Genomic DNA, 72,089 nt, shown 5'->3' with positions numbered 1-72,089 from the left:
CACGTTCGACACACCGGGACAGCAGGCAGGTACCTCTTTTCCACTTACGCTAGGATATCACTAGGCAAGGCGCCCTTCCTCAGCATCTCCGGCCTCTCTGTAGGTGTTCATTCAGAGGAATCTCTTCTTTCTACCCCTGAGACACATCACAAGTATGAGGGGCCTGAGAGAGAGCCTAGAGATGGAACGGGGGAGGGTTCCGGCTGTACTGCTTCCCCGTGGGTAGAAAATAGCAGGTAGTCTCTCTGGAAGGTCTTAGCTTCTGTTGACTGACATGCGCAATACAGTAGGGGCGGACCCTGGCCAGGTGGAGCTTGTGGGCAGATGCAACCTCTCCGGCGACGAATAATTGCGCTGCTGCTTTGTATGGTGAAAACCTCCCCCCGCCAAGGGGGATGGGTAGAGAACATTGACCCACACCCGCCAGGGGCCTTTCCTGGGACTAAAGATCCCAACGTGGTCTCAACGTCGTCACCCACTCAACACACACCTTTCCTGCACACGTAATCCTGCCTTTCTCCGTCAGGGCCCTATCCTACCAGGAAAAAAAGCAAGCCGCTCAAAAAGGCCGATGCCAGGGAAATCGAGGAAACACTGCCAGTTCCCAAATTTTGGCTGTCTACATGTCCCCGCCTGCGGTGCAAGGCTGCCTATGCGGCCGGGCTCCGAAGGCAAGGCCGAAATCCTGGCAGCCTGGGCCCCAGCAGTGCAATGGTTGATGGACGTGGGGACACGGATGACCTGTTCGCCACATCCTTAGGCCCTTCACTGGCTCGCCATTCAGCTCCACGACGTCCACTACTGGCCCTGGCCTTTGCTTTGGCTGGTGCCCCATTAAACGTGTGCTCCGGCGCGATGTTTCTCCACCCATCACTAGCATCCTGCCACCAGGGGATATGTGAGTGTGGGAGTCACCATTTGTCACTGGCAGCAGTGTCACAAGTCACTAGACTTCCAGCTACCCGCTGACCTAGGCTGCCTTCTGCCCCAGGCAGGGTCCCGAATCCTTTATCCCAGATGCTGACACCTGGGCACTGGCGGACATTGATTTTTATCAACACAGAGGTCTGAGTGAGGGTCAGAGGGCCAGGTAGGTGAAGTCAAGGCCAGGTGGGCGGGGCTAAGGCTTCTTTGCCATCACCATAGAGACAGTCCCCCCACCGCAAGAGTGGGCGGAGCTTGGGATGGGCCTGCTGACAAGACTGAGCCAATGGCAGAGATCCGGCCCGCCAGGCAGATGACACAGGGCCCTCCATTGTGACCTATGACCCCTAGTGGCCACAGGATTTGAGCACACCCCGGGAAAGGCTACGCAGGCACAAGGGAGCCCCTGGTGCGGACTGCTTCAGGGCATTGGCAGAGCACGCCAGGTACCTCTTTCCCACTTTCCTGAGGATATCAGTAGGCAAGGCATCCCCACTCAGCATCTCTTGCCTCTCTCTGTCTCTCTCTGCTTGTCTTCGTTCTCTGAAATCTCTTCCTTCTCCCCCTTGTCACTTCACACCTTGGAGTGCCTGACAGAGGGCCTTGAGACGAAAGAACAAAGGGGGAAGGCCTCTGGCTCTACTGCTTGCCCATGGGGAGAGAAGTTCTGGTAGTCCATCTGGAAGGTCCAGAGAGTAGTGATTGATTGGGGAGCTACATCACGGGCGGACCTGGCCAGGTGAAGCTCCCTGACAAGTGGCAGCCTCTCCGGAGACTACTAATTCCGCTCCTAACATTCTATGCAAATAACCGGCTGAGTGCCATGGGCAGAAAACATTGACACATACCTGCCAGAGGCCTATTCTGAGTCTGAAGAGTCCACCCTGGTCTCCAGCAACTCATCATCTCAGCACACACTTTGCCTGCACGCATGGAAACCGCCTCTCTCCACGAATGTCTTCACCTGCTAGGAAACACACGATGTCACTCAGCCAAAGGAGAGCACAGGCAAAGTCAACTGAAGCCCCCATTTTCAAGATTTTGCCCTCTGCTGCTCCACAGCCTCCGGTGGCACACTGCATGTGCGTCACTTCTCGGTAGACAAGGCCGAAATCCGGGCATCCAGGGCCCCAGCCGTCCACAGTCTACGGATGGCGGCATATGGATCACCTCTTTGCCTCGTACAGCAGGGAGGCCTGGGCCCTAGACTGGCTCCGCTAGAGCTCCACGACCTCAGCTATTTTCCCTGACCTTTGACCCGTGCCCTCGTGAGTGTGTCGTCTCTACTTCCACTTCTCTTCCCACCACACTGAATCCGCCACGTGCGGATACCTGAGCGTGGACATCAACATCTATCACTGGCTGCAGTGTCACAGGTCACTAGGTGTCTAGGCTCAGGCTGACCTTGGCTGTCTTCTGCCCAGGCAAGGAGCCTAATCCTTCCAAGGAAATCAGGACACGTGCTCACTGGCCGACATCCTTTCTTTCATCCACACAGCGGTCTAGATGAGGGGAAAGGGGCCAGGTAGGCCAGGTGAAGGCTGAGTGTGGGGCCTAAGGCTTCTTTCCCAATCACCATGGTGACAGCCACCGGAAGGCTGGGCGGAACTTCTGACGGGGACGAGTCACAAACACTCAGCCAATGGGAGAGGTCCAGCCTAACCGGCCAGTTCCGCAGAGCCCTCCATTTTACCCATGGACAGACAACGGCCCCTTGCGTCTTTGGCCACAAAATTGAGGGCACCCAGGGAATAACTTCACAGTAGGCAACCCCTGATGTGAACACGTTCGACACACCGGGACAGCAGGCAGGTACCTCTTTTCCACTTACGCTAGGATATCACTAGGCAAGGCGCCCTTCCTCAGCATCTCCGGCCTCTCTGTAGGTGTTCATTCAGAGGAATCTCTTCTTTCTACCCCTGAGACACATCACAAGTATGAGGGGCCTGAGAGAGAGCCTAGAGATGGAACGGGGGAGGGTTCCGGCTGTACTGCTTCCCCGTGGGTAGAAAATAGCAGGTAGTCTCTCTGGAAGGTCTTAGCTTCTGTTGACTGACATGCGCAATACAGTAGGGGCGGACCCTGGCCAGGTGGAGCTTGTGGGCAGATGCAACCTCTCCGGCGACGAATAATTGCGCTGCTGCTTTGTATGGTGAAAACCTCCCCCCGCCAAGGGGGATGGGTAGAGAACATTGACCCACACCCGCCAGGGGCCTTTCCTGGGACTAAAGATCCCAACGTGGTCTCAACGTCGTCACCCACTCAACACACACCTTTCCTGCACACGTAATCCTGCCTTTCTCCGTCAGGGCCCTATCCTACCAGGAAAAAAAGCAAGCCGCTCAAAAAGGCCGATGCCAGGGAAATCGAGGAAACACTGCCAGTTCCCAAATTTTGGCTGTCTACATGTCCCCGCCTGCGGTGCAAGGCTGCCTATGCGGCCGGGCTCCGAAGGCAAGGCCGAAATCCTGGCAGCCTGGGCCCCAGCAGTGCAATGGTTGATGGACGTGGGGACACGGATGACCTGTTCGCCACATCCTTAGGCCCTTCACTGGCTCGCCATTCAGCTCCACGACGTCCACTACTGGCCCTGGCCTTTGCTTTGGCTGGTGCCCCATTAAACGTGTGCTCCGGCGCGATGTTTCTCCACCCATCACTAGCATCCTGCCACCAGGGGATATGTGAGTGTGGGAGTCACCATTTGTCACTGGCAGCAGTGTCACAAGTCACTAGACTTCCAGCTACCCGCTGACCTAGGCTGCCTTCTGCCCCAGGCAGGGTCCCGAATCCTTTATCCCAGATGCTGACACCTGGGCACTGGCGGACATTGATTTTTATCAACACAGAGGTCTGAGTGAGGGTCAGAGGGCCAGGTAGGTGAAGTCAAGGCCAGGTGGGCGGGGCTAAGGCTTCTTTGCCATCACCATAGAGACAGTCCCCCCACCGCAAGAGTGGGCGGAGCTTGGGATGGGCCTGCTGACAAGACTGAGCCAATGGCAGAGATCCGGCCCGCCAGGCAGATGACACAGGGCCCTCCATTGTGACCTATGACCCCTAGTGGCCACAGGATTTGAGCACACCCCGGGAAAGGCTACGCAGGCACAAGGGAGCCCCTGGTGCGGACTGCTTCAGGGCATTGGCAGAGCACGCCAGGTACCTCTTTCCCACTTTCCTGAGGATATCAGTAGGCAAGGCATCCCCACTCAGCATCTCTTGCCTCTCTCTGTCTCTCTCTGCTTGTCTTCGTTCTCTGAAATCTCTTCCTTCTCCCCCTTGTCACTTCACACCTTGGAGTGCCTGACAGAGGGCCTTGAGACGAAAGAACAAAGGGGGAAGGCCTCTGGCTCTACTGCTTGCCCATGGGGAGAGAAGTTCTGGTAGTCCATCTGGAAGGTCCAGAGAGTAGTGATTGATTGGGGAGCTACATCACGGGCGGACCTGGCCAGGTGAAGCTCCCTGACAAGTGGCAGCCTCTCCGGAGACTACTAATTCCGCTCCTAACATTCTATGCAAATAACCGGCTGAGTGCCATGGGCAGAAAACATTGACACATACCTGCCAGAGGCCTATTCTGAGTCTGAAGAGTCCACCCTGGTCTCCAGCAACTCATCATCTCAGCACACACTTTGCCTGCACGCATGGAAACCGCCTCTCTCCACGAATGTCTTCACCTGCTAGGAAACACACGATGTCACTCAGCCAAAGGAGAGCACAGGCAAAGTCAACTGAAGCCCCCATTTTCAAGATTTTGCCCTCTGCTGCTCCACAGCCTCCGGTGGCACACTGCATGTGCGTCACTTCTCGGTAGACAAGGCCGAAATCCGGGCATCCAGGGCCCCAGCCGTCCACAGTCTACGGATGGCGGCATATGGATCACCTCTTTGCCTCGTACAGCAGGGAGGCCTGGGCCCTAGACTGGCTCCGCTAGAGCTCCACGACCTCAGCTATTTTCCCTGACCTTTGACCCGTGCCCTCGTGAGTGTGTCGTCTCTACTTCCACTTCTCTTCCCACCACACTGAATCCGCCACGTGCGGATACCTGAGCATGGACATCAACATCTATCACTGGCTGCAGTGTCACAGGTCACTAGGTGTCTAGGCTCAGGCTGACCTTGGCTGTCTTCTGCCCAGGCAAGGAGCCTAATCCTTCCAAGGAAATCAGGACACGTGCTCACTGGCCGACATCCTTTCTTTCATCCACACAGCGGTCTAGATGAGGGGAAAGAGGCCAGGTAGGCCAGGTGAAGGCTGAGTGTGGGGCCTAAGGCTTCTTTCCCAATCACCATGGTGACAGCCACCGGAAGGCTGGGCAGAACTTCTGTCGGGGACGAGTCACAAACACTCAGCCAATGGGAGAGGTCCAGCCTAACCGGCCAGTTCCGCAGAGCCCTCCATTTTACCCATGGACAGACAACGGCCCCTTGCGTCTTTGGCCACAAAATCGAGGGCACCCAGGGAATAACTTCACAGTAGGCAACCCCTGATGTGAACACGTTCGACACACCGGGACAGCAGGCAGGTACCTCTTTTCCACTTACGCTAGGATATCACTAGGCAAGGCGCCCTTCCTCAGCATCTCCGGCCTCTCTGTAGGTGTTCACTCAGAGGAATCTCTTCTTTCTACCCCTGAGACACATCACAAGTATGAGGGGCCTGAGAGAGAGCCTAGAGATGGAACGGGGGAGGGTTCCGGCTGTACTGCTTCCCCGTGGGTAGAAAATAGCAGGTAGTCTCTCTGGAAGGTCTTAGCTTCTGTTGACTGACACGCGCAATACAGTAGGGGCGGACCCTGGCCAGGTGGAGCTTGTGGGCAGATGCAACCTCTCCGGCGACGAATAATTGCGCTGCTGCTTTGTATGGTGAAAACCTCCCCCCGCCAAGGGGGATGGGTAGAGAACATTGACCCACACCCGCCAGGGGCCTTTCCTGGGACTAAAGATCCCAACGTGGTCTCAACGTCGTCACCCACTCAACACACACCTTTCCTGCACACGTAATCCTGCCTTTCTCCGTCAGGGCCCTATCCTACCAGGAAAAAAAGCAAGCCGCTCAAAAAGGCCGATGCCAGGGAAATCGAGGAAACACTGCCAGTTCCCAAATTTTGGCTGTCTACATGTCCCCGCCTGCGGTGCAAGGCTGCCTATGCGGCCGGGCTCCGAAGGCAAGGCCGAAATCCTGGCAGCCTGGGCCCCAGCAGTGCAATGGTTGATGGACGTGGGGACACGGATGACCTGTTCGCCACATCCTTAGGCCCTTCACTGGCTCGCCATTCAGCTCCACGACGTCCACTACTGGCCCTGGCCTTTGCTTTGGCTGGTGCCCCATTAAACGTGTGCTCCGGAGCGATGTTTCTCCACCCATCACTAGCATCCTGCCACCAGGGGATATGTGAGTGTGGGAGTCACCATTTGTCACTGGCAGCAGTGTCACAAGTCACTAGACTTCCAGCTACCCGCTGACCTAGGCTGCCTTCTGCCCCAGGCAAGGTCCCGAATCCTTTATCCCAGATGCTGACACCTGGGCACTGGCGGACATTGATTTTTATCAACACAGAGGTCTGAGTGAGGGTCAGAGGGCCAGGTAGGTGAAGTCAAGGCCAGGTGGGCGGGGCTAAGGCTTCTTTGCCATCACCATAGAGACAGTCCCCCCACCGCAAGAGTGGGCGGAGCTTGGGATGGGCCTGCTGACAAGACTGAGCCAATGGCAGAGATCCGGCCCGCCAGGCAGATGACACAGGGCCCTCCATTGTGACCTATGACCCCTAGTGGCCACAGGATTTGAGCACACCCCGGGAAAGGCTACGCAGGCACAAGGGAGCCCCTGGTGCGGACTGCTTCAGGGCATTGGCAGAGCACGCCAGGTACCTCTTTCCCACTTTCCTGAGGATATCAGTAGGCAAGGCATCCCCACTCAGCATCTCTTGCCTCTCTCTGTCTCTCTCTGCTTGTCTTCGTTCTCTGAAATCTCTTCCTTCTCCCCCTTGTCACTTCACACCTTGGAGTGCCTGACAGAGGGCCTTGAGACGAAAGAACAAAGGGGGAAGGCCTCTGGCTCTACTGCTTGCCCATGGGGAGAGAAGTTCTGGTAGTCCATCTGGAAGGTCCAGAGAGTAGTGATTGAATGGGGAGCTACATCACGGGCGGACCTGGCCAGGTGAAGCTCCCTGACAAGTGGCAGCCTCTCCGGAGACTACTAATTCCGCTCCTAACATTCTATGCAAATAACCGGCTGAGTGCCATGGGCAGAAAACATTGACACATACCTGCCAGAGGCCTATTCTGAGTCTGAAGAGTCCACCCTGGTCTCCAGCAACTCATCATCTCAGCACACACTTTGCCTGCACGCATGGAAACCGCCTCTCTCCACGAATGTCTTCACCTGCTAGGAAACACACGATGTCACTCAGACAAAGGAGAGCACAGGCAAAGTCAACTGAAGCCCCCATTTTCAAGATTTTGCCCTCTGCTGCTCCACAGCCTCCGGTGGCACACTGCATGTGCGTCACTTCTCGGTAGACAAGGCCGAAATCCGGGCATCCAGGGCCCCAGCCGTCCACAGTCTACGGATGGCGGCATATGGATCACCTCTTTGCCTCGTACAGCAGGGAGGCCTGGGCCCTAGACTGGCTCCGCTAGAGCTCCACGACCTCAGCTATTTTCCCTGACCTTTGACCCGTGCCCTCGTGAGTGTGTCGTCTCTACTTCCACTTCTCTTCCCACCACACTGAATCCGCCACCTGCGGATACCTGAGCGTGGACATCAACATCTATCACTGGCTGCAGTGTCACAGGTCACTAGGTGTCTAGGCTCAGGCTGACCTTGGCTGTCTTCTGCCCAGGCAAGGAGCCTAATCCTTCCAAGGAAATCAGGACACGTGCTCACTGGCCGACATCCTTTCTTTCATCCACACAGCGGTCTAGATGAGGGGAAAGAGGCCAGGTAGGCCAGGTGAAGGCTGAGTGTGGGGCCTAAGGCTTCTTTCCCAATCACCATGGTGACAGCCACCGGAAGGCTGGGCGGAACTTCTGACGGGGACGAGTCACAAACACTCAGCCAATGGGAGAGGTCCAGCCTAACCGGCCAGTTCCGCAGAGCCCTCCATTTTACCCATGGACAGACAACGGCCCCTTGCGTCTTTGGCCACAAAATCGAGGGCACCCAGGGAATAACTTCACAGTAGGCAACCCCTGATGTGAACACGTTCGACACACCGGGACAGCAGGCAGGTACCTCTTTTCCACTTACGCTAGGATATCACTAGGCAAGGCGCCCTTCCTCAGCATCTCCGGCCTCTCTGTAGGTGTTCACTCAGAGGAATCTCTTCTTTCTACCCCTGAGACACATCACAAGTATGAGGGGCCTGAGAGAGAGCCTAGAGATGGAACGGGGGAGGGTTCCGGCTGTACTGCTTCCCCGTGGGTAGAAAATAGCAGGTAGTCTCTCTGGAAGGTCTTAGCTTCTGTTGACTGACATGCGCAATACAGTAGGGGCGGACCCTGGCCAGGTGGAGCTTGTGGGCAGATGCAACCTCTCCGGCGACGAATAATTGCGCTGCTGCTTTGTATGGTGAAAACCTCCCCCCGCCAAGGGGGATGGGTAGAGAACATTGACCCACACCCGCCAGGGGCCTTTCCTGGGACTAAAGATCCCAACGTGGTCTCAACGTCGTCACCCACTCAACACACACCTTTCCTGCACACGTAATCCTGCCTTTCTCCGTCAGGGCCCTATCCTACCAGGAAAAAAAGCAAGCCGCTCAAAAAGGCCGATGCCAGGGAAATCGAGGAAACACTGCCAGTTCCCAAATTTTGGCTGTCTACATGTCCCCGCCTGCGGTGCAAGGCTGCCTATGCGGCCGGGCTCCGAAGGCAAGGCCGAAATCCTGGCAACCTGGGCCCCAGCAGTGCAATGGTTGATGGACGTGGGGACACGGATGACCTGTTCGCCACATCCTTAGGCCCTTCACTGGCTCGCCATTCAGCTCCACGACGTCCACTACTGGCCCTGGCCTTTGCTTTGGCTGGTGCCCCATTAAACGTGTGCTCCGGCGCGATGTTTCTCCACCCATCACTAGCATCCTGCCACCAGGGGATATGTGAGTGTGGGAGTCACCATTTGTCACTGGCAGCAGTGTCACAAGTCACTAGACTTCCAGCTACCCGCTGACCTAGGCTGCCTTCTGCCCCAGGCAGGGTCCCGAATCCTTTATCCCAGATGCTGACACCTGGGCACTGGCGGACATTGATTTTTATCAACACAGAGGTCTGAGTGAGGGTCAGAGGGCCAGGTAGGTGAAGTCAAGGCCAGGTGGGCGGGGCTAAGGCTTCTTTGCCATCACCATAGAGACAGTCCCCCCACCGCAAGAGTGGGCGGAGCTTGGGATGGGCCTGCTGACAAGACTGAGCCAATGGCAGAGATCCGGCCCGCCAGGCAGATGACACAGGGCCCTCCATTGTGACCTATGACCCCTAGTGGCCACAGGATTTGAGCACACCCCGGGAAAGGCTACGCAGGCACAAGGGAGCCCCTGGTGCGGACTGCTTCAGGGCATTGGCAGAGCACGCCAGGTACCTCTTTCCCACTTTCCTGAGGATATCAGTAGGCAAGGCATCCCCACTCAGCATCTCTTGCCTCTCTCTGTCTCTCTCTGCTTGTCTTCGTTCTCTGAAATCTCTTCCTTCTCCCCCTTGTCACTTCACACCTTGGAGTGCCTGACAGAGGGCCTTGAGACGAAAGAACAAAGGGGGAAGGCCTCTGGCTCTACTGCTTGCCCATGGGGAGAGAACTTCTGGTAGTCCATCTGGAAGGTCCAGAGAGTAGTGATTGATTGGGGAGCTACATCACGGGCGGACCTGGCCAGGTGAAGCTCCCTGACAAGTGGCAGCCTCTCCGGAGACTACTAATTCCGCTCCTAACATTCTATGCAAATAACCGGCTGAGTGCCATGGGCAGAAAACATTGACACATACCTGCCAGAGGCCTATTCTGAGTCTGAAGAGTCCACCCTGGTCTCCAGCAACTCATCATCTCAGCACACACTTTGCCTGCACGCATGGAAACCGCCTCTCTCCACGAATGTCTTCACCTGCTAGGAAACACACGATGTCACTCAGACAAAGGAGAGCACAGGCAAAGTCAACTGAAGCCCCCATTTTCAAGATTTTGCCCTCTGCTGCTCCACAGCCTCCGGTGGCACACTGCATGTGCGTAACTTCTCGGTAGACAAGGCCGAAATCCGGGCATCCAGGGCCCCAGCCGTCCACAGTCTACGGATGGCGGCATATGGATCACCTCTTTGCCTCGTACAGCAGGGAGGCCTGGGCCCTAGACTGGCTCCGCTAGAGCTCCACGACCTCAGCTATTTTCCCTGACCTTTGACCCGTGCCCTCGTGAGTGTGTCGTCTCTACTTCCACTTCTCTTCCCACCACACTGAATCCGCCACCTGCGGATACCTGAGCATGGACATCAACATCTATCACTGGCTGCAGTGTCACAGGTCACTAGGTGTCTAGGCTCAGGCTGACCTTGGCTGTCTTCTGCCCAGGCAAGGAGCCTAATCCTTCCAAGGAAATCAGGACACGTGCTCACTGGCCGACATCCTTTCTTTCATCCACACAGCGGTCTAGATGAGGGGAAAGAGGCCAGGTAGGCCAGGTGAAGGCTGAGTGTGGGGCCTAAGGCTTCTTTCCCAATCACCATGGTGACAGCCACCGGAAGGCTGGGCGGAACTTCTGACGGGGACGAGTCACAAACACTCAGCCAATGGGAGAGGTCCAGCCTAACCGGCCAGTTCCGCAGAGCCCTCCATTTTACCCATGGACAGACAACGGCCCCTTGCGTCTTTGGCCACAAAATTGAGGGCACCCAGGGAATAACTTCACAGTAGGCAACCCCTGATGTGAACACGTTCGACACACCGGGACAGCAGGCAGGTACCTCTTTTCCACTTACGCTAGGATATCACTAGGCAAGGCGCCCTTCCTCAGCATCTCCGGCCTCTCTGTAGGTGTTCATTCAGAGGAATCTCTTCTTTCTACCCCTGAGACACATCACAAGTATGAGGGGCCTGAGAGAGAGCCTAGAGATGGAACGGGGGAGGGTTCAGGCTGTACTGCTTCCCCGTGGGTAGAAAATAGCAGATAGTCTCTCTGGAAGGTCTTAGCTTCTGTTGACTGACACGCGCAATACAGTAGGGGCGGACCCTGGCCAGGTGGAGCTTGTGGGCAGATGCAACCTCTCCGGCGACGAATAATTGCGCTGCTGCTTTGTATGGTGAAAACCTCCCCCCGCCAAGGGGGATGGGTAGAGAACATTGACCCACACCCGCCAGGGGCCTTTCCTGGGACTAAAGATCCCAACGTGGTCTCAACGTCGTCACCCACTCAACACACACCTTTCCTGCACACGTAATCCTGCCTTTCTCCGTCAGGGCCCTATCCTACCAGGAAAAAAAGCAAGCCGCTCAAAAAGGCCGATGCCAGGGAAATCGAGGAAACACTGCCAGTTCCCAAATTTTGGCTGTCTACATGTCCCCGCCTGCGGTGCAAGGCTGCCTATGCGGCCGGGCTCCGAAGGCAAGGCCGAAATCCTGGCAGCCTGGGCCCCAGCAGTGCAATGGTTGATGGACGTGGGGACACGGATGACCTGTTCGCCACATCCTTAGGCCCTTCACTGGCTCGCCATTCAGCTCCACGACGTTCACTACTGGCCCTGGCCTTTGCTTTGGCTGGTGCCCCATTAAACGTGTGCTCCGGAGCGATGTTTCTCCACCCATCACTAGCATCCTGCCACCAGGGGATATGTGAGGGTGGGAGTCACCATTTGTCACTGGCAGCAGTGTCACAAGTCACTAGACTTCCAGCTACCCGCTGACCTAGGCTGCCTTCTGCCCCAGGCAAGGTCCCGAATCCTTTATCCCAGATGCTGACACCTGGGCACTGGCGGACATTGATTTTTATCAACACAGAGGTCTGAGTGAGGGTCAGAGGGCCAGGTAGGTGAAGTCAAGGCCAGGTGGGCGGGGCTAAGGCTTCTTTGCCATCACCATAGAGACAGTCCCCCCACCGCAAGAGTGGGCGGAGCTTGGGATGGGCCTGCTGACAAGACTGAGCCAATGGCAGAGATCCGGCCCGCCAGGCAGATGACACAGGGCCCTCCATTGTGACCTATGACCCCTAGTGGCCACAGGATTTGAGCACACCCCGGGAAAGGCTACGCAGGCACAAGGGAGCCCCTGGTGCGGACTGCTTCAGGGCATTGGCAGAGCACGCCAGGTACCTCTTTCCCACTTTCCTGAGGATATCAGTAGGCAAGGCATCCCCACTCAGCATCTCTTGCCTCTCTCTGTCTCTCTCTGCTTGTCTTCGTTCTCTGAAATCTCTTCCTTCTCCCCCTTGTCACTTCACACCTTGGAGTGCCTGACAGAGGGCCTTGAGACGAAAGAACAAAGGGGGAAGGCCTCTGGCTCTACTGCTTGCCCATGGGGAGAGAAGTTCTGGTAGTCCATCTGGAAGGTCCAGAGAGTAGTGATTGATTGGGGAGCTACATCACGAGCGGACCTGGCCAGGTGAAGCTCCCTGACAAGTGGCAGCCTCTCCGGAGACTACTAATTCCGCTGATAACATTCTATGCAAATAACCGGCTGAGTGCCATGGGCAGAAAACATTGACACATACCTGCCAGAGGCCTATTCTGAGTCTGAAGAGTCCACCCTGGTCTCCAGCAACTCATCATCTCAGCACACACTTTGCCTGCACGCATGGAAACCGCCTCTCTCCACGAATGTCTTCACCTGCTAGGAAACACACGATGTCACTCAGCCAAAGGAGAGCACAGGCAAAGTCAACTGAAGCCCCCATTTTCAAGATTTTGCCCTCTGCTGCTCCACAGCCTCCGGTGGCACACTGCATGTGCGTCACTTCTCGGTAGACAAGGCCGAAATCCGGGCATCCAGGGCCCCAGCCGTCCACAGTCTACGGATGGCGGCATATGGATCACCTCTTTGCCTCGTACAGCAGGGAGGCCTGGGCCCTAGACTGGCTCCGCTAGAGCTCCACGACCTCAGCTATTTTCCCTGACCTTTGACCCGTGCCCTCGTGAGTGTGTCGTCTCTACTTCCACTTCTCTTCCCACCACACTGAATCCGCCACCTGCGGATACCTGAGCGTGGACATCAACATCTATCACTGGCTGCAGTGTCACAGGTCACTAGGTGTCTAGGCTCAGGCTGACCTTGGCTGTCTTCTGCCCAGGCAAGGAGCCTAATCCTTCCAAGGAAATCAGGACACGTGCTCACTGGCCGACATCCTTTCTTTCATCCACACAGCGGTCTAGATGAGGGGAAAGAGGCCAGGTAGGCCAGGTGAAGGCTGAGTGTGGGGCCTAAGGCTTCTTTCCCAATCACCATGGTGACAGCCACCGGAAGGCTGGGCGGAACTTCGGACGGGGACGAGTCACAAACACTCAGCCAATGGGAGAGGTCCAGCCTAACGGGCCAGTTCCGCAGAGCCCTCCATTTTACCCATGGACAGACAACGGCCCCTTGGGTCTTTGGCCACAAAATCGAGGGCACCCAGGGAATAACTTCACAGTAGGCAACCCCTGATGTGAACACGTTCGACACTCCGGGACAGCAGGCAGGTACCTCTTTTCCACTTACGCTAGGATATCACTAGGCAAGGCGCCCTTCCTCAGCATCTCCGGCCTCTCTGTAGGTGTTCATTCAGAGGAATCTCTTCTTTCTACCCCTGAGACACATCACAAGTATGAGGGGCCTGAGAGAGAGCCTAGAGATGGAACGGGGGAGGGTTCCGGCTGTACTGCTTCCCCGTGGGTAGAAAATAGCAGGTAGTCTCTCTGGAAGGTCTTAGCTTCTGTTGACTGACACGCGCAATACAGTAGGGGCGGACCCTGGCCAGGGGGAGCTTGTGGGCAGATGCAACCTCTCCGGCGACGAATAATTGCGCTGCTGCTTTGTATGGTGAAAACCTCCCCCCGCCAAGGGGGATGGGTAGAGAACATTGACCCACACCCGCCAGGGGCCTTTCCTGGGACTAAAGATCCCAACGTGGTCTCAACGTCGTCACCCACTCAACACACACCTTTCCTGCACACGTAATCCTGCCTTTCTCCGTCAGGGCCCTATCCTACCAGGAAAAAAAGCAAGCCGCTCAAAAAGGCCGATGCCAGGGAAATCGAGGAAACACTGCCAGTTCCCAAATTTTGGCTGTCTACATGTCCCCGCCTGCGGTGCAAGGCTGCCTATGCGGCCGGGCTCCGAAGGCAAGGCCGAAATCCTGGCAGCCTGGGCCCCAGCAGTGCAATGGTTGATGGACGTGGGGACACGGATGACCTGTTCGCCACATCCTTAGGCCCTTCACTGGCTCGCCATTCAGCTCCACGACGTCCACTACTGGCCCTGGCCTTTGCTTTGGCTGGTGCCCCATTAAACGTGTGCTCCGGAGCGATGTTTCTCCACCCATCACTAGCATCCTGCCACCAGGGGATATGTGAGTGTGGGAGTCACCATTTGTCACTGGCAGCAGTGTCACAAGTCACTAGACTTCCAGCTACCCGCTGACCTAGGCTGCCTTCTGCCCCAGGCAAGGTCCCGAATCCTTTATCCCAGATGCTGACACCTGGGCACTGGCGGACATTGATTTTTATCAACACAGAGGTCTGAGTGAGGGTCAGAGGGCCAGGTAGGTGAAGTCAAGGCCAGGTGGGCGGGGCTAAGGCTTCTTTGCCATCACCATAGAGACAGTCCCCCCACCGCAAGAGTGGGCGGAGCTTGGGATGGGCCTGCTGACAAGACTGAGCCAATGGCAGAGATCCGGCCCGCCAGGCAGATGACACAGGGCCCTCCATTGTGACCTATGACCCCTAGTGGCCACAGGATTTGAGCACACCCCGGGAAAGGCTACGCAGGCACAAGGGAGCCCCTGGTGCGGACTGCTTCAGGGCATTGGCAGAGCACGCCAGGTACCTCTTTCCCACTTTCCTGAGGATATCAGTAGGCAAGGCATCCCCACTCAGCATCTCTTGCCTCTCTCTGTCTCTCTCTGCTTGTCTTCGTTCTCTGAAATCTCTTCCTTCTCCCCCTTGTCACTTCACACCTTGGAGTGCCTGACAGAGGGCCTTGAGACGAAAGAACAAAGGGGGAAGGCCTCTGGCTCTACTGCTTGCCCATGGGGAGAGAAGTTCTGGTAGTCCATCTGGAAGGTCCAGAGAGTAGTGATTGATTGGGGAGCTACATCACGGGCGGACCTGGCCAGGTGAAGCTCCCTGACAAGTGGCAGCCTCTCCGGAGACTACTAATTCCGCTCCTAACATTCTATGCAAATAACCGGCTGAGTGCCATGGGCAGAAAACATTGACACATACCTGCCAGAGGCCTATTCTGAGTCTGAAGAGTCCACCCTGGTCTCCAGCAACTCATCATCTCAGCACACACTTTGCCTGCACGCATGGAAACCGCCTCTCTCCACGAATGTCTTCACCTGCTAGGAAACACACGATGTCACTCAGCCAAAGGAGAGCACAGGCAAAGTCAACTGAAGCCCCCATTTTCAAGATTTTGCCCTCTGCTGCTCCACAGCCTCCGGTGGCACACTGCATGTGCGTCACTTCTCGGTAGACAAGGCCGAAATCCGGGCATCCAGGGCCCCAGCCGTCCACAGTCTACGGATGGCGGCATATGGATCACCTCTTTGCCTCGTACAGCAGGGAGGCCTGGGCCCTAGACTGGCTCCGCTAGAGCTCCACGACCTCAGCTATTTTCCCTGACCTTTGACCCGTGCCCTCGTGAGTGTGTCGTCTCTACTTCCACTTCTCTTCCCACCACACTGAATCCGCCACCTGCGGATACCTGAGCGTGGACATCAACATCTATCACTGGCTGCAGTGTCACAGGTCACTAGGTGTCTAGGCTCAGGCTGACCTTGGCTGTCTTCTGCCCAGGCAAGGAGCCTAATCCTTCCAAGGAAATCAGGACACGTGCTCACTGGCCGACATCCTTTCTTTCATCCACACAGCGGTCTAGATGAGGGGAAAGAGGCCAGGTAGGCCAGGTGAAGGCTGAGTGTGGGGCCTAAGGCTTCTTTCCCAATCACCATGGTGACAGCCACCGGAAGGCTGGGCGGAACTTCGGACGGGGACGAGTCACAAACACTCAGCCAATGGGAGAGGTCCAGCCTAACGGGCCAGTTCCGCAGAGCCCTCCATTTTACCCATGGACAGACAACGGCCCCTTGCGTCTTTGGCCACAAAATCGAGGGCACCCAGGGAATAACTTCACAGTAGGCAACCCCTGATGTGAACACGTTCGACACACCGGGACAGCAGGCAGGTACCTCTTTTCCACTTACGCTAGGATATCACTAGGCAAGGCGCCCTTCCTCAGCATCTCCGGCCTCTCTGTAGGTGTTCATTCAGAGGAATCTCTTCTTTCTACCCCTGAGACACATCACAAGTATGAGGGGCCTGAGAGAGAGCCTAGAGATGGAACGGGGGAGGGTTCCGGCTGTACTGCTTCCCCGTGGGTAGAAAATAGCAGGTAGTCTCTCTGGAAGGTCTTAGCTTCTGTTGACTGACACGTGCAATACAGTAGGGGCGGACCCTGGCCAGGTGGAGCTTGTGGGCAGATGCAACCTCTCCGGCGACGAATAATTGCGCTGCTGCTTTGTATGGTGAAAACCTCCCCCCGCCAAGGGGGATGGGTAGAGAACATTGACCCACACCCGCCAGGGGCCTTTCCTGGGACTAAAGATCCCAACGTGGTCTCAACGTCGTCACCCACTCAACACACACCTTTCCTGCACACGTAATCCTGCCTTTCTCCGTCAGGGCCCTATCCTACCAGGAAAAAAAGCAAGCCGCTCAAAAAGGCCGATGCCAGGGAAATCGAGGAAACACTGCCAGTTCCCAAATTTTGGCTGTCTACATGTCCCCGCCTGCGGTGCAAGGCTGCCTATGCGGCCGGGCTCCGAAGGCAAGGCCGAAATCCTGGCAGCCTGGGCCCCAGCAGTGCAATGGTTGATGGACGTGGGGACACGGATGACCTGTTCGCCACATCCTTAGGCCCTTCACTGGCTCGCCATTCAGCTCCACGACGTCCACTACTGGCCCTGGCCTTTGCTTTGGCTGGTGCCCCATTAAACGTGTGCTCCGGAGCGATGTTTCTCCACCCATCACTAGCATCCTGCCACCAGGGGATATGTGAGTGTGGGAGTCACCATTTGTCACTGGCAGCAGTGTCACAAGTCACTAGACTTCCAGCTACCCGCTGACCTAGGCTGCCTTCTGCCCCAGGCAAGGTCCCGAATCCTTTATCCCAGATGCTGACACCTGGGCACTGGCGGACATTGATTTTTATCAACACAGAGGTCTGAGTGAGGGTCAGAGGGCCAGGTAGGTGAAGTCAAGGCCAGGTGGGCGGGGCTAAGGCTTCTTTGCCATCACCATAGAGACAGTCCCCCCACCGCAAGAGTGGGCGGAGCTTGGGATGGGCCTGCTGACAAGACTGAGCCAATGGCAGAGATCCGGCCCGCCAGGCAGATGACACAGGGCCCTCCATTGTGACCTATGACCCCTAGTGGCCACAGGATTTGAGCACACCCCGGGAAAGGCTACGCAGGCACAAGGGAGCCCCTGGTGCGGACTGCTTCAGGGCATTGGCAGAGCACGCCAGGTACCTCTTTCCCACTTTCCTGAGGATATCAGTAGGCAAGGCATCCCCACTCAGCATCTCTTGCCTCTCTCTGTCTCTCTCTGCTTGTCTTCGTTCTCTGAAATCTCTTCCTTCTCCCCCTTGTCACTTCACACCTTGGAGTGCCTGACAGAGGGCCTTGAGACGAAAGAACAAAGGGGGAAGGCCTCTGGCTCTACTGCTTGCCCATGGGGAGAGAAGTTCTGGTAGTCCATCTGGAAGGTCCAGAGAGTAGTGATTGATTGGGGAGCTACATCACGGGCGGACCTGGCCAGGTGAAGCTCCCTGACAAGTGGCAGCCTCTCCGGAGACTACTAATTCCGCTCCTAACATTCTATGCAAATAACCGGCTGAGTGCCATGGGCAGAAAACATTGACACATACCTGCCAGAGGCCTATTCTGAGTCTGAAGAGTCCACCCTGGTCTCCAGCAACTCATCATCTCAGCACACACTTTGCCTGCACGCATGGAAACCGCCTCTCTCCACGAATGTCTTCACCTGCTAGGAAACACACGATGTCACTCAGCCAAAGGAGAGCACAGGCAAAGTCAACTGAAGCCCCCATTTTCAAGATTTTGCCCTCTGCTGCTCCACAGCCTCCGGTGGCACACTGCATGTGCGTCGCTTCTCGGTAGACAAGGCCGAAATCCGGGCATCCAGGGCCCCAGCCGTCCACAGTCTACGGATGGCGGCATATGGATCACCTCTTTGCCTCGTACAGCAGGGAGGCCTGGGCCCTAGACTGGCTCCGCTAGAGCTCCACGACCTCAGCTATTTTCCCTGACCTTTGACCCGTGCCCTCGTGAGTGTGTCGTCTCTACTTCCACTTCTCTTCCCACCACACTGAATCCGCCACCTGCGGATACTTGAGCATGGACATCAACATCTATCACTGGCTGCAGTGTCACAGGTCACTAGGTGTCTAGGCTCAGGCTGACCTTGGCTGTCTTCTGCCCAGGCAAGGAGCCTAATTCTTCCAAGGAAATCAGGACACGTGCTCACTGGCCGACATCCTTTCTTTCATCCACACAGCGGTCTAGATGAGGGGAAAGAGGCCAGGTAGGCCAGGTGAAGGCTGAGTGTGGGGCCAATACTATCTCTCTAATGCACCATGGTGACAGCCACCGGAAGGCTGGGCGGAACTTCTGACGGGGACGAGTCACAAACACTCAGCCAATGGGAGAGGTCCAGCCTAACCGGCCAGTTCCGCAGAGCCCTCCATTTTACCCATGGACAGACAACGGCCCCTTGCGTCTTTGGCCACAAAATCCAGGGCACCCAGGGAATAACTTCACAGTAGGCAACCCCTGATGTGAACACGTTCGACACACCGGGACAGCAGGCAGGTACCTCTTTTCCACTTACGCTAGGATATCACTAGGCAAGGCGCCCTTCCTCAGCATCTCTGGCCTCTCTGTAGGTGTTCATTCAGAGGAATCTCTTCATTCTACCCCTGAGACACATCACAAGTATGAGGGGCCTGAGAGAGAGCCTAGAGATGGAACGGGGGAGGGTTCAGGCTGTACTGCTTCCCCGTGGGTAGAAAATAGCAGGTAGTCTCTCTGGAAGGTCTTAGCTTCTGTTGACTGACACGCGCAATACAGTAGGGGCGGACCCTGGCCAGGTGGAGCTTGTGGGCAGATGCAACCTCTCCGGCGACGAATAATTGCGCTGCTGCTTTGTATGGTGAAAACCTCCCCCCGCCAAGGGGGATGGGTAGAGAACATTGACCCACACCCGCCAGGGGCCTTTCCTGGGACTAAAGATCCCAACGTGGTCTCAACGTCGTCACCCACTCAACACACACCTTTCCTGCACACGTAATCCTGCCTTTCTCCGTCAGGGCCCTATCCTACCAGGAAAAAAAGCAAGCCGCTCAAAAAGGCCGATGCCAGGGAAATCGAGGAAACACTGCCAGTTCCCAAATTTTGGCTGTCTACATGTCCCCGCCTGCGGTGCAAGGCTGCCTATGCGGCCGGGCTCCGAAGGCAAGGCCGAAATCCTGGCAGCCTGGGCCCCAGCAGTGCAATGGTTGATGGACGTGGGGACACGGATGACCTGTTCGCCACATCCTTAGGCCCTTCACTGGCTCGCCATTCAGCTCCACCACGTCCACTACTGGCCCTGGCCTTTGCTTTGGCTGGTGCCCCATTAAACGTGTGCTCCGGAGCCATGTTTCTCCACCCATCACTAGCATCCTGCCACCAGGGGATATGTGAGTGTGGGAGTCACCATTTGTCACTGGCAGCAGTGTCACAAGTCACTAGACTTCCAGCTACCCGCTGACCTAGGCTGCCTTCTGCCCCAGGCAAGGTCCCGAATCCTTTATCCCAGATGCTGACACCTGGGCACTGGCGGACATTGATTTTTATCAACACAGAGGTCTGAGTGAGGGTCAGAGGGCCAGGTAGGTGAAGTCAAGGCCAGGTGGGCGGGGCTAAGGCTTCTTTGCCATCACCATAGAGACAGTCCCCCCACCGCAAGAGTGGGCGGAGCTTGGGATGGGCCTGCTGACAAGACTGAGCCAATGGCAGAGATCCGGCCCGCCAGGCAGATGACACAGGGCCCTCCATTGTGACCTATGACCCCTAGTGGCCACAGGATTTGAGCACACCCCGGGAAAGGCTACGCAGGCACAAGGGAGCCCCTGGTGCGGACTGCTTCAGGGCATTGGCAGAGCACGCCAGGTACCTCTTTCCCACTTTCCTGAGGATATCAGTAGGCAAGGCATCCCCACTCAGCATCTCTTGCCTCTCTCTGTCTCTCTCTGCTTGTCTTCGTTCTCTGAAATCTCTTCCTTCTCCCCCTTGTCACTTCACACCTTGGAGTGCCTGACAGAGGGCCTTGAGACGAAAGAACAAAGGGGGAAGGCCTCTGGCTCTACTGCTTGCCCATGGGGAGAGAAGTTCTGGTAGTCCATCTGGAAGGTCCAGAGAGTAGTGATTGAATGGGGAGCTACATCACGGGCGGACCTGGCCAGGTGAAGCTCCCTGACAAGTGGCAGCCTCTCCGGAGACTACTAATTCCGCTCCTAACATTCTATGCAAATAACCGGCTGAGTGCCATGGGCAGAAAACATTGACACATACCTGCCAGAGGCCTATTCTGAGTCTGAAGAGTCCACCCTGGTCTCCAGCAACTCAACATCTCAGCACACACTTTGCCTGCACGCATGGAAACCGCCTCTCTCCATGAATGTCTTCACCTGCTAGGAAACACACGATGTCACTCAGCCAAAGGAGAGCACAGGCAAAGTCAACTGAAGCCCCCATTTTCAAGATTTTGCCCTCTGCTGCTCCACAGCCTCCGGTGGCACACTGCATGTGCGTCACTTCTCGGTAGACAAGGCCGAAATCCGGGCATCCAGGGCCCCAGCCGTCCACAGTCTACGGATGGCGGCATATGGATCACCTCTTTGCCTCGTACAGCAGGGAGGCCTGGGCCCTAGACTGGCTCCGGTAGAGCTCCACGACCTCAGCTATTTTCCCTGACCTTTGACCCGTGCCCTCGTGAGTGTGTCGTCTCTACTTCCACTTCTCTTCCCACCACACTGAATCCACCACCTGCGGATACCTGAGCGTGGACATCAACATCTATCACTGGCTGCAGTGTCACAGGTCACTAGGTGTCTAGGCTCAGGCTGACCTTGGCTGTCTTCTGCCCAGGCAAGGAGCCTAATCCTTCCAAGGAAATCAGGACACGTGCTCACTGGCCGACATCCTTTCTTTCATCCACACAGCGGTCTAGATGAGGGGAAAGAGGCCAGGTAGGCCAGGTGAAGGCTGAGTGTGGGGCCTAAGGCTTCTTTCCCAATCACCATGCTGACAGCCACCGGAAGGCTGGGCGGAACATCGGACGGGGACGAGTCACAAACACTCAGCCAATGGGAGAGGTCCAGCCTAACCGGCCAGTTCCGCAGAGCCCTCCATTTTACCCATGGACAGACAACGGCCCCTTGCGTCTTTGGCCACAAAATCGAGGGCACCCAGGGAATAACTTCACAGTAGGCAACCCCTGATGTGAACACGTTCGACACACCGGGACAGCAGGCAGGTACCTCTTTTCCACTTACGCTAGGATATCACTAGGCAAGGCGCCCTTCCTCAGCATCTCCGGCCTCTCTGTAGGTGTTCACTCAGAGGAATCTCTTCTTTCTACCCCTGAGACACATCACAAGTATGAGGGGCCTGAGAGAGAGCCTAGAGACGGAACGGGGGAGGGTTCCGGCTGTACTGCTTCCCCGTGGGTAGAAAATAGCAGGTAGTCTCTCTGGAAGGTCTTAGCTTCTGTTGACTGACACGCGCAATACAGTAGGGGCGGACCCTGGCCAGGTGGAGCTTGTGGGCAGATGCAACCTCTCCGGCGACGCATAATTGCGCTGCTGCTTTGTATGGTGAAAACCTCCCCCCGCCAAGGGGGATGGGTAGAGAACATTGACCCACACCCGCCAGGGGCCTTTCCTGGGACTAAAGATCCCAACGTGGTCTCAACGTCGTCACCCACTCAACACACACCTTTCCTGCACACGTAATCCTGCCTTTCTCCGTCAGGGCCCTATCCTACCAGGAAAAAAAGCAAGCCGCTCAAAAAGGCCGATGCCAGGGAAATCGAGGAAACACTGCCAGTTCCCAAATTTTGGCTGTCTACATGTCCCCGCCTGCGGTGCAAGGCTGCCTATGCGGCCGGGCTCCGAAGGCAAGGCCGAAATCCTGGCAGCCTGGGCCCCAGCAGTGCAATGGTTGATGGACGTGGGGACACGGATGACCTGTTCGCCACATCCTTAGGCCCTTCACTGGCTCGCCATTCAGCTCCACGACGTCCACTACTGGCCCTGGCCTTTGCTTTGGCTGGTGCCCCATTAAACGTGTGCTCCGGAGCGATGTTTCTCCACCCATCACTAGCATCCTGCCACCAGGGGATATGTGAGTGTGGGAGTCACCATTTGTCACTGGCAGCAGTGTCACAAGTCACTAGACTTCCAGCTACCCGCTGACCTAGGCTGCCTTCTGCCCCAGGCAAGGTCCCGAATCCTTTATCCCAGATGCTGACACCTGGGCACTGGCGGACATTGATTTTTATCAACACAGAGGTCTGAGTGAGGGTCAGAGGGCCAGGTAGGTGAAGTCAAGGCCAGGTGGGCGGGGCTAAGGCTTCTTTGCCATCACCATAGGGACAGTCCCCCCACCGCAAGAGTGGGCGGAGCTTGGGATGGGCCTGCTGACAAGACTGAGCCAATGGCAGAGATCCGGCCCGCCAGGCAGATGACACAGGGCCCTCCATTGTGACCTATGACCCCTAGTGGCCACAGGATTTGAGCACACCCCGGGAAAGGCTACGCAGGCACAAGGGAGCCCCTGGTGCGGACTGCTTCAGGGCATTGGCAGAGCACGCCAGGTACCTCTTTCCCACTTTCCTGAGGATATCAGTAGGCAAGGCATCCCCACTCAGCATCTCTTGCCTCTCTCTGTCTCTCTCTGCTTGTCTTCGTTCTCTGAAATCTCTTCCTTCTCCCCCTTGTCACTTCACACCTTGGAGTGCCTGACAGAGGGCCTTGAGACGAAAGAACAAAGGGGGAAGGCCTCTGGCTCTACTGCTTGCCCATGGGGAGAGAAGTTCTGGTAGTCCATCTGGAAGGTCCAGAGAGTAGTGATTGATTGGGGAGCTACATCACGGTTGGACCTGGCCAGGTGAAGCTCCCTGACAAGTGGCAGCCTCTCCGGAGACTACTAATTCCGCTCCTAACATTCTATGCAAATAACCGGCTGAGTGCCATGGGCAGAAAACATTGACACATACCTGCCAGAGGCCTATTCTGAGTCTGAAGAGTCCACCCTGGTCTCCAGCAACTCATCATCTCAGCACACACTTTGCCTGCACGCATGGAAACCGCCTCTCTCCATGAATGTCTTCACCTGCTAGGAAACACACGATGTCACTCAGCCAAAGGAGAGCACAGGCAAAGTCAACTGAAGCCCCCATTTTCAAGATTTTGCCCTCTGCTGCTCCACAGCCTCCGGTGGCACACTGCATGTGCGTCACTTCTCGGTAGACAAGGCCGAAATCCGGGCATCCAGGGCCCCAGCCGTCCACAGTCTACGGATGGCGGCATATGGATCACCTCTTTGCCTCGTACAGCAGGGAGGCCTGGGCCCTAGACTGGCTCCGCTAGAGCTCCACGACCTCAGCTATTTTCCCTGACCTTTGACCCGTGCCCTCGTGAGTGTGTCGTCTCTACTTCCACTTCTCTTCCCACCACACTGAATCCACCACCTGCGGATACCTGAGCGTGGACATCAACATCTATCACTGGCTGCAGTGTCACAGGTCACTAGGTGTCTAGGCTCAGGCTGACCTTGGCTGTCTTCTGCCCAGGCAAGGAGCCTAATCCTTCCAAGGAAATCAGGACACGTGCTCACTGGCCGACATCCTTTCTTTCATCCACACAGCGGTCTAGATGAGGGGAAAGAGGCCAGGTAGGCCAGGTGAGGGCTGAGTGTGGGTCCTAAGGCTTCTTTCCCAATCACCATGCTGACAGCCACCGGAAGGCTGGGCGGAACTTCGGACGGGGACGAGTCACAAACACTCAGCCAATGGGAGAGGTCCAGCCTAACCGGCCAGTTCCGCAGAGCCCTCCATTTTACCCATGGACAGACAACGGCCCCTTGCGTCTTTGGCCACAAAATCCAGGGCACCCAGGGAATAACTTCACAGTAGGCAACCCCTGATGTGAACACGTTCGACACACTGGGACAGCAGGCAGGTACCTCTTTTCCACTTACGCTACGATATCACTAGGCAAGGCGCCCTTCCTCAGCATCTGTGGCCTCTCACGTATGTGTTCACTCAGAGGAATCTCTTCATTCTACCCCTGAGACACATCACAAGTATGAGGGGCCTGAGAGAGAGCCTAGAGATGGAACGGGGGAGGCTTCTGGCTGTACTGCTTCCCCGTGGGGACAGAATAGCAGGTAGTCTCTCTGGAAGGTCTTAGCTTCTGTTGACTGACACGCGCAATACAGTAGGGGCGGACCCTGGCCAGGGGGAGCTTGTGGGCAGATGCAACCTCTCCGGCGACGAATAATTGCGCTGCTGCTTTGTATGGTGAAAACCTCCCCCCGCCAAGGGGGATGGGTAGAGAACATTGACCCACACCCGCCAGGGGCCTTTCCTGGGACTAAAGATCCCAACGTGGTCTCAACGTCGTCACCCTCTCAACACACACCTTTCCTGCACACGTAATCCTGCCTTTCTCCGTCAGGGCCCTATCCTACCGGGAAAAAAAGCAAGCCGCTCAAAGAGGCCGATGCCAGGGAAATCGAGGAAACACTGCCAGTTTCCAAATTTTTGCTGTCTACACGTCCCCGCCTCCGGTGCAAGGCTGCCTATGTGGCCGGGCTCCGAAGGCAAGGCCGAAATCCTGGCAGCCTGGGCCCCAGCAGTCCAATGGTTGATGGACGTGGGGACACGGATGACCTGTTCACCACATACAGGAGGGATCCTTGGGCCCTTCACTGGCTCGCCATTCAGCTCCACGACGTCCACTACTGGCCCTGGCCTTTGCTTTGGCTGTTGCCACATTAAACGTGTGCTCCGGAGCCATGTTTCTCCACCCATCACTAGCATTCTGCCACCAGGGGATATGTGAGTGTGGGAGTCACCATTTGTCACTGGCAGCAGTGTCACAAGTCACTAGACTTCCAGCTACCCGCTGACCTAGGCTGCCTTCTGCCCCAGGCAAGGTCCCGAATCCTTTATCCCAGATGCTGACACCTGGGCACTGGCGGACATTGATTTTTATCAACACAGAGGTCTGAGTGAGGGTCAGAGGGCCAGGTAGGTGAAGTCAAGGCCAGGTGGGCGGGGCTGAGGCTTCTTTGCCATCACCATAGAGACAGTCCCCCCACCGCAAGAGTGGGCGGAGCTTGGGATGGGCCTGGTGACAAGACTGAGCCAATGGCAGAGATCCGGCCCGCCAGGCAGATGACACAGGGCCCTCCATTGTGACCTATGACCCCTAGTGGCCACAGGATTTGAGCACGCCCCGGGAAAGGCTACGCAGGCACAAGGGAGCCCCTGGTGCGGACTGCTTCAGGGCATTGGCAGAGCACGCCAGGTACCTCTTTCCCACTTTCCTGAGGATATCAGTAGGCAAGGCATCCCCACTCAGCATCTCTTGCCTCTCTCTGTCTCTCTCTGCTTGTCTTCGTTCTCTGAAATCTCTTCCTTCTCCCCCTTGTCACTTCACACCTTGGAGTGCCTGACAGAGGGCCTAGAGACCAAAGAGCAAAGGGGGAAGGCCTCTGGCTCTACTGCTTGCCCATGGGGAGAGAAGTTCTGGGAGTCTATCTGGAAGGTCTAGAGAGTAGTGATTGATTGGGGAGCTACATCACGGGCGGACCTGGCCAGGTGAAGCTTGACATCACCGTGGGACCTGGCCAGGTGAAGCTCGCTGACAAGTGGCAGCCTCTCCGGAGACTACTAATTCCGCTCCTAACATTCTATGCAAATAACCGGCTGAGTGCCATGGGCAGAAAACATTGACACATACCTGCCAGAGGCCTATTCTGGGTCTGGAGAGTCCACCCTGGTCTCCCCTGCAACTCATCATCTCAGCACACACTTTGCCTGCACGCATGGAAACCGCCTCTCTCCACGAATGTCTTCACCTGCTAGGAAACACACGATGTCACTCAGCCAAAGGAGAGCACAGGCCAAGTCAACTGAAGCCCCCATTTTCAAGATTTTGCCCTCTGCTGCTCCACAGCCTCCGGTGGCACACTGCATGTGCGTCACTTCTCGGTAGACGAGGCCGAAATCCGGGCATCCAGGGCCCCAGCCGTCCAGAATCTACGGATGGCGGCATATGGATCACCTCTTTGCCTCGTACAGCAGGGAGGCCTGGGCCCTAGACTGGCTCCGCTAGAGCTCCACGACCTCAGCTATTTTCCCTGACCTTTGGCCTGTGCCCTCGTGAGTGTGTCATCTCTACTTCCACTTCTCTTCCCACCACACTGAATCCGCCACCTGCGGATACCTGAGCGTGGACATCAACATCTATCACTGGCTGCAGTGTCACAGGTCACTAGGTGTCTAGGCTCAGGCTGACCTTGGCTGTCTTCTGCCCAGGCAAGGAACCTAATCCTTCCAAGGAAATGAGGACACGTGCTCACTGGCCGACATCCTTTCTTTCATCCACACAGCGGTCTAGATGAGGGGAAAGAGGCCAGGTAGGCCAGGTGAGGGCTGAGTGTGGGGCCTAAGGCTTCTTTCCCAATCACCATGCTGACAGCCACCGGAAGGCTGGGCGGAACTTCGGACGGGGACGAGTCACAAACACTCAGCCAATAGGAGAGGTCCAGCCTAACCGGCCAGTTCCGCAGAGCCCTCCATTTTACCCATGGACAGACAACGCCCTCTTGCGTCTTTGGCCACAAAATCCAGGGCACCCAGGGAATAACTTCACAGTAGGCAACCCCTGATGTGAACACGTTCGACACACTGGGACAGCAGGCAGGTACCTCTTTTCCACTTACGCTAGGATATCACTAGGCAAGGCGCCCTTCCTCAGCATCTGTGGCCTCTCACGTATGTGTTCACTCAGAGGAATCTCTTCATTCTACCCCTGAGACACATCACAAGTATGAGGGGCCTGAGAGAGAGCCTAGAGATGGAACGGGGGAGGCTTCTGGCTGTACTGCTTCCCCGTGGGGACAGAATAGCAGGTAGTCTCTCTGGAAGGTCTTAGCTTCTGTTGACTGACACGCGCAATACAGTAGGGGCGGACCCAGGCCAGGGGGAGCTTGTGGGCAGATGCAACCTCTCCGGCGACGAATAATTGCGCTGCTGCTTTGTATGGTGAAAACCTCCCCCCGCCAAGGGGGATGGGTAGAGAACATTGACCCACACCCGCCAGGGGCCTTTCCTGGGACTAAAGATCCCAACGTGGTCTCAACGTCGTCACCCTCTCAACACACACCTTTCCTGCACACGTAATCCTGCCTTTCTCCGTCAGGGCCCTATCCTACCAGGAAAAAAAGCAAGCCGCTCAAAGAGGCCGATGCCAGGGAAATCGAGGAAACACTGCCAGTTTCCAAATTTTTGCTGTCTACACGTCCCCGCCTCCGGTGCAAGGCTGCCTATGTGGCCGGGCTCCGAAGGCAAGGCCGAAATCCTGGCAGCCTGGGCCCCAGCAGTCCAATGGTTGATGGACGTGGGGACACGGATGACCTGTTCACCACATACAGGAGGGATCCTTGGGCCCTTCACTGGCTCGCCATTCAGCTCCACGACGTCCACTACTGGCCCTGGCCTTTGCTTTGGCTGGTGCCCCATTAAACGTGTGCTCCGGAGCCATGTTTCTCCACCCATCACTAGCATTCTGCCACCAGGGGATATGTGAGTGTGGGAGTCACCATTTGTCACTGGCAGCAGTGTCACAAGTCACTAGACTTCCAGCTACCCGCTGACCTAGGCTGCCTTCTGCCCCAGGCAAGGTCCCGAATCCTTTATCCCAGATGCTGACACCTGGGCACTGGCGGACATTGATTTTTATCAACACAGAGGTCTGAGTGAGGGTCAGAGGGCCAGGTAGGTGAAGTCAAGGCCAGGTGGGCGGGGCTGAGGCTTCTTTGCCATCACCATAGAGACAGTCCCCCCACCGCAAGAGTGGGCGGAGCTTGGGATGGGCCTGGTGACAAGACTGAGCCAATGGCAGAGATCCGGCCCGCCAGGCAGATGACACAGGGCCCTCCATTGTGACCTATGACCCCTAGTGGCCACAGGATTTGAGCACGCCCCGGGAAAGGCTACGCAGGCACAAGGGAGCCCCTGGTGCGGACTGCTTCAGGGCATTGGCAGAGCACGCCAGGTACCTCTTTCCCACTTTCCTGAGGATATCAGTAGGCAAGGCATCCCCACTCAGCATCTCTTGCCTCTCTCTGTCTCTCTCTGCTTGTCTTCGTTCTCTGAAATCTCTTCCTTCTCCCCCTTGTCACTTCACACCTTGGAGTGCCTGACAGAGTGCCTAGAGACCAAAGAGCAAAGGGGGAAGGCCTCTGGCTCTACTGCTTGCCCATGGGGAGAGAAGTTCTGGGAGTCTATCTGGAAGGTCTAGAGAGCAGTGATTGATTGGGGAGCTACATCACGGGCGGACCTGGCCAGGTGAAGCTCCCTGACAAGTGGCAGCCTCTCTGGAGACTACTAATTCCGCTCCTAACATTCTATGCAAATAACCGGCTGAGTGCCATGGGCAGAAAACATTGACACATACCTGCCAGAGGCCTATTCTGGGTCTGAAGAGTCCACCCTGGTCTCCAGCAACTCATCATCTCAGCACACACTTTGCCTGCACGCATGGAAACCGCCTCTCTCCACGAATGTCTTCACCTGCTAGGAAACACACGATGTCACTCAGCCAAAGGAGAGCACAGGCAAAGTCAACTGAAGCCCCCATTTTCAAGATTTTGCCCTCTGCTGCTCCACAGCCTCCGGTGGCACACTGCATGTGCGTCACTTCTCGGTAGACAAGGCCGAAATCCGGGCATCCAGGGCCCCAGCCGTCCACAGTCTACGGATGGCGGCATATGGATCACCTCTTTGCCTCGTACAGCAGGGAGGCCTGGGCCCTAGACTGGCTCCGCTAGAGCTCCGCGACCTCAGCTATTTTCCCTGACCTTTGACCCGTGCCCTCGTGAGTGTGTCGTCTCTACTTCCACTTCTCTTCCCACCACACTGAATCCGCCACCTGCGGATACCTGAGCGTGGACATCAACATCTATCACTGGCTGCAGTGTCACAGGTCACTAGGTGTCTAGGCTCAGGCTGACCTTGGCTGTCTTCTGCCCAGGCAAGGAGCCTAATCCTTCCAAGGAAATCAGGACACGTGCTCACTGGCCGACATCCTTTCTTTCATCCACACAGCGGTCTAGATGAGGGGAAAGAGGCCAGGTAGGCCAGGTGAAGGCTGAGTGTGGGGCCTAAGGCTTCTTTCCCAATCACCATGGTGACAGCCACCGGAAGGCTGGGCGGAACTTCTGACGGGGACGAGTCACAAACACTCAGCACAATGGGAGAGGTCCAGCCTAACGGGCCAGTTCCGCAGAGCCCTCCATTTTACCCATGGACAGACAACGGCCCCTTGCGTCTTTGGCCACAAAATCGAGGGCACCCAGGGAATAACTTCACAGTAGGCAACCCCTGATGTGAACACGTTCGACACACCGGGACAGCAGGCAGGTACCTCTTTTCCACTTACGCTAGGATATCACTAGGCAAGGCGCCCTTCCTCAGCATCTCTGGCCTCTCTGTATGTGTTCACTCAGAGGAATCTCTTCGTTCTACCCCTGAGACACATCACAAGTATGAGGGGCCTGAGAGAGAGCCTAGAGATGGAACGGGGAAGGGTTCCGGCTGTACTGCTTCCCCGTGGGTAGAAAATAGCAGGTAGTCTCTCTGGAAGGTCTTAGCTTCTGTTGACTGACACGCGCAATACAGTAGGGGCGGACCCTGGCCAGGTGGAGCTTGTGGGCAGATGCAACCTCTCCGGCGACGAATAATTGCGCTGCTGCTTTGTATGGTGAAAACCTCCCCCCGCCAAGGGGGATGGGTAGAGAACATTGACCCACACCCGCCAGGGGCCTTTCCTGGGACTAAAGATCCCAACGTGGTCTCAACGTCGTCACCCACTCAACACACACCTTTCCTGCACACGTAATCCTGCCTTTCTCCGTCAGGGCCCTATCCTACCAGGAAAAAAAGCAAGCCGCTCAAAAAGGCCGATGCCAGGGAAATCGAGGAAACACTGCCAGTTCCCAAATTTTGGCTGTCTACATGTCCCCGCCTGCGGTGCAAGGCTGCCTATGTGGCCGGGCTCCGAAGGCAAGGCCGAAATCCTGGCAGCCTGGGCCCCAGCAGTCCAATGCTTGATGGACGTGGGGACACGGATGACCTGTTCGCCACATCCTTAGGCCCTTCACTGGCTCGCCATTCAGCTCCACGACGTCCACTACTGGCCCTGGCCTTTGCTTTGGCTGGTGCCCCATTAAACGTGTGCTCCGGAGCCATGTTTCTCCACCCATCACTAGCATTCTGCCACCAGGGGATATGTGAGTGTGGGAGTCACCATTTGTCACTGGCAGCAGTGTCACAAGTCACTAGACTTCCAGCTACCCGCTGACCTAGGCTGCCTTCTGCCCCAGGCAAGGTCCCGAATCCTTTATCCCAGATGCTGACACCTGGGCACTGGCGGACATTGATTTTTATCAACACAGAGGTCTGAGTGAGGGTCAGAGGGCCAGGTAGGTGAAGTCAAGGCCAGGTGGGCGGGGCTGAGGCTTCTTTGCCATCACCATAGAGACAGTCCCCCCACCGCAAGAGTGGGCGGAGCTTGGGATGGGCCTGCTGACAAGACTGAGCCAATGGCAGAGATCCTGCCCGCCAGGCAGATGACACAGAGCCCTCCATTGTGACCTATGACTCCTAGTGGCCACAGGATTTGAGCACGCCCCGGGAAAGGCTACGCAGGCACAAGGGAGCCCCTGGTGCGGACTGCTTCAGGGCATTGGCAGAGCACGCCAGGTACCTCTTTCCCACTTTCCTGAGGATATCAGTAGGCAAGGCATCCCCACTCAGCATCTCTTGCCTCTCTCTGTCTCTCTCTGCTTGTCTTCGTTCTCTGAAATCTCTTCCTTCTCCCCCTTGTCACTTCACACCTTGGAGTGCCTGACAGAGGGCCTAGAGACCAAAGAGCAAAGGGGGAAGGCCTCTGGCTCTACTGCTTGCCCATGGGGAGAGAAGTTCTGGGAATCTACCTGGAAGGTCTAGAGAGTAGTGATTGATTGGGGAGCTACATCACGGGCGGACCTGGCCAGGTGAAGCTTGACATCACCGTGGGACCTGGCCAGGTGAAGCTCGCTGACAAGTGGCAGCCTCTCCGGATACTGCTAATTCCGCTCCTAACGTTCTATGCAAATAACCGGCTGAGTGCCATGGGCAGAAAACATTGACACATACCTGCCAGAGGCCTATTCTGGGTCTGGAGAGTCCACCCTGGTCTCCCCTGCAGCTCATCATCTCAGCACACACTTTGCCTGCACGCATGGAAACCGCCTCTCTCCACGAATGTCTTCACCTGCTAGGAAACACACGATGCCACTCAGCTAAAGGAGAGCACAGGCAAAGTCAACTGAAGCCCCCATTTTCAAGATTTTGCCCTCTGCTGCTCCACAGCCTCCGGTGGCACACTGCATGTGCGTCACTTCTCGGTAGACGAGGCCGAAATCCGGGCATCCAGGGCCCCAGCCGTCCAGAATCTACGGATGGCGGCATATGGATCACCTCTTTGCCTCGTACAGCAGGGAGGCCTGGGCCCTAGACTGGCTCCGCTAGAGCTCCACGACCTCAGCTATTTTCCCTGACCTTTGGCCTGTGCCCTCGTGAGTGTGTCGTCTCTACTTCCACTTCTCTTCCCACCACACTGAATCCGCCACCTGCGGATACCTGAGCGTGGACATCAACATCTATCACTGGCTGCAGTGTCACAGGTCACTAGGTGTCTAGGCTCAGGCTGACCTTGGCTGTCTTCTGCCCAGGCAAGGAACCTAATCCTTCCAAGGAAATGAGGACACGTGCTCACTGGCCGACATCCTTTCTTTCATCCACACAGCGGTCTAGATGAGGGGAAAGAGGCCAGGTAGGCCAGGTGAGGGCTGAGTGTGGGGCGTAAGGCTTCTTTCCCAATCACCATGCTGACAGCCACCGGAAGGCTGGGCGGAACTTCGGACGGGGACGAGTCACAAACACTCAGCCAATAGGAGAGGTCCAGCCTAACCGGCCAGTTCCGCAGAGCCCTCCATTTTACCCATGGACAGACAACGGCCCCTTGCGTCTTTGGCCACAAAATCCAGGGCACCCAGGGAATAACTTCACAGTAGGCAACCCCTGATGTGAACACGTTCGACACACTGGGACAGCAGGCAGGTACCTCTTTTCCACTTACGCTAGGATATCACTAGGCAAGGCGCCCTTCCTCAGCATCTGTGGCCTCTCACGTATGTGTTCACTCAGAGGAATCTCTTCATTCTACCCCTGAGACACATCACAAGTATGAGGGGCCTGAGAGAGAGCCTAGAGATGGAACGGGGGAGGCTTCTGGCTGTACTGCTTCCCCGTGGGGACAGAATAGCAGGTAGTCTCTCTGGAAGGTCTTAGCTTCTGTTGACTGACACGCGCAATACAGTAGGGGCGGACCCTGGCCAGGGGGAGCTTCTGGGCAGATGCAACCTCTCCGGCGACGAATAATTGCGCTGCTGCTTTGTATGGTGAAAACCTCCCCCCGCCAAGGGGGATGGGTAGAGAACATTGACCCACACCCGCCAGGGGCCTTTCCTGGGACTAAAGATCCCAACGTGGTCTCAACGTCGTCACCCTCTCAACACACACCTTTCCTGCACACGTAATCCTGCCTTTCTCCGTCAGGGCCCTATCCTACCGGGAAAAAAAGGAAGCCGCTCAAAGAGGCCGATGCCAGGGAAATCGAGGAAACACTGCCAGTTTCCAAATTTTTGCTGTCTACACGTCCCCGCCTCCGGTGCAAGGCTGCCTATGTGGTCGGGCTCCGAAGGCAAGGCCGAAATCCTGGCAGCCTGGGCCCCAGCAGTCCAATGGTTGATGGACGTGGGGACACGGATGACCTGTTCACCACATACAGGAGGGATCCTTGGGCCCTTCACTGGCTCGCCATTCAGCTCCACGACGTCCACTACTGGCCCTGGCCTTTGCTTTGGCTGGTGCCCCATTAAACGTGTGCTCCGGAGCGATCTTTCTCCCCCCATCACTAGCATTCTGCCACCAGGGGATATGTGAGTGTGGGAGTCACCATTTGTCACTGGCAGCAGTGTCACAAGTCACTAGACTTCCAGCTACCCGCTGACCTAGGCTGCCTTCTGCCCCAGGCAAGGTCCCGAATCCTTTATCCCAGATGCTGACACCTGGGCACTGGCGGACATTGATTTTTATCAACACAGAGGTCTGAGTGAGGGTCAGAGGGCCAGGTAGGTGAAGTCAAGGCCAGGTGGGCGGGGCTGAGGCTTCTTTGCCATCACCATAGAGACAAGCCCCCCACCGCAAGAGTGGGCGGAGCTTGGGATGGGCCTGGTGACAAGACTGAGCCAATGGCAGAGATCCGGCCCGCCAGGCAGATGACACAGGGCCCTCCATTGTGACCTATGACCCCTAGTGGCCACAGGATTTGAGCACGCCCCGGGAAAGGCTACGCAGGCACAAGGGAGCCCCTGGTGCGGACTGCTTCAGGGCATTGGCAGAGCACGCCAGGTACCTCTTTCCCACTTTCCTGAGGATATCAGTAGGCAAGGCATCCCCACTCAGCATCTCTTGCCTCTCTCTGTCTCTCTCTGCTTGTCTTCGTTCTCTGAAATCTCTTCCTTCTCCCCCTTGTCACTTCACACCTTGGAGTGCCTGACAGAGGGCCTAGAGACCAAAGAGCAAAGGGGGAAGGCCTCTGGCTCTACTGCTTGCCCATGGGGAGAGAAGTTCTGGGAATCTACCTGGAAGGTCCAGAGAGTAGTGATTGATTGGGGAGCTACATCACGGGCGGACCTGGCCAGGTGAAGCTCCCTGACAAGTGGCAGCCTCTCCGGAGACTACTAATTCCGCTCCTAACATTCTATGCAAATAACCGGCTGAGTGCCATGGGCAGAAAACATTGACACATACCTGCCAGAGGCCTATTCTGAGTCTGAAGAGTCCACCCTGGTCTCCAGCAACTCATCATCTCAGCACACACTTTGCCTGCACGCATGGAAACCGCCTCTCTCCACGAATGTCTTCACCTGCTAGGAAACACACGATGTCACTCAGCCAAAGGAGAGCACAGGCAAAGTCAACTGAAGCCCCCATTTTCAAGATTTTGCCCTCTGCTGCTCCACAGCCTCCGGTGGCACACTGCATGTGCGTCGCTTCTCGGTAGACAAGGCCGAAATCCGGGCATCCAGGGCCCCAGCCGTCCACAGTCTACGGATGGCGGCATATGGATCACCTCTTTGCCTCGTACAGCAGGGAGGCCTGGGCCCTAGACTGGCTCCGCTAGAGCTCCACGACCTCAGCTATTTTCCCTGACCTTTGACCCGTGCCCTCGTGAGTGTGTCGTCTCTACTTCCACTTCTCTTCCCACCACACTGAATCCGCCACCTGCGGATACTTGAGCATGGACATCAACATCTATCACTGGCTGCAGTGTCACAGGTCACTAGGTGTCTAGGCTCAGGCTGACCTTGGCTGTCTTCTGCCCAGGCAAGGAGCCTAATTCTTCCAAGGAAATCAGGACACGTGCTCACTGGCCGACATCCTTTCTTTCATCCACACAGCGGTCTAGATGAGGGGAAAGAGGCCAGGTAGGCCAGGTGAAGGCTGAGTGTGGGGCCTAAGGCTTCTTTCCCAATCACCATGGTGACAGCCACCGGAAGGCTGGGCGGAACTTCTGACGGGGACGAGTCACAAACACTCAGCCAATGGGAGAGGTCCAGCCTAACCGGCCAGTTCCGCAGAGCCCTCCATTTTACCCATGGACAGACAACGGCCCCTTGCGTCTTTGGCCACAAAATCGAGGGCACCCAGGGAATAACTTCACAGTAGGCAACCCCTGATGTGAACACGTTCGACACACCGGGACAGCAGGCAGGTACCTCTTTTCCACTTACGCTAGGATATCACTAGGCAAGGCGCCCTTCCTCAGCATCTCTGGCCTCTCTGTATGTGTTCACTCAGAGGAATCTCTTCTTTCTACCCCTGAGACACATCACAAGTATGAGGGGCCTGAGAGAGAGCCTAGAGATGGAACGGGGGAGGGTTCCGGCTGTACTGCTTCCCCGTGGGTAGAAAATAGCAGGTAGTCTCTCTGGAAGGTCTTAGCTTCTGTTGACTGACACGCGCAATACAGTAGGGGCGGACCCTGGCCAGGTGGAGCTTGTGGGCAGATGCAACCTCTCCGGCGACGAATAATTGCGCTGCTGCTTTGTATGGTGAAAACCTCCCCCCGCCAAGGGGGATGGGTAGAGAACATTGACCCACACCCGCCAGGGGCCTTTCCTGGGACTAAAGATCCCAACGTGGTCTCAACGTCGTCACCCACTCAACACGCACCTTTCCTGCACACGTAATCCTGCCTTTCTCCGTCAGGGCCCTATCCTACCAGGAAAAAAAGCAAGCCGCTCAAAAAGGCCGATGCCAGGGAAATCGAGGAAACACTGCCAGTTCCCAAATTTTGGCTGTCTACATGTCCCCGCCTGCGGTGCAAGGCTGCCTATGCGGCCGGGCTCCGAAGGCAAGGCCGAAATCCTGGCAGCCTGGGCCCCAGCAGTGCAATGGTTGATGGACGTGGGGACACGGATGACCTGTTCGCCACATCCTTAGGCCCTTCACTGGCTCGCCATTCAGCTCCACGACGTCCACTACTGGCCCTGGCCTTTGCTTTGGCTGGTGCCCCATTAAACGTGTGCTCCGGAGCGATGTTTCTCCACCCATCACTAGCATCCTGCCACCAGGGGATATGTGAGTGTGGGAGTCACCATTTGTCACTGGCAGCAGTGTCACAAGTCACTAGACTTCCAGCTACCCGCTGACCTAGGCTGTCTTCTGCCCCAGGCAAGGTCCCGAATCCTTTATCCCAGATGCTGACACCTGGGCACTGGCGGACATTGATTTTTATCAACACAGAGGTCTGAGTGAGGGTCAGAGGGCCAGGTAGGTGAAGTCAAGGCCAGGTGGGCGGGGCTAAGGCTTCTTTGCCATCACCATAGAGACAGTCCCCCCACCGCAAGAGTGGGCGGAGCTTGGGATGGGCCTGCTGACAAGACTGAGCCAATGGCAGAGATACGGCCCGCCAGGCAGATGACACAGGGCCCTCCATTGTGACCTATGACCCCTAGTGGCCACAGGATTTGAGCACACCCCGGGAAAGGCTACGCAGGCACAAGGGAGCCCCTGGTGCGGACTGCTTCAGGGCATTGGCAGAGCACGCCAGGTACCTCTTTCCCACTTTCCTGAGGATATCAGTAGGCAAGGCATCCCCACTCAGCATCTCTTGCCTCTCTCTGTCTCTCTCTGCTTGTCTTCGTTCTCTGAAATCTCTTCCTTCTCCCCCTTGTCACTTCACACCTTGGAGTGCCTGACAGAGGGCCTTGAGACGAAAGAACAAAGGGGGAATGCCTCTGGCTCTACTGCTTGCCCATGGGGAGAGAAGTTCTGGTAGTCCATCTGGAAGGTCCAGAGAGTAGTGATTGATTGGGGAGCTACATCACGGGCGGACCTGGCCAGGTGAAGCTCCCTGACAAGTGGCAGCCTCTCCGGAGACTACTAATTCCGCTCCTAACATTCTATGCAAATAACCGGCTGAGTGCCATGGGCAGAAAACATTGACACATACCTGCCAGAGGCCTATTCTGAGTCTGAAGAGTCCACCCTGGTCTCCAGCAACTCATCATCTCAGCACACACTTTGCCTGCACGCATGGAAACCGCCTCTCTCCACGAATGTCTTCACCTGCTAGGAAATACACGATGTCACTCAGCCAAAGGAGAGCACAGGCAAAGTCAACTGAAGCCCCCATTTTCAAGATTTTGCCCTCTGCTGCTCCACAGCCTCCGGTGGCACACTACATGTGCGTCACTTCTCGGTAGACAAGGCCGAAATCCGGGCATCCAGGGCCCCAGCCGTCCACAGTCTACGGATGGCGGCATATGGATCACCTCTTTGCCTCGTACAGCAGGGAGGCCTGGGCCCTAGACTGGCTCCGCTAGAGCTCCACGACCTCAGCTATTTTCCCTGACCTTTGACCCGTGCCCTCGTGAGTGTGTCGTCTCTACTTCCACTTCTCTTCCCACCACACTGAATCCGCCACCTGCGGATACCTGAGCATGGACATCAACATCTATCACTGGCTGCAGTGTCACAGGTCACTAGGTGTCTAGGCTCAGGCTGACCTTGGCTGTCTTCTGCCCAGGCAAGGAGCCTAATCCTTCCAAGGAAATCAGGACACGTGCTCACTGGCCGACATCCTTTCTTTCATCCACACAGCGGTCTAGATGAGGGGAAAGAGGCCAGGTAGGCCAGGTGAAGGCTGAGTGTGGGGCCTAAGGCTTCTTTCCCAATCACCATGGTGACAGCCACCGGAAGGCTGGGCGGAACTTCGGACGGGGACGAGTCACAAACACTCAGCCAATGGGAGAGGTCCAGCCTAACCGGCCAGTTCCGCAGAGCCCTCCATTTTACCCATGGACAGACAACGGCCCCTTGCGTCTTTGGCCACAAAATCGAGGGCACCCAGGGAATAACTTCACAGTAGGCAACCCCTGATGTGAACACGTTCGACACACCGGGACAGCAGGCAGGTACCTCTTTTCCACTTACGCTAGGATATCACTAGGCAAGGCGCCCTTCCTCAGCATCTCCGGCCTCTCTGTAGGTGTTCACTCAGAGGAATCTCTTCTTTCTACCCCTGAGACACATCACAAGTATGAGGGGCCTGAGAGAGAGCCTAGAGATGGAACGGGGGAGGGTTCCGGCTGTACTGCTTCCCCGTGGGTAGAAAATAGCAGGTAGTCTCTCTGGAAGGTCTTAGCTTCTGTTGACTGACACGCGCAATACAGTAGGGGCGGACCCTGGCCAGGTGGAGCTTGTGGGCAGATGCAACCTCTCCGGCGACGAATAATTGCGCTGCTGCTTTGTATGGTGAAAACCTCCCCCCGCCAAGGGGGATGGGTAGAGAACATTGACCCACACCCGCCAGGGGCCTTTCCTGGGACTAAAGATCCCAACGTGGTCTCAACGTCGTCACCCACTCAACACACACCTTTCCTGCACACGTAATCCTGCCTTTCTCCGTCAGGGCCCTATCCTACCAGGAAAAAAAGCAAGCCGCTCAAAAAGGCCGATGCCAGGGAAATCGAGGAAACACTGCCAGTTCCCAAATTTTGGCTGTCTACATGTCCCCGCCTGCGGTGCAAGGCTGCCTATGCGGCCGGGCTCCGAAGGCAAGGCCGAAATCCTGGCAGCCTGGGCCCCAGCAGTGCAATGGTTGATGGACGTGGGGACACGGATGACCTGTTCGCCACATCCTTAGGCCCTTCACTGGCTCGCCATTCAGCTCCACGACGTCCACTACTGGCCCTGGCCTTTGCTTTGGCTGGTGCCCCATTAAACGTGTGCTCCGGAGCCATGTTTCTCCACCCATCACTAGCATCCTGCCACCAGGGGATATGTGAGTGTGGGAGTCACCATTTGTCACTGGCAGCAGTGTCACAAGTCACTAGACTTCCAGCTACCCGCTGACCTAGGCTGCCTTCTGCCCCAGGCAAGGTCCCGAATCCTTTATCCCAGATGCTGACACCTGGGCACTGGCGGACATTGATTTTTATCAACACAGAGGTCTGAGTGAGGGTCAGAGGGCCAGGTAGGTGAAGTCAAGGCCAGGTGGGCGGGGCTAAGGCTTCTTTGCCATCACCATAGAGACAGTCCCCCCACCGCAAGAGTGGGCGGAGCTTGGGATGGGCCTGCTGACAAGACTGAGCCAATGGCAGAGATCCGGCCCGCCAGGCAGATGACACAGGGCCCTCCATTGTGACCTATGACCCCTAGTGGCCACAGGATTTGAGCACACCCCGGGAAAGGCTACGCAGGCACAAGGGAGCCCCTGGTGCGGACTGCTTCAGGGCATTGGCAGAGCACGCCAGGTACCTCTTTCCCACTTTCCTGAGGATATCAGTAGGCAAGGCATCCCCACTCAGCATCTCTTGCCTCTCTCTGTCTCTCTCTGCTTGTCTTCGTTCTCTGAAATCTCTTCCTTCTCCCCCTTGTCACTTCACACCTTGGAGTGCCTGACAGAGGGCCTTGAGACGAAAGAACAAAGGGGGAAGGCCTCTGGCTCTACTGCTTGCCCATGGGGAGAGAAGTTCTGGTAGTCCATCTGGAAGGTCCAGAGAGTAGTGATTGATTGGGGAGCTACATCACGGGCGGACCTGGCCAGGTGAAGCTCCCTGACAAGTGGCAGCCTCTCCGCAGACTACTAATTCCGCTGATAACATTCTATGCAAATAACCGGCTGAGTGCCATGGGCAGAAAACATTGACACATACCTGCCAGAGGCCTATTCTGAGTCTGAAGAGTCCACCCTGGTCTCCAGCAACTCATCATCTCAGCACACACTTTGCCTGCACGCATGGAAACCGCCTCTCTCCACGAATGTCTTCACCTGCTAGGAAACACACGATGTCACTCAGCCAAAGGAGAGCACAGGCAAAGTCAACTGAAGCCCCCATTTTCAAGATTTTGCCCTCTGCTGCTCCACAGCCTCCGGTGGCACACTGCATGTGCGTCACTTCTCGGTAGACAAGGCCGAAATCCGGGCATCCAGGGCCCCAGCCGTCCACAGTCTACGGATGGCGGCATATGGATCACCTCTTTGCCTCGTACAGCAGGGAGGCCTGGGCCCTAGACTGGCTCCGCTAGAGCTCCACGACCTCAGCTATTTTCCCTGACCTTTGACCCGTGCCCTCGTGAGTGTGTCGTCTCTACTTCCACTTCTCTTCACACCACACTGAATCCGCCACGTGCGGATACCTGAGCGTGGACATCAACATCTATCACTGGCTGCAGTGTCACAGGTCACTAGGTGTCTAGGCTCAGGCTGACCTTGGCTGTCTTCTGCCCAGGCAAGGAGCCTAATCCTTCCAAGGAAATCAGGACACGTGCTCACTGGCCGACATCCTTTCTTTCATCCACACAGCGGTCTAGATGAGGGGAAAGAGGCCAGGTAGGCCAGGTGAAGGCTGAGTGTGGGGCCTAAGGCTTCTTTCCCAATCACCATGCTGACAGCCACCGGAAGGCTGGGCGGAACTTCTGACGGGGACGAGTCACAAACACTCAGCCAATGGGAGAGGTCCAGCCTAACCGGCCAGTTCCGCAGAGCCCTCCATTTTACCCATGGACAGACAACGGCCCCTTGCGTCTTTGGCCACAAAATCCAGGGCACCCAGGGAATAACTTCACAGTAGGCAACCCCTGATGTGAACACGTTCGACACACCGGGACAGCAGGCAGGTACCTCTTTTCCACTTACGCTAGGATATCACTAGGCAAGGCGCCCTTCCTCAGCATCTCTGGCCTCTCTGTAGGTGTTCATTCAGAGGAATCTCTTCATTCTACCCCTGAGACACATCACAAGTATGAGGGGCCTGAGAGAGAGCCTAGAGATGGAACGGGGGAGGGTTCAGGCTGTACTGCTTCCCCGTGGGTAGAAAATAGCAGGTAGTCTCTCTGGAAGGTCTTAGCTTCTGTTGACTGACACGCGCAATACAGTAGGGGCGGACCCTGGCCAGGTGGAGCTTGTGGGCAGATGCAACCTCTCCGGCGACGAATAATTGCGCTGCTGCTTTGTATGGTGAAAACCTCCCCCCGCCAAGGGGGATGGGTAGAGAACATTGACCCACACCCGCCAGGGGCCTTTCCTGGGACTAAAGATCCCAACGTGGTCTCAACGTCGTCACCCACTCAACACACACCTTTCCTGCACACGTAATCCTGCCTTTCTCCGTCAGGGCCCTATCCTACCAGGAAAAAAAGCAAGCCGCTCAAAAAGGCCGATGCCAGGGAAATCGAGGAAACACTGCCAGTTCCCAAATTTTGGCTGTCTACATGTCCCCGCCTGCGGTGCAAGGCTGCCTATGCGGCCGGGCTCCGAAGGCAAGGCCGAAATCCTGGCAGCCTGGGCCCCAGCAGTGCAATGGTTGATGGACGTGGGGACACGGATGACCTGTTCGCCACATCCTTAGGCCCTTCACTGGCTCGCCATTCAGCTCCACCACGTCCACTACTGGCCCTGGCCTTTGCTTTGGCTGGTGCCCCATTAAACGTGTGCTCCGGAGCGATGTTTCTCCACCCATCACTAGCATCCTGCCACCAGGGGATATGTGAGTGTGGGAGTCACCATTTGTCACTGGCAGCAGTGTCACAAGTCACTAGACTTCCAGCTACCCGCTGACCTAGGCTGCCTTCTGCCCCAGGCAAGGTCCCGAATCCTTTATCCCAGATGCTGACACCTGGGCACTGGCGGACATTGATTTTTATCAACACAGAGGTCTGAGTGAGGGTCAGAGGGCCAGGTAGGTGAAGTCAAGGCCAGGTGGGCGGGGCTAAGGCTTCTTTGCCATCACCATAGAGACAGTCCCCCCACCGCAAGAGTGGGCGGAGCTTGGGATGGGCCTGCTGACAAGACTGAGCCAATGGCAGAGATCCGGCCCGCCAGGCAGATGACACAGGGCCCTCCATTGTGACCTATGACCCCTAGTGGCCACAGGATTTGAGCACACCCCGGGAAAGGCTACGCAGGCACAAGGGAGCCCCTGGTGCGGACTGCTTCAGGGCATTGGCAGAGCACGCCAGGTACCTCTTTCCCACTTTCCTGAGGATATCAGTAGGCAAGGCATCCCCACTCAGCATCTCTTGCCTCTCTCTGTCTCTCTCTGCTTGTCTTCGTTCTCTGAAATCTCTTCCTTCTCCCCCTTGTCACTTCACACCTTGGAGTGCCTGACAGAGGGCCTTGAGACGAAAGAACAAAGGGGGAAGGCCTCTGGCTCTACTGCTTGCCCATGGGGAGAGAAGTTCTGGTAGTCCATCTGGAAGGTCCAGAGAGTAGTGATTGAATGGGGAGCTACATCACGGGCGGACCTGGCCAGGTGAAGCTCCCTGACAAGTGGCAGCCTCTCCGGAGACTACTAATTCCGCTCCTAACATTCTATGCAAATAACCGGCTGAGTGCCATGGGCAGAAAACATTGACACATACCTGCCAGAGGCCTATTCTGAGTCTGAAGAGTCCACCCTGGTCTCCAGCAACTCATCATCTCAGCACACACTTTGCCTGCACGCATGGAAACCGCCTCTCTCCATGAATGTCTTCACCTGCTAGGAAACACACGATGTCACTCAGCCAAAGGAGAGCACAGGCAAAGTCAACTGAAGCCCCCATTTTCAAGATTTTGCCCTCTGCTGCTCCACAGCCTCCGGTGGCACACTGCATGTGCGTCACTTCTCGGTAGACAAGGCCGAAATCCGGGCATCCAGGGCCCCAGCCGTCCACAGTCTACGGATGGCGGCATATGGATCACCTCTTTGCCTCGTACAGCAGGGAGGCCTGGGCCCTAGACTGGCTCCGGTAGAGCTCCACGACCTCAGCTATTTTCCCTGACCTTTGACCCGTGCCCTCGTGAGTGTGTCGTCTCTACTTCCACTTCTCTTCCCACCACACTGAATCCACCACCTGCGGATACCTGAGCGTGGACATCAACATCTATCACTGGCTGCAGTGTCACAGGTCACTAGGTGTCTAGGCTCAGGCTGACCTTGGCTGTCTTCTGCCCAGGCAAGGAGCCTAATCCTTCCAAGGAAATCAGGACACGTGCTCACTGGCCGACATCCTTTCTTTCATCCACACAGCGGTCTAGATGAGGGGAAAGAGGCCAGGTAGGCCAGGTGAAGGCTGAGTGTGGGGCCTAAGGCTTCTTTCCCAATCACCATGCTGACAGCCACCGGAAGGCTGGGCGGAACTTCGGACGGGGACGAGTCACAAACACTCAGCCAATGGGAGAGGTCCAGCCTAACCGGCCAGTTCCGCAGAGCCCTCCATTTTACCCATGGACAGACAACGGCCCCTTGCGTCTTTGGCCACAAAATCGAGGGCACCCAGGGAATAACTTCACAGTAGGCAACCCCTGATGTGAACACGTTCGACACACCGGGACAGCAGGCAGGTACCTCTTTTCCACTTACGCTAGGATATCACTAGGCAAGGCGCCCTTCCTCAGCATCTCCGGCCTCTCTGTAGGTGTTCACTCAGAGGAATCTCTTCTTTCTACCCCTGAGACACATCACAAGTATGAGGGGCCTGAGAGAGAGCCTAGAGACGGAACGGGGGAGGGTTCCGGCTGTACTGCTTCCCCGTGGGTAGAAAATAGCAGGTAGTCTCTCTGGAAGGTCTTAGCTTCTGTTGACTGACACGCGCAATACAGTAGGGGCGGACCCTGGCCAGGTGGAGCTTGTGGGCAGATGCAACCTCTCCGGCGACGCATAATTGCGCTGCTGCTTTGTATGGTGAAAACCTCCCCCCGCCAAGGGGGATGGGTAGAGAACATTGACCCACACCCGCCAGGGGCCTTTCCTGGGACTAAAGATCCCAACGTGGTCTCAACGTCGTCACCCACTCAACACACACCTTTCCTGCACACGTAATCCTGCCTTTCTCCGTCAGGGCCCTATCCTACCAGGAAAAAAAGCAAGCCGCTCAAAAAGGCCGATGCCAGGGAAATCGAGGAAACACTGCCAGTTCCCAAATTTTGGCTGTCTACATGTCCCCGCCTGCGGTGCAAGGCTGCCTATGCGGCCGGGCTCCGAAGGCAAGGCCGAAAACCTGGCAGCCTGGGCCCCAGCAGTGCAATGGTTGATGGACGTGGGGACACGGATGACCTGTTCGCCACATCCTTAGGCCCTTCACTGGCTCGCCATTCAGCTCCACGACGTCCACTACTGGCCCTGGCCTTTGCTTTGGCTGGTGCCCCATTAAACGTGTGCTCCGGAGCGATGTTTCTCCACCCATCACTAGCATCCTGCCACCAGGGGATATGTGAGTGTGGGAGTCACCATTTGTCACTGGCAGCAGTGTCACAAGTCACTAGACTTCCAGCTACCCACTGACCTAGGCTGCCTTCTGCCCCAGGCAAGGTCCCGAATCCTTTATCCCAGATGCTGACACCTGGGCACTGGCGGACATTGATTTTTATCAACACAGAGGTCTGAGTGAGGGTCAGAGGGCCAGGTAGGTGAAGTCAAGGCCAGGTGGGCGGGGCTAAGGCTTCTTTGCCATCACCATAGGGACAGTCCCCCCACCGCAAGAGTGGGCGGAGCTTGGGATGGGCCTGCTGACAAGACTGAGCCAATGGCAGAGATCCGGCCCGCCAGGCAGATGACACAGGGCCCTCCATTGTGACCTATGACCCCTAGTGGCCACAGGATTTGAGCACACCCCGGGAAAGGCTACGCAGGCACAAGGGAGCCCCTGGTGCGGACTGCTTCAGGGCATTGGCAGAGCACGCCAGGTACCTCTTTCCCACTTTCCTGAGGATATCAGTAGGCAAGGCATCCCCACTCAGCATCTCTTGCCTCTCTCTGTCTCTCTCTGCTTGTCTTCGTTCTCTGAAATCTCTTCCTTCTCCCCCTTGTCACTTCACACCTTGGAGTGCCTGACAGAGGGCCTTGAGACGAAAGAACAAAGGGGGAAGGCCTCTGGCTCTACTGCTTGCCCATGGGGAGAGAAGTTCTGGTAGTCCATCTGGAAGGTCCAGAGAGTAGTGATTGATTGGGGAGCTACATCACGGTTGGACCTGGCCAGGTGAAGCTCCCTGACAAGTGGCAGCCTCTCCGGAGACTACTAATTCCGCTCCTAACATTCTATGCAAATAACCGGCTGAGTGCCATGGGCAGAAAACATTGACACATACCTGCCAGAGGCCTATTCTGAGTCTGAAGAGTCCACCCTGGTCTCCAGCAACTCATCATCTCAGCACACACTTTGCCTGCACGCATGGAAACCGCCTCTCTCCATGAATGTCTTCACCTGCTAGGAAACACACGATGTCACTCAGCCAAAGGAGAGCACAGGCAAAGTCAACTGAAGCCCCCATTTTCAAGATTTTGCCCTCTGCTGCTCCACAGCCTCCGGTGGCACACTGCATGTGCGTCACTTCTCGGTAGACAAGGCCGAAATCCGGGCATCCAGGGCCCCAGCCGTCCACAGTCTACGGATGGCGGCATATGGATCACCTCTTTGCCTCGTACAGCAGGGAGGCCTGGGCCCTAGACTGGCTCCGCTAGAGCTCCACGACCTCAGCTATTTTCCCTGACCTTTGACCCGTGCCCTCGTGAGTGTGTCGTCTCTACTTCCACTTCTCTTCCCACCACACTGAATCCACCACCTGCGGATACCTGAGCGTGGACATCAACATCTATCACTGGCTGCAGTGTCACAGGTCACTAGGTGTCTAGGCTCAGGCTGACCTTGGCTGTCTTCTGCCCAGGCAAGGAGCCTAATCCTTCCAAGGAAATCAGGACACGTGCTCACTGGCCGACATCCTTTCTTTCATCCACACAGCGGTCTAGATGAGGGGAAAGAGGCCAGGTAGGCCAGGTGAGGGCTGAGTGTGGGTCCTAAGGCTTCTTTCCCAATCACCATGCTGACAGCCACCGGAAGGCTGGGCGGAACTTCGGACGGGGACGAGTCACAAACACTCAGCCAATGGGAGAGGTCCAGCCTAACCGGCCAGTTCCGCAGAGCCCTCCATTTTACCCATGGACAGACAACGGCCCCTTGCGTCTTTGGCCACAAAATCCAGGGCACCCAGGGAATAACTTCACAGTAGGCAACCCCTGATGTGAACACGTTCGACACACTGGGACAGCAGGCAGGTACCTCTTTTCCACTTACGCTACGATATCACTAGGCAAGGCGCCCTTCCTCAGCATCTGTGGCCTCTCACGTATGTGTTCACTCAGAGGAATCTCTTCATTCTACCCCTGAGACACATCACAAGTATGAGGGGCCTGAGAGAGAGCCTAGAGATGGAACGGGGGAGGCTTCTGGCTGTACTGCTTCCCCGTGGGGACAGAATAGCAGGTAGTCTCTCTGGAAGGTCTTAGCTTCTGTTGACTGACACGCGCAATACAGTAGGGGCGGACCCTGGCCAGGGGGAGCTTGTGGGCAGATGCAACCTCTCCGGCGACGAATAATTGCGCTGCTGCTTTGTATGGTGAAAACCTCCCCCCGCCAAGGGGGATGGGTAGAGAACATTGACCCACACCCGCCAGGGGCCTTTCCTGGGACTAAAGATCCCAACGTGGTCTCAACGTCGTCACCCTCTCAACACACACCTTTCCTGCACACGTAATCCTGCCTTTCTCCGTCAGGGCCCTATCCTACCGGGAAAAAAAGCAAGCCGCTCAAAGAGGCCGATGCCAGGGAAATCGAGGAAACACTGCCAGTTTCCAAATTTTTGCTGTCTACACGTCCCCGCCTCCGGTGCAAGGCTGCCTATGTGGCCGGGCTCCGAAGGCAAGGCCGAAATCCTGGCAGCCTGGGCCCCAGCAGTCCAATGGTTGATGGACGTGGGGACACGGATGACCTGTTCACCACATACAGGAGGGATCCTTGGGCCCTTCACTGGCTCGCCATTCAGCTCCACGACGTCCACTACTGGCCCTGGCCTTTGCTTTGGCTGTTGCCACATTAAACGTGTGCTCCGGAGCCATGTTTCTCCACCCATCACTAGCATTCTGCCACCAGGGGATATGTGAGTGTGGGAGTCACCATTTGTCACTGGCAGCAGTGTCACAAGTCACTAGACTTCCAGCTACCCGCTGACCTAGGCTGCCTTCTGCCCCAGGCAAGGTCCCGAATCCTTTATCCCAGATGCTGACACCTGGGCACTGGCGGACATTGATTTTTATCAACACAGAGGTCTGAGTGAGGGTCAGAGGGCCAGGTAGGTGAAGTCAAGGCCAGGTGGGCGGGGCTGAGGCTTCTTTGCCATCACCATAGAGACAGTCCCCCCACCGCAAGAGTGGGCGGAGCTTGGGATGGGCCTGGTGACAAGACTGAGCCAATGGCAGAGATCCGGCCCGCCAGGCAGATGACACAGGGCCCTCCATTGTGACCTATGACCCCTAGTGGCCACAGGATTTGAGCACGCCCCGGGAAAGGCTACGCAGGCACAAGGGAGCCCCTGGTGCGGACTGCTTCAGGGCATTGGCAGAGCACGCCAGGTACCTCTTTCCCACTTTCCTGAGGATATCAGTAGGCAAGGCATCCCCACTCAGCATCTCTTGCCTCTCTCTGTCTCTCTCTGCTTGTCTTCGTTCTCTGAAATCTCTTCCTTCTCCCCCTTGTCACTTCACACCTTGGAGTGCCTGACAGAGGGCCTAGAGACCAAAGAGCAAAGGGGGAAGGCCTCTGGCTCTACTGCTTGCCCATGGGGAGAGAAGTTCTGGGAGTCTATCTGGAAGGTCTAGAGAGTAGTGATTGATTGGGGAGCTACATCACGGGCGGACCTGGCCAGGTGAAGCTCCCTGACAAGTGGCAGCCTCTCTGGAGACTACTAATTCCGCTCCTAACATTCTATGCAAATAACCGGCTGAGTGCCATGGGCAGAAAACATTGACACATACCTGCCAGAGGCCTATTCTGGGTCTGAAGAGTCCACCCTGGTCTCCAGCAACTCATCATCTCAGCACACACTTTGCCTGCACGCATGGAAACCGCCTCTCTCCACGAATGTCTTCACCTGCTAGGAAACACACGATGTCACTCAGCCAAAGGAGAGCACAGGCAAAGTCAACTGAAGCCCCCATTTTCAAGATTTTGCCCTCTGCTGCTCCACAGCCTCCGGTGGCACACTGCATGTGCGTCACTTCTCGGTAGACAAGGCCGAAATCCGGGCATCCAGGGCCCCAGCCGTCCACAGTCTACGGATGGCGGCATATGGATCACCTCTTTGCCTCGTACAGCAGGGAGGCCTGGGCCCTAGACTGGCTCCGCTAGAGCTCCGCGACCTCAGCTATTTTCCCTGACCTTTGACCCGTGCCCTCGTGAGTGTGTCGTCTCTACTTCCACTTCTCTTCCCACCACACTGAATCCGCCACCTGCGGATACCTGAGCGTGGACATCAACATCTATCACTGGCTGCAGTGTCACAGGTCACTAGGTGTCTAGGCTCAGGCTGACCTTGGCTGTCTTCTGCCCAGGCAAGGAGCCTAATCCTTCCAAGGAAATCAGGACACGTGCTCACTGGCCGACATCCTTTCTTTCATCCACACAGCGGTCTAGATGAGGGGAAAGAGGCCAGGTAGGCCAGGTGAAGGCTGAGTGTGGGGCCTAAGGCTTCTTTCCCAATCACCATGGTGACAGCCACCGGAAGGCTGGGCGGAACTTCTGACGGGGACGAGTCACAAACACTCAGCCAATAGGAGAGGTCCAGCCTAACGGGCCAGTTCCGCAGAGCCCTCCATTTTACCCATGGACAGACAACGGCCCCTTGCGTCTTTGGCCACAAAATCGAGGGCACCCAGGGAATAACTTCACAGTAGGCAACCCCTGATGTGAACACGTTCGACACACCGGGACAGCAGGCAGGTACCTCTTTTCCACTTACGCTAGGATATCACTAGGCAAGGCGCCCTTCCTCAGCATCTCTGGCCTCTCTGTATGTGTTCACTCAGAGGAATCTCTTCGTTCTACCCCTGAGACACATCACAAGTATGAGGGGCCTGAGAGAGAGCCTAGAGATGGAACGGGGAAGGGTTCCGGCTGTACTGCTTCCCCGTGGGTAGAAAATAGCAGGTAGTCTCTCTGGAAGGTCTTAGCTTCTGTTGACTGACACGCGCAATACAGTAGGGGCGGACCCTGGCCAGGTGGAGCTTGTGGGCAGATGCAACCTCTCCGGCGACGAATAATTGCGCTGCTGCTTTGTATGGTGAAAACCTCCCCCCGCCAAGGGGGATGGGTAGAGAACATTGACCCACACCCGCCAGGGGCCTTTCCTGGGACTAAAGATCCCAACGTGGTCTCAACGTCGTCACCCACTCAACACACACCTTTCCTGCACACGTAATCCTGCCTTTCTCCGTCAGGGCCCTATCCTACCAGGAAAAAAAGCAAGCCGCTCAAAAAGGCCGATGCCAGGGAAATCGAGGAAACACTGCCAGTTCCCAAATTTTGGCTGTCTACATGTCCCCGCCTGCGGTGCAAGGCTGCCTATGTGGCCGGGCTCCGAAGGCAAGGCCGAAATCCTGGCAGCCTGGGCCCCAGCAGTCCAATGCTTGATGGACGTGGGGACACGGATGACCTGTTCGCCACATCCTTAGGCCCTTCACTGGCTCGCCATTCAGCTCCACGACGTCCACTACTGGCCCTGGCCTTTGCTTTGGCTGGTGCCCCATTAAACGTGTGCTCCGGAGCCATGTTTCTCCACCCATCACTAGCATTCTGCCACCAGGGGATATGTGAGTGTGGGAGTCACCATTTGTCACTGGCAGCAGTGTCACAAGTCACTAGACTTCCAGCTACCCGCTGACCTAGGCTGCCTTCTGCCCCAGGCAAGGTCCCGAATCCTTTATCCCAGATGCTGACACCTGGGCACTGGCGGACATTGATTTTTATCAACACAGAGGTCTGAGTGAGGGTCAGAGGGCCAGGTAGGTGAAGTCAAGGCCAGGTGGGCGGGGCTGAGGCTTCTTTGCCATCACCATAGAGACAGTCCCCCCACCGCAAGAGTGGGCGGAGCTTGGGATGGGCCTGCTGACAAGACTGAGCCAATGGCAGAGATCCTGCCCGCCAGGCAGATGACACAGAGCCCTCCATTGTGACCTATGACCCCTAGTGGCCACAGGATTTGAGCACGCCCCGGGAAAGGCTACGCAGGCACAAGGGAGCCCCTGGTGCGGACTGCTTCAGGGCATTGGCAGAGCACGCCAGGTACCTCTTTCCCACTTTCCTGAGGATATCAGTAGGCAAGGCATCCCCACTCAGCATCTCTTGCCTCTCTCTGTCTCTCTCTGCTTGTCTTCGTTCTCTGAAATCTCTTCCTTCTCCCCCTTGTCACTTCACACCTTGGAGTGCCTGACAGAGGGCCTAGAGACCAAAGAGCAAAGGGGGAAGGCCTCTGGCTCTACTGCTTGCCCATGGGGAGAGAAGTTCTGGGAATCTACCTGGAAGGTCTAGAGAGTAGTGATTGATTGGGGAGCTACATCACGGGCGGACCTGGCCAGGTGAAGCTTGACATCACCGTGGGACCTGGCCAGGTGAAGCTCGCTGACAAGTGGCAGCCTCTCCGGATACTGCTAATTCCGCTCCTAACGTTCTATGCAAATAACCGGCTGAGTGCCATGGGCAGAAAACATTGACACATACCTGCCAGAGGCCTATTCTGGGTCTGGAGAGTCCACCCTGGTCTCCCCTGCAGCTCATCATCTCAGCACACACTTTGCCTGCACGCATGGAAACCGCCTCTCTCCACGAATGTCTTCACCTGCTAGGAAACACACGATGCCACTCAGCTAAAGGAGAGCACAGGCAAAGTCAACTGAAGCCCCCATTTTCAAGATTTTGCCCTCTGCTGCTCCACAGCCTCCGGTGGCACACTGCATGTGCGTCACTTCTCGGTAGACGAGGCCGAAATCCGGGCATCCAGGGCCCCAGCCGTCCAGAATCTACGGATGGCGGCATATGGATCACCTCTTTGCCTCGTACAGCAGGGAGGCCTGGGCCCTAGACTGGCTCCGCTAGAGCTCCACGACCTCAGCTATTTTCCCTGACCTTTGGCCTGTGCCCTCGTGAGTGTGTCGTCTCTACTTCCACTTCTCTTCCCACCACACTGAATCCGCCACCTGCGGATACCTGAGCGTGGACATCAACATCTATCACTGGCTGCAGTGTCACAGGTCACTAGGTGTCTAGGCTCAGGCTGACCTTGGCTGTCTTCTGCCCAGGCAAGGAACCTAATCCTTCCAAGGAAATGAGGACACGTGCTCACTGGCCGACATCCTTTCTTTCATCCACACAGCGGTCTAGATGAGGGGAAAGAGGCCAGGTAGGCCAGGTGAGGGCTGAGTGTGGGGCCTAAGGCTTCTTTCCCAATCACCATGCTGACAGCCACCGGAAGGCTGGGCGGAACTTCGGACGGGGACGAGTCACAAACACTCAGCCAATAGGAGAGGTCCAGCCTAACCGGCCAGTTCCGCAGAGCCCTCCATTTTACCCATGGACAGACAACGGCCCCTTGCGTCTTTGGCCACAAAATCCAGGGCACCCAGGGAATAACTTCACAGTAGGCAACCCCTGATGTGAACACGTTCGACACACTGGGACAGCAGGCAGGTACCTCTTTTCCACTTACGCTAGGATATCACTAGGCAAGGCGCCCTTCCTCAGCATCTGTGGCCTCTCACGTATGTGTTCACTCAGAGGAATCTCTTCATTCTACCCCTGAGACACATCACAAGTATGAGGGGCCTGAGAGAGAGCCTAGAGATGGAACGGGGGAGGCTTCTGGCTGTACTGCTTCCCCGTGGGGACAGAATAGCAGGTAGTCTCTCTGGAAGGTCTTAGCTTCTGTTGACTGACACGCGCAATACAGTAGGGGCGGACCCTGGCCAGGGGGAGCTTCTGGGCAGATGCAACCTCTCCGGCGACGAATAATTGCGCTGCTGCTTTGTATGGTGAAAACCTCCCCCCGCCAAGGGGGATGGGTAGAGAACATTGACCCACACCCGCCAGGGGCCTTTCCTGGGACTAAAGATCCCAACGTGGTCTCAACGTCGTCACCCTCTCAACACACACCTTTCCTGCACACGTAATCCTGCCTTTCTCCGTCAGGGCCCTATCCTACCGGGAAAAAAAGGAAGCCGCTCAAAGAGGCCGATGCCAGGGAAATCGAGGAAACACTGCCAGTTTCCAAATTTTTGCTGTCTACACGTCCCCGCCTCCGGTGCAAGGCTGCCTATGTGGTCGGGCTCCGAAGGCAAGGCCGAAATCCTGGCAGCCTGGGCCCCAGCAGTCCAATGGTTGATGGACGTGGGGACACGGATGACCTGTTCACCACATACAGGAGGGATCCTTGGGCCCTTCACTGGCTCGCCATTCAGCTCCACGACGTCCACTACTGGCCCTGGCCTTTGCTTTGGCTGGTGCCCCATTAAACGTGTGCTCCGGAGCGATCTTTCTCCCCCCATCACTAGCATTCTGCCACCAGGGGATATGTGAGTGTGGGAGTCACCATTTGTCACTGGCAGCAGTGTCACAAGTCACTAGACTTCCAGCTACCCGCTGACCTAGGCTGCCTTCTGCCCCAGGCAAGGTCCCGAATCCTTTATCCCAGATGCTGACACCTGGGCACTGGCGGACATTGATTTTTATCAACACAGAGGTCTGAGTGAGGGTCAGAGGGCCAGGTAGGTGAAGTCAAGGCCAGGTGGGCGGGGCTGAGGCTTCTTTGCCATCACCATAGAGACAAGCCCCCCACCGCAAGAGTGGGCGGAGCTTGGGATGGGCCTGGTGACAAGACTGAGCCAATGGCAGAGATCCGGCCCGCCAGGCAGATGACACAGGGCCCTCCATTGTGACCTATGACCCCTAGTGGCCACAGGATTTGAGCACGCCCCGGGAAAGGCTACGCAGGCACAAGGGAGCCCCTGGTGCGGACTGCTTCAGGGCATTGGCAGAGCACGCCAGGTACCTCTTTCCCACTTTCCTGAGGATATCAGTAGGCAAGGCATCCCCACTCAGCATCTCTTGCCTCTCTCTGTCTCTCTCTGCTTGTCTTCGTTCTCTGAAATCTCTTCCTTCTCCCCCTTGTCACTTCACACCTTGGAGTGCCTGACAGAGGGCCTAGAGACCAAAGAGCAAAGGGGGAAGGCCTCTGGCTCTACTGCTTGCCCATGGGGAGAGAAGTTCTGGGAATCTACCTGGAAGGTCTAGAGAGTAGTGATTGATTGGGGAGCTACATCACGGGCGGACCTGGCCAGGTGAAGCTTGACATCACCGTGGGACCTGGCCAGGTGAAGCTCGCTGACAAGTGGCAGCCTCTCCGGATACTGCTAATTCCGCTCCTAACGTTCTATGCAAATAACCGGCTGAGTGCCATGGGCAGAAAACATTGACACATACCTGCCAGAGGCCTATTCTGGGTCTGGAGAGTCCACCCTGGTCTCCCCTGCAGCTCATCATCTCAGCACACACTTTGCCTGCACGCATGGAAACCGCCTCTCTCCACGAATGTCTTCACCTGCTAGGAAACACACGATGCCACTCAGCTAAAGGAGAGCACAGGCAAAGTCAACTGAAGCCCCCATTTTCAAGATTTTGCCCTCTGCTGCTCCACAGCCTCCGGTGGCACACTGCATGTGCGTCACTTCTCGGTAGACGAGGCCGAAATCCGGGCATCCAGGGCCCCAGCCGTCCAGAATCTACGGATGGCGGCATATGGATCACCTCTTTGCCTCGTACAGCAGGGAGGCCTGGGCCCTAGACTGGCTCCGCTAGAGCTCCACGACCTCAGCTATTTTCCCTGACCTTTGGCCTGTGCCCTCGTGAGTGTGTCGTCTCTACTTCCACTTCTCTTCCCACCACACTGAATCCGCCACCTGCGGATACCTGAGCGTGGACATCAACATCTATCACTGGCTGCAGTGTCACAGGTCACTAGGTGTCTAGGCTCAGGCTGACCTTGGCTGTCTTCTGCCCAGGCAAGGAACCTAATCCTTCCAAGGAAATGAGGACACGTGCTCACTGGCCGACATCCTTTCTTTCATCCACACAGCGGTCTAGATGAGGGGAAAGAGGCCAGGTAGGCCAGGTGAGGGCTGAGTGTGGGGCCTAAGGCTTCTTTCCCAATCACCATGCTGACAGCCACCGGAAGGCTGGGCGGAACTTCGGACGGGGACGAGTCACAAACACTCAGCCAATAGGAGAGGTCCAGCCTAACCGGCCAGTTCCGCAGAGCCCTCCATTTTACCCATGGACAGACAACGGCCCCTTGCGTCTTTGGCCACAAAATCCAGGGCACCCAGGGAATAACTTCACAGTAGGCAACCCCTGATGTGAACACGTTCGACACACTGGGACAGCAGGCAGGTACCTCTTTTCCACTTACGCTAGGATATCACTAGGCAAGGCGCCCTTCCTCAGCATCTGTGGCCTCTCACGTATGTGTTCACTCAGAGGAATCTCTTCATTCTACCCCTGAGACACATCACAAGTATGAGGGGCCTGAGAGAGAGCCTAGAGATGGAACGGGGGAGGCTTCTGGCTGTACTGCTTCCCCGTGGGGACAGAATAGCAGGTAGTCTCTCTGGAAGGTCTTAGCTTCTGTTGACTGACACGCGCAATACAGTAGGGGCGGACCCAGGCCAGGGGGAGCTTCTGGGCAGATGCAACCTCTCCGGCGACGAATAATTGCGCTGCTGCTTTGTATGGTGAAAACCTCCCCCCGCCAAGGGGGATGGGTAGAGAACATTGACCCACACCCGCCAGGGGCCTTTCCTGGGACTAAAGATCCCAACGTGGTCTCAACGTCGTCACCCTCTCAACACACACCTTTCCTGCACACGTAATCCTGCCTTTCTCCGTCAGGGCCCTATCCTACCAGGAAAAAAAGCAAGCCGCTCAAAGAGGCCGATGCCAGGGAAATCGAGGAAACACTGCCAGTTTCCAAATTTTTGCTGTCTACACGTCCCCGCCTCCGGTGCAAGGCTGCCTATGTGGCCGGGCTCCGAAGGCAAGGCCGAAATTCTGGCAGCCTGGGCCCCAGCAGTCCAATGGTTGATGGACGTGGGGACACGGATGACCTGTTCGCCACATACAGGAGGGATCCTTGGGCCCTTCACTGGCTCGCCATTCAGCTCCACGACGTCCACTACTGGCCCTGGCCTTTGCTTTGGCTGGTGCCCCATTAAACGTGTGCTCCGGAGCGATCTTTCTCCCCCCATCACTAGCATTCTGCCACCAGGGGATATGTGAGTGTGGGAGTCACCATTTGTCACTGGCAGCAGTGTCACAAGTCACTAGACTTCCAGCTACCCGCTGACCTAGGCTGCCTTCTGCCCCAGCCAAGGTCCCGAATCCTTTATCCCAGATGCTGACACCTGGGCACTGGCGGACATTGATTTTTATCAACACAGAGGTCTGAGTGAGGGTCAGAGGGCCAGGTAGGTGAAGTCAAGGCCAGGTGGGCGGGGCTGAGGCTTCTTTGCCATCACCATAGAGACAGTCCCCCCACCGCAAGAGTGGGCGGAGCTTGGGATGGGCCTGCTGACAAGACTGAGCCAATGGCAGAGATCCGGCCCGCCAGGCAGATGACACAGGGCCCTCCATTGTGACCTATGACCCCTAGTGGCCACAGGATTTGAGCACACCCCGGGAAAGGCTACGCAGGCACAAGGGAGCCCCTGGTGCGGACTGCTTCAGGGCATTGGCAGAGCACGCCAGGTACCTCTTTCCCACTTTCCTGAGGATATCAGTAGGCAAGGCATCCCCACTCAGCATCTCTTGCCTCTCTCTGTCTCTCTCTGCTTGTCTTCGTTCTCTGAAATCTCTTCCTTCTCCCCCTTGTCACTTCACACCTTGGAGTGCCTGACAGAGGGCCTAGAGACCAAAGAGCAAAGGGGGAAGGCCTCTGGCTCTACTGCTTGCCCATGGGGAGAGAAGTTCTGGGAGTCTATCTGGAAGGTCTAGAGAGTAGTGATTGATTGGGGAGCTACATCACGGGCGGACCTGGCCAGGTGAAGCTTGACATCACCGTGGGACCTGGCCAGGTGAAGCTCGCTGACAAGTGGCAGCCTCTCCGGAGACTACTAATTCCGCTCCTAACATTCTATGCAAATAACCGGCTGAGTGCCATGGGCAGAAAACATTGACACATACCTGCCAGAGGCCTATTCTGGGTCTAGAGAGTCCACCCTGGTCTCCCCTGCAACTCATCATCTCAGCACACACTTTGCCTGCACGCATGGAAACCGCCTCTCTCCACGAATGTCTTCACCTGCTAGGAAACACACGATGTCACTCAGCCAAAGGAGAGCACAGGCCAAGTCAACTGAAGCCCCCATTTTCAAGATTTTGCCCTCTGCTGCTCCACAGCCTCCGGTGGCACACTGCATGTGTGTCACTTCTCGGTAGACGAGGCCGAAATCCGGGCATCCAGGGCCCCAGCCGTCCAGAATCTACGGATGGCGGCATATGGTTCACCTCTTTGCCTCGTACAGCAGGGAGGCCTGGGCCCTAGACTGGCTCCGCTAGAGCTCCACGACCTCAGCTATTTTCCCTGACCTTTGACCCGTGCCCTCGTGAGTGTGTCGTCTCTACTTCCACTTCTCTTCCCACCACACTGAATCCGCCACCTGCGGATACCTGAGCGTGGACATCAACATCTATCACTGGCTGCAGTGTCACAGGTCACTAGGTGTCTAGGCTCAGGCTGACCTTGGCTGTCTTCTGCCCAGGCAAGGAACCTAATCCTTCCAAGGAAATCAGGACACGTGCTCACTGGCCGACATCCTTTCTTTCATCCACACAGCGGTCTAGATGAGGGGAAAGAGGCCAGGTAGGCCAGGTGAAGGCTGAGTGTGGGGCCTAAGGCTTCTTTCCCAATCACCATGGTGACAGCCACCGGAAGGCTGGGCGGAACTTCTGACGGGGACGAGTCACAAACACTCAGCCAATGGGAGAGGTCCAGCCTAACCGGCCAGTTCCGCAGAGCCCTCCATTTTACCCATGGACAGACAACGGCCCCTTGCGTCTTTGGCCACAAAATCGAGGGCACCCAGGGAATAACTTCACAGTAGGCAACCCCTGATGTGAACACGTTCGACACACCGGGACAGCAGGCAGGTACCTCTTTTCCACTTACGCTAGGATATCACTAGGCAAGGCGCCCTTCCTCAGCATCTCTGGCCTCTCTGTATGTGTTCACTCAGAGGAATCTCTTCGTTCTACCCCTGAGACACTTCACAAGTATGAGGGGCCTGAGAGAGAGCCTAGAGATGGAATGGGGGAGGGTTCCGGCTGTACTGCTTCCCCGTGGGTAGAAAATAGCAGGTAGTCTCTCTGGAAGGTCTTAGCTTCTGTTGACTGACACGCGCAATACAGTAGGGGCGGACCCTGGCCAGGTGGAGCTTGTGGGCAGATGCAACCTCTCCGGCGACGAATAATTGCGCTGCTGCTTTGTATGGTGAAAACCTCCCCCCGCCAAGGGGGATGGGTAGAGAACATTGACCCACACCCGCCAGGGGCCTTTCCTGGGACTAAAGATCCCAACGTGGTCTCAACGTCGTCACCCACTCAACACACACCTTTCCTGCACACGTAATCCTGCCTTTCTCCGTCAGGGCCCTATCCTACCAGGAAAAAAAGCAAGCCGCTCAAAGAGGCCGATGCCAGGGAAATCGAGGAAACACTGCCAGTTTCCAAATTTTTGCTGTCTACACGTCCCTGCCTCCGGTGCAAGGCTGCCTATGTGGCTGGGCTCCGAAGGCAAGGCCGAAATCCTGGCAGCCTGGGCCCCAGCAGTGCAATGGTTGATGGACGTGGGGACACGGATGACCTGTTCGCCACATACAGGAGGGATCCTTGGGCCCTTCACTGGCTCGCCATTCAGCTCCACGACGTCCACTACTGGCCCTGGCCTTTGCTTTGGCTGGTGCCCCATTAAACGTGTGCTCCGGAGCCATGTTTCTCCACCCATCACTAGCATCCTGCCACCACGGGATATGTGAGTGTGGGAGTCACCATTTGTCACTGGCAGCAGTGTCACAAGTCACTAGACTTCCAGCTACCCGCTGACCTAGGCTGCCTTCTGCCCCAGCCAAGGTCCCGAATCCTTTATCCCAGATGCTGACACCTGGGCACTGGCGGACATTGATTTTTATCAACACAGAGGTCTGAGTGAGGGTCAGAGGGCCAGGTAGGTGAAGTCAAGGCCAGGTGGGCGGGGCTAAGGCTTCTTTGCCATCACCATAGAGACAGTCCCCCCACCGCAAGAGTGGGCGGAGCTTGGGATGGGCCTGCTGACAAGACTGAGCCAATGGCAGAGATCCGGCCCGCCAGGCAGATGACACAGGGCCCTCCATTGTGACCTATGACCCCTAGTGGCCACAGGATTTGAGCACACCCCGGGAAAGGCTACGCAGGCACAAGGGAGCCCCTGGTGCGGACTGCTTCAGGGCATTGGCAGAGCACGCCAGGTACCTCTTTCCCACTTTCCTGAGGATATCAGTAGGCAAGGCATCCCCACTCAGCATCTCTTGCCTCTCTCTGTCTCTCTCTGCTTGTCTTCGTTCTCTGAAATCTCTTCCTTCTCCCCTTGTCACTTCACACCTTGGAGTGCCTGACAGAGGGCCTTGAGACGAAAGAACAAAGGGGGAAGGCCTCTGGCTCTACTGCTTGCCCATGGGGAGAGAAGTTCTGGTAGTCCATCTGGAAGGTCCAGAGAGTAGTGATTGATTGGGGAGCTACATCACGGGTGGACCTGGCCAGGTGAAGCTCCCTGACAAGTGGCAGCCTCTCCGGAGACTACTAATTCCGCTGACAACATTCTATGCAAATAACCGGCTGAGTGCCATGGGCAGAAAACATTGACACATACCTGCCAGAGGCCTATTCTGAGTCTGAAGAGTCCACCCTGGTCTCCAGCAACTCATCATCTCAGCACACACTTTGCCTGCACGCATGGAAACCGCCTCTCTCCACGAATGTCTTCACCTGCTAGGAAACACACGATGTCACTCAGCCAAAGGAGAGCACAGGCCAAGTCAACTGAAGCCCCCATTTTCAAGATTTTGCCCTCTGCTGCTCCACAGCCTCCGGTGGCACACTGCATGTGCGTCACTTCTCGGTAGACAAGGCCGAAATCCGGGCATCCAGGGCCCCAGCCGTCCACAGTCTACGGATGGCGGCATATGGATCACCTCTTTGCCTCGTACAGCAGGGAGGCCTGGGCCCTAGACTGGCTCCGCTAGAGCTCCACGACCTCAGCTATTTTCCCTGACCTTTGACCCGTGCCCTCGTGAGTGTGTCATCTCTACTTCCACTTCTCTTCCCACCACACTGAATCCGCCACCTGCGGATACCTGAGCGTGGACATCAACATCTGTCACTGGCTGCAGTGTCACAGGTCACTAGGTGTCTAGGCTCAGGCTGACCTTGGCTGTCTTCTACCCAGGCAAGGAGCCTAATCCTTCCAAGGAAATGAGGACACGTGCTCACTGGCCGACATCCTTTCTTTGATCCACACAGCGGTCTAGATGAGGGGAAAGAGGCCAGGTAGGCCAGGTGAAGGCTGAGTGTGGGGCCTAAGGCTTCTTTCCCAATCACCATGCTGACAGCCACCGGAAGGCTGGGCGGAACTTCTGACGGGGACGAGTCACAAACACTCAGCCAATGGGAGAGGTCCAGCCTAACCGGCCAGTTCCGCAGAGCCCTCCATTTTACCCATGGACAGACAACGGCCCCTTGCGTCTTTGGCCACAAAATCGAGGGCACCCAGGGAATAACTTCACAGTAGGCAACCCCTGATGTGAACACGTTCGACACACCGGGACAGCAGGCAGGTACCTCTTTTCCACTTACGCTAGGATATCACTAGGCAAGGCGCCCTTCCTCAGCATCTCTGGCCTCTCTGTATGTGTTCACTCAGAGGAATCTCTTCGTTCTACCCCTGAGACACTTCACAAGTATGAGGGGCCTGAGAGAGAGCCTAGAGATGGAATGGGGGAGGGTTCCGGCTGTACTGCTTCCCCGTGGGTAGAAAATAGCAGGTAGTCTCTCTGGAAGGTCTTAGCTTCTGTTGACTGACACGCGCAATACAGTAGGGGCGGACCCTGGCCAGGTGGAGCTTGTGGGCAGATGCAACCTCTCCGGCGACGAATAATTGCGCTGCTGCTTTGTATGGTGAAAACCTCCCCCCGCCAAGGGGGATGGGTAGAGAACATTGACCCACACCCGCCAGGGGCCTTTCCTGGGACTAAAGATCCCAACGTGGTCTCAACGTCGTCACCCACTCAACACACACCTTTCCTGCACACGTAATCCTGCCTTTCTCCGTCAGGGCCCTATCCTACCAGGAAAAAAAGCAAGCCGCTCAAAAAGGCCGATGCCAGGGAAATCGAGGAAACACTGCCAGTTCCCAAATTTTGGCTGTCTACATGTCCCCGCCTGCGGTGCAAGGCTGCCTATGTGGCCGGGCTCCGAAGGCAAGGCCGAAATCCTGGCAGCCTGGGCCCCAGCAGTGCAATGGTTGATGGACGTGGGGACACGGATGACCTGTTCGCCACATCCTTAGGCCCTTCACTGGCTCGCCATTCAGCTCCACCACGTCCACTACTGGCCCTGGCCTTTGCTTTGGCTGGTGCCCCATTAAACGTGTGCTCCGGAGCCATGTTTCTCCACCCATCACTAGCATCCTGCCACCAGGGGATATGTGAGTGTGGGAGTCACCATTTGTCACTGGCAGCAGTGTCACAAGTCACTAGACTTCCAGCTACCCGCTGACCTAGGCTGCCTTCTGCCCCAGGCAAGGTCCCGAATCCTTTATCCCAGATGCTGACACCTGGGCACTGGCGGACATTGATTTTTATCAACACAGAGGTCTGAGTGAGGGTCAGAGGGCCAGGTAGGTGAAGTCAAGGCCAGGTGGGCGGGGCTAAGGCTTCTTTGCCATCACCATAGAGACAGTCCCCCCACCGCAAGAGTGGGCGGAGCTTGGGATGGGCCTGCTGACAAGACTGAGCCAATGGCAGAGATCCGGCCCGCCAGGCAGATGACACAGGGCCCTCCATTGTGACCTATGACCCCTAGTGGCCACAGGATTTGAGCACACCCCGGGAAAGGCTACGCAGGCACAAGGGAGCCCCTGGTGCGGACTGCTTCAGGGCATTGGCAGAGCACGCCAGGTACCTCTTTCCCACTTTCCTGAGGATATCAGTAGGCAAGGCATCCCCACTCAGCATCTCTTGCCTCTCTCTGTCTCTCTCTGCTTGTCTTCGTTCTCTGAAATCTCTTCCTTCTCCCCCTTGTCACTTCACACCTTGGAGTGCCTGACAGAGGGCCTTGAGACGAAAGAACAAAGGGGGAAGGCCTCTGGCTCTACTGCTTGCCCATGGGGAGAGAAGTTCTGGTAGTCCATCTGGAAGGTCCAGAGAGTAGTGATTGATTGAGGAGCTACATCACGGGTGGACCTGGCCAGGTGAAGCTGGCTGACAAGTGGCAGCCTCTCCGGAGACTACTAATTCCACTGACAACATTCTATGCAAATAACCGGCTGAGTGCCATGGGCAGAAAACATTGACACATACCTGCCAGAGGCCTATTCTGAGTCTGAAGAGTCCACCCTGGTCTCCAGCAACTCATCATCTCAGCACACACTTTGCCTGCACGCATGGAAACCGCCTCTCTCCACGAATGTCTTCACCTGCTAGGAAACACACGATGTCACTCAGCCAAAGGAGAGCACAGGCAAAGTCAACTGAAGCCCCCATTTTCAAGATTTTGCCCTCTGCTGCTCCACAGCCTCCGGTGGCACACTGCATGTGCGTCACTTCTCGGTAGACAAGGCCGAAATCCGGGCATCCAGGGCCCCAGCCGTCCACAGTCTACGGATGGCGGCATATGGATCACCTCTTTGCCTCGTACAGCAGGGAGGCCTGGGCCCTAGACTGGCTCCGCTAGAGCTCCACGACCTCAGCTATTTTCCCTGACCTTTGACCCGTGCCCTCGTGAGTGTGTCATCTCTACTTCCACTTCTCTTCCCACCACACTGAATCCGCCACCTGCGGATACCTGAGCGTGGACATCAACATCTGTCACTGGCTGCAGTGTCACAGGTCACTAGGTGTCTAGGCTCAGGCTGACCTTGGTTGTCTTCTGCCCAGGCAAGGAGCCTAATCCTTCCAAGGAAATCAGGACACGTGCTCACTGGCCGACATCCTTTCTTTCATCCACACAGCAGTCTAGATGAGGGGAAAGAGGCCAGGTAGGCCAGGTGAAGGCTGAGTGTGGGGCCTAAGGCTTCTTTCCCAATCACCATGCTGACAGCCACCGGAAGGCTTGGCGGAACTTCTGACGGGGACGAGTCACAAACACTCAGCCAATGGGAGAGGTCCAGCCTAACCGGCCAGTTCCGCAGAGCCCTCCATTTTACCCATGGACAGACAACGGCCCCTTGCGTCTTTGGCCACAAAATCGAGGGCACCCAGGGAATAACTTCACAGTAGGCAACCCCTGATGTGAACACGTTCGACACACCGGGACAGCAGGCAGGTACCTCTTTTCCACTTACGCTAGGATATCACTAGGCAAGGCGCCCTTCCTCAGCATCTCTGGCCTCTCTGTATGTGTTCACTCAGAGGAATCTCTTCTTTCTACCCCTGAGACACATCACAAGTATGAGGGGCCTGAGAGAGAGCCTAGAGATGGAACGGGGGAGGGTTCCGGCTGTACTGCTTCCCCGTGGGTAGAAAATAGCAGGTAGTCTCTCTGGAAGGTCTTAGCTTCTGTTGACTGACACGCGCAATACAGTAGGGGCGGACCCTGGCCAGGTGGAGCTTGTGGGCAGATGCAACCTCTCCGGCGACGAATAATTGCGCTGCTGCTTTGTATGGTGAAAACCTCCCCCCGCCAAGGGGGACGGGTAGAGAACATTGACCCACACCCGCCAGGGGCCTTTCCTGGGACTAAAGATCCCAACGTGGTCTCAACGTCGTCACCCACTCAACACGCACCTTTCCTGCACACGTAATCCTGCCTTTCTCCGTCAGGGCCCTATCCTACCAGGAAAAAAAGCAAGCCGCTCAAAAAGGCCGATGCCAGGGAAATCGAGGAAACACTGCCAGTTCCCAAATTTTGGCTGTCTACATGTCCCCGCCTGCGGTGCAAGGCTGCCTATGTGGCCGGGCTCCGAAGGCAAGGCCGAAATCCTGGCAGCCTGGGCCCCAGCAGTGCAATGGTTGATGGACGTGGGGACACGGATGACCTGTTCGCCACATCCTTAGGCCCTTCACTGGCTCGCCATTCAGCTCCACGACGTCCACTACTGGCCCTGGCCTTTGCTTTGGCTGGTGCCCCATTAAACGTGTGCTCCGGAGCGATGTTTCTCCACCCATCACTAGCATCCTGCCACCAGGGGATATGTGAGTGTGGGAGTCACCATTTGTCACTGGCAGCAGTGTCACAAGTCACTAGACTTCCAGCTACCCGCTGACCTAGGCTGCCTTCTGCCCCAGGCAAAGTCCCGAATCCTTTATCCCAGATGCTGACACCTGGGCACTGGCGGACATTGATTTTTATCAACACAGAGGTCTGAGTGAGGGTCAGAGGGCCAGGTAGGTGAAGTCAAGGCCAGGTGGGCGGGGCTAAGGCTTCTTTGCCATCACCATAGAGACAGTCCCCCCACCGCAAGAGTGGGCGGAGCTTGGGATGGGCCTGCTGACAAGACTGAGCCAATGGCAGAGATCCGGCCCGCCAGGCAGATGACACAGGGCCCTCCATTGTGACCTATGACCCCTAGTGGCCACAGGATTTGAGCACACCCCGGGAAAGGCTACGCAGGCACAAGGGAGCCCCTGGTGCGGACTGCTTCAGGGCATTGGCAGAGCACGCCAGGTACCTCTTTCCCACTTTCCTGAGGATATCAGTAGGCAAGGCATCCCCACTCAGCATCTCTTGCCTCTCTCTGTCTCTCTCTGCTTGTCTTCGTTCTCTGAAATCTCTTCCTTCTCCCCCTTGTCACTTCACACCTTGGAGTGCCTGACAGAGGGCCTTGAGACGAAAGAACAAAGGGGGAAGGCCTCTGGCTCTACTGCTTGCCCATGGGGAGAGAAGTTCTGGTAGTCCATCTGGAAGGTCCAGAGAGTAGTGATTGATTGGGGAGCTACATCACGGGCGGACCTGGCCAGGTGAAGCTCCCTGACAAGTGGCAGCCTCTCCGGAGACTACTAATTCCGCTGATAACATTCTATGCAAATAACCGGCTGAGTGCCATGGGCAGAAAACATTGACACATACCTGCCAGAGGCCTATTCTGAGTCTGAAGAGTCCACCCTGGTCTCCAGCAACTCATCATCTCAGCACACACTTTGCCTGCACGCATGGAAACCGCCTCTCTCCACGAATGTCTTCACCTGCTAGGAAACACACGATGTCACTCAGCCAAAGGAGAGCACAGGCAAAGTCAACTGAAGCCCCCATTTTCAAGATTTTGCCCTCTGCTGCTCCACAGCCTCCGGTGGCACACTGCATGTGCGTCACTTCTCGGTAGACAAGGCCGAAATCCGGGCATCCAGGGCCCCAGCCGTCCACAGTCTACGGATGGCGGCATATGGATCACCTCTTTGCCTCGTACAGCAGGGAGGCCTGGGCCCTAGACTGGCTCCGCTAGAGCTCCACGACCTCAGCTATTTTCCCTGACCTTTGACCCGTGCCCTCGTGAGTGTGTCATCTCTACTTCCACTTCTCTTCCCACCACACTGAATCCGCCACCTGCGGATACCTGAGCGTGGACATCAACATCTGTAACTGGCTGCAGTGTCACAGGTCACTAGGTGTCTAGGCTCAGGCTGACCTTGGCTGTCTTCTGCCCAGGCAAGGAGCCTAATCCTTCCAAGGAAATCAGGACACGTGCTCACTGGCCGACATCCTTTCTTTCATCCACACAGCGGTCTAGATGAGGGGAAAGAGGCCAGGTAGGCCAGGTGAAGGCTGAGTGTGGGGCCTAAGGCTTCTTTCCCAATCACCATGCTGACAGCCACCGGAAGGCTGGGCGGAACTTCTGACGGGGACGAGTCACAAACACTCAGCCAATGGGAGAGGTCCAGCCTAACCGGCCAGTTCCGCAGAGCCCTCCATTTTACCCATGGACAGACAACGGCCCCTTGCGTCTTTGGCCACAAAATCGAGGGCACCCAGGGAATAACTTCACAGTAGGCAACCCCTGATGTGAACACGTTCGACACACCGGGACAGCAGGCAGGTACCTCTTTTCCACTTACGCTAGGATATCACTAGGCAAGGCGCCCTTCCTCAGCATCTCTGGCCTCTCTGTATGTGTTCACTCAGAGGAATCTCTTCTTTCTACCCCTGAGACACATCACAAGTATGAGGGGCCTGAGAGAGAGCCTAGAGATGGAACGGGGGAGGGTTCCGGCTGTACTGCTTCCCCGTGGGTAGAAAATAGCAGGTAGTCTCTCTGGAAGGTCTTAGCTTCTGTTGACTGACACGCGCAATACAGTAGGGGCGGACCCTGGCCAGGTGGAGCTTGTGGGCAGATGCAACCTCTCCGGCGACGAATAATTGCGCTGCTGCTTTGTATGGTGAAAACCTCCCCCCGCCAAGGGGGACGGGTAGAGAACATTGACCCACACCCGCCAGGGGCCTTTCCTGGGACTAAAGATCCCAACGTGGTCTCAACGTCGTCACCCACTCAACACGCACCTTTCCTGCACACGTAATCCTGCCTTTCTCCGTCAGGGCCCTATCCTACCAGGAAAAAAAGCAAGCCGCTCAAAAAGGCCGATGCCAGGGAAATCGAGGAAACACTGCCAGTTCCCAAATTTTGGCTGTCTACATGTCCCCGCCTGCGGTGCAAGGCTGCCTATGTGGCCGGGCTCCGAAGGCAAGGCCGAAATCCTGGCAGCCTGGGCCCCAGCAGTGCAATGGTTGATGGACGTGGGGACACGGATGACCTGTTCGCCACATCCTTAGGCCCTTCACTGGCTCGCCATTCAGCTCCACCACGTCCACTACTGGCCCTGGCCTTTGCTTTGGCTGGTGCCCCATTAAACGTGTGCTCCGGAGCCATGTTTCTCCACCCATCACTAGCATCCTGCCACCAGGGGATATGTGAGTGTGGGAGTCACCATTTGTCACTGGCAGCAGTGTCACAAGTCACTAGACTTCCAGCTACCCGCTGACCTAGGCTGCCTTCTGCCCCAGGCAAGGTCCCGAATCCTTTATCCCAGATGCTGACACCTGGGCACTGGCGGACATTGATTTTTATCAACACAGAGGTCTGAGTGAGGGTCAGAGGGCCAGGTAGGTGAAGTCAAGGCCAGGTGGGCGGGGCTAAGGCTTCTTTGCCATCACCATAGAGACAGTCCCCCCACCGCAAGAGTGGGCGGAGCTTGGGATGGGCCTGCTGACAAGACTGAGCCAATGGCAGAGATCCGGCCCGCCAGGCAGATGACACAGGGCCCTCCATTGTGACCTATGACCCCTAGTGGCCACAGGATTTGAGCACACCCCGGGAAAGGCTACGCAGGCACAAGGGAGCCCCTGGTGCGGACTGCTTCAGGGCATTGGCAGAGCACGCCAGGTACCTCTTTCCCACTTTCCTGAGGATATCAGTAGGCAAGGCATCCCCACTCAGCATCTCTTGCCTCTCTCTGTCTCTCTCTGCTTGTCTTCGTTCTCTGAAATCTCTTCCTTCTCCCCCTTGTCACTTCACACCTTGGAGTGCCTGACAGAGGGCCTTGAGACGAAAGAACAAAGGGGGAAGGCCTCTGGCTCTACTGCTTGCCCATGGGGAGAGAAGTTCTGGTAGTCCATCTGGAAGGTCCAGAGAGTAGTGATTGATTGGGGAGCTACATCACGGGCGGACCTGGCCAGGTGAAGCTCCCTGACAAGTGGCAGCCTCTCCGGAGACTACTAATTCCGCTCCTAACATTCTATGCAAATAACCGGCTGAGTGCCATGGGCAGAAAACATTGACACATACCTGCCAGAGGCCTATTCTGAGTCTGAAGAGTCCACCCTGGTCTCCAGCAACTCATCATCTCAGCACACACTCTGCCTGCACGCATGGAAACCGCCTCTCTCCACGAATGTCTTCACCTGCTAGGAAACACACGATGTCACTCAGCCAAAGGAGAGCACAGGCAAAGTCAACTGAAGCCCCCATTTTCAAGATTTTGCCCTCTGCTGCTCCACAGCCTCTGGTGGCACACTGCATGTGCGTCACTTCTCGGTAGACAAGGCCGAAATCTGGGCATCCAGGGCCCCAGCCGTCCACAGTCTACGGATGGCGGCATATGGATCACCTCTTTGCCTCGTACAGCAGGAAGGCCTGGGCCCTAGACTGGCTCCGCTAGAGCTCCACGACCTCAGCTATTTTCCCTGACCTTTGACCCGTGCCCTCGTGAGTGTGTCGTCTCTACTTCCACTTCTCTTCCCACCACACTGAATCCGCCACCTGCGGATACCTGAGCGTGGACATCAACATCTATCACTGGCTGCAGTGTCACAGGTCACTAGGTGTCTAGGCTCAGGCTGACCTTGGCTGTCTTCTGCCCAGGCAAGGAGCCTAATCCTTCCAAGGAAATCAGGACACGTGCTCACTGGCCGACATCCTTTCTTTCATCCACACAGCGGTCTAGATGAGGGGAAAGAGGCCAGGTAGGCCAGGTGAAGGCTGAGTGTGGGGCCTAAGGCTTCTTTCCCAATCACCATGGTGACAGCCACCGGAAGGCTGGGCGGAACTTCTGACGGGGACGAGTCACAAACACTCAGCCAATGGGAGAGGTCCAGCCTAACCGGCCAGTTCCGCAGAGCCCTCCATTTTACCCATGGACAGACAACGGCCCCTTGCGTCTTTGGCCACAAAATCGAGGGCACCCAGGGAATAACTTCACAGTAGGCAACCCCTGATGTGAACACGTTCGACACACCGGGACAGCAGGCAGGTACCTCTTTTCCACTTACGCTAGGATATCACTAGGCAAGGCGCCCTTCCTCAGCATCTCTGGCCTCTCTGTATGTGTTCACTCAGAGGAATCTCTTCTTTCTACCCCTGAGACACATCACAAGTATGAGGGGCCTGAGAGAGAGCCTAGAGATGGAACGGGGGAGGGTTCCGGCTGTACTGCTTCCCCGTGGGTAGAAAATAGCAGGTAGTCTCTCTGGAAGGTCTTAGCTTCTGTTGACTGACACGCGCAATACAGTAGGGGCAGACCCTGGCCAGGTGGAGCTTGTGGGCAGATGCAACCTCTCCGGCGACGAATAATTGCGCTGCTGCTTTGTATGGTGAAAACCTCCCCCCGCCAAGGGGGATGGGTAGAGAACATTGACCCACACCCGCCAGGGGCCTTTCCTGGGACTAAAGATCCCAACGTGGTCTCAACGTCGTCACCCACTCAACACGCACCTTTCCTGCACACGTAATCCTGCCTTTCTCCGTCAGGGCCCTATCCTACCAGGAAAAAAAGCAAGCCGCTCAAAAAGGCCGATGCCAGGGAAATCGAGGAAACACTGCCAGTTCCCAAATTTTGGCTGTCTACATGTCCCCGCCTGCGGTGCAAGGCTGCCTATGTGGCCGGGCTCCGAAGGCAAGGCCGAAATCCTGGCAGCCTGGGCCCCAGCAGTGCAATGGTTGATGGACGTGGGGACACGGATGACCTGTTCGCCACATCCTTAGGCCCTTCACTGGCTCGCCATTCAGCTCCACCACGTCCACTACTGGCCCTGGCCTTTGCTTTGGCTGGTGCCCCATTAAACGTGTGCTCCGGAGCCATGTTTCTCCACCCATCACTAGCATCCTGCCACCAGGGGATATGTGAGTGTGGGAGTCACCATTTGTCACTGGCAGCAGTGTCACAAGTCACTAGACTTCCAGCTACCCGCTGACCTAGGCTGCCTTCTGCCCCAGGCAAGGTCCCAAATCCTTTATCCCAGATGCTGACACCTGGGCACTGGCGGACATTGATTTTTATCAACACAGAGGTCTGAGTGAGGGTCAGAGGGCCAGGTAGGTGAAGTCAAGGCCAGGTGGGCGGGGCTAAGGCTTCTTAGCCATCACCATAGAGACAGTCCCCCCACCGCAAGAGTGGGCGGAGCTTGGGATGGGCCTGCTGACAAGACTGAGCCAATGGCAGAGATCCGGCCCGCCAGGCAGATGACACAGGGCCCTCCATTGTGACCTATGACCCCTAGTGGCCACAGGATTTGAGCACACCCCGGGAAAGGCTACGCAGGCACAAGGGAGCCCCTGGTGCGGACTGCTTCAGGGCATTGGCAGAGCACGCCAGGTACCTCTTTCCCACTTTCCTGAGGATATCAGTAGGCAAGGCATCCCCACTCAGCATCTCTTGCCTCTCTCTGTCTCTCTCTGCTTGTCTTCGTTCTCTGAAATCTCTTCCTTCTCCCCCTTGTCACTTCACACCTTGGAGTGCCTGACAGAGGGCCTTGAGACGAAAGAACAAAGGGGGAAGGCCTCTGGCTCTACTGCTTGCCCATGGGGAGAGAAGTTCTGGTAGTCCATCTGGAAGGTCCAGAGAGTAGTGATTGATTGGGGAGCTACATCACGGGCGGACCTGGCCAGGTGAAGCTCCCTGACAAGTGGCAGCCTCTCCGGAGACTACTAATTCCGCTGATAACATTCTATGCAAATAACCGGCTGAGTGCCATGGGCAGAAAACATTGACACATACCTGCCAGAGGCCTATTCTGAGTCTGAAGAGTCCACCCTGGTCTCCAGCAACTCATCATCTCAGCACACACTTTGCCTGCACGCATGGAAACCGCCTCTCTCCACGAATGTCTTCACCTGCTAGGAAACACACGATGTCACTCAGCCAAAGGAGAGCACAGGCAAAGTCAACTGAAGCCCCCATTTTCAAGATTTTGCCCTCTCCTGCTCCACAGCCTCCGGTGGCACACTGCATGTGCGTCACTTCTCGGTAGACAAGGCCGAAATCCGGGCATCCAGGGCCCCAGCCGTCCACAGTCCACAGATGGCGGCATATGGATCACCTCTTTGCCTCGTACAGCAGGGAGGCCTGGGCCCTAGACTGGCTCCGCTAGAGCTCCACGACCTCAGCTATTTTCCCTGACCTTTGACCCGTGCCCTCGTGAGTGTGTCATCTCTACTTCCACTTCTCTTCCCACCACACTGAATCCGCCACCTGCGGATACCTGAGCGTGGACATCAACATCTATCACTGGCTGCAGTGTCACAGGTCACTAGGTGTCTAGGCTCAGGCTGACCTTGGCTGTCTTCTGCCCAGGCAAGGAGCCTAATCCTTCCAAGGAAATCAGGACACGTGCTCACTGGCCGACATCCTTTCTTTCATCCACACAGCGGTCTAGATGAGGGGAAAGAGGCCAGGTAGGCCAGGTGAAGGCTGAGTGTGGGGCCTAAGGCTTCTTTCCCAATCACCATGCTGACAGCCACCGGAAGGCTGGGCGGAACTTCTGACGGGGACGAGTCACAAACACTCAGCCAATAGGAGAGGTCCAGCCTAACCGGCCAGTTCCGCAGAGCCCTCCATTTTACCCATGGACAGACATCGGCCCCTTGCGTCTTTGGCCACAAAATCGAGGGCACCCAGGGAATAACTTCACAGTAGGCAACCCCTGATGTGAACACGTTCGACACACCGGGACAGCAGGCAGGTACCTCTTTTCCACTTACGCTAGGATATCACTAGGCAAGGCGCCCTTCCTCAGCATCTCTGGCCTCTCTGTATGTGTTCACTCAGAGGAATCTCTTCTTTCTACCCCTGAGACACATCACAAGTATGAGGGGCCTGAGAGAGAGCCTAGAGATGGAACGGGGGAGGGTTCCGGCTGTACTGCTTCCCCGTGGGTAGAAAATAGCAGGTAGTCTCTCTGGAAGGTCTTAGCTTCTGTTGACTGACACGCGCAATACAGTAGGGGCGGACCCTGGCCAGGTGGAGCTTGTGGGTAGATGCAACCTCTCCGGCGACGAATAATTGCGCTGCTGCTTTGTATGGTGAAAACCTCCCCCCGCCAAGGGGGATGGGTAGAGAACATTGACCCACACCCGCCAGGGGCCTTTCCTGGGACTAAAGATCCCAACGTGGTCTCAACGTCGTCACCCACTCAACACGCACCTTTCCTGCACACGTAATCCTGCCTTTCTCCGTCAGGGCCCTATCCTACCAGGAAAAAAAGCAAGCCGCTCAAAAAGGCCGATGCCAGGGAAATCGAGGAAACACTGCCAGTTCCCAAATTTTGGCTGTCTACATGTCCCCGCCTGCGGTGCAAGGCTGCCTATGCGGCCGGGCTCCGAAGGCAAGGCCGAAATCCTGGCAGCCTGGGCCCCAGCAGTGCAATGGTTGATGGACGTGGGGACACGGATGACCTGTTCGCCACATCCTTAGGCCCTTCACTGGCTCGCCATTCAGCTCCACCACGTCCACTACTGGCCCTGGCCTTTGCTTTGGCTGGTGCCCCATTAAACGTGTGCTCCGGAGCGATGTTTCTCCACCCATCACTAGCATCCTGCCACCAGGGGATATGTGAGTGTGGGAGTCACCATTTGTCACTGGCAGCAGTGTCACAAGTCACTAGACTTCCAGCTACCCGCTGACCTAGGCTGCCTTCTGCCCCAGGCAAGGTCCCGAATCCTTTATCCCAGATGCTGACACCTGGGCACTGGCGGACATTGATTTTTATCAACACAGAGGTCTGAGTGAGGGTCAGAGGGCCAGGTAGGTGAAGTCAAGGCCAGGTGGGCGGGGCTAAGGCTTCTTTGCCATCACCATAGAGACAGTCCCCCCACCGCAACAGTGGGCGGAGCTTGGGATGGGCCTGCTGACAAGACTGAGCCAATGGCAGAGATCCGGCCCGCCAGGCAGATGACACAGGGCCCTCCATTGTGACCTATGACCCCTAGTGGCCACAGGATTTGAGCACACCCCGGGAAAGGCTACGCAGGCACAAGGGAGCCCCTGGTGCGGACTGCTTCAGGGCATTGGCAGAGCACGCCAGGTACCTCTTTCCCACTTTCCTGAGGATATCAGTAGGCAAGGCATCCCCACTCAGCATCTCTTGCCTCTCTCTGTCTCTC

This window comes from Loxodonta africana, unplaced genomic scaffold, assembly GCF_030014295.1.
Source record: "Loxodonta africana isolate mLoxAfr1 unplaced genomic scaffold, mLoxAfr1.hap2 scaffold_36, whole genome shotgun sequence".
Lineage (NCBI taxonomy): Eukaryota > Metazoa > Chordata > Mammalia > Proboscidea > Elephantidae > Loxodonta > Loxodonta africana.
This window is presented reverse-complemented; position numbering follows the sequence as displayed.